At 45.0% G+C, this 72,089-nt stretch overlaps 1 protein-coding gene and 1 long non-coding RNA gene across 2 annotated transcripts in view; both read right to left on the bottom strand.

Annotated features, from left to right (window-relative positions):
* The window catches only part of LOC129622347 (uncharacterized), a 10,850-nt gene extending 682 nt beyond the window's left edge, over positions 1-10,168 (bottom strand). Inside the window, exons 1-3 of the long non-coding RNA XR_008699921.1 lie at positions 9,970-10,168; positions 4,065-4,129; positions 1-362 (exon numbers count right to left, since the gene is read on the bottom strand). The exon at positions 1-362 is cut by the window's left edge and continues 682 nt beyond it. This is a non-coding gene — a long non-coding RNA (uncharacterized LOC129622347). The remainder of the gene's footprint in view (positions 363-4,064; positions 4,130-9,969) is intronic.
* Positions 10,169-27,432: 17,264 nt separating this feature from the next.
* Positions 27,433-66,347, bottom strand: MRPS9 (mitochondrial ribosomal protein S9). Its single transcript, XM_055539534.1, has 11 exons — positions 66,108-66,347; positions 60,720-60,899; positions 52,684-52,746; positions 52,566-52,596; positions 45,376-45,455; positions 36,368-36,453; positions 34,907-34,982; positions 32,395-32,563; positions 31,367-31,475; positions 30,337-30,506; positions 27,433-29,072 (listed from the first exon to the last, which is right to left on the bottom strand). The coding sequence occupies exons 1-11, from the start codon at positions 66,240-66,242 to the stop codon at positions 28,981-28,983; spliced, it is 1,191 nt and encodes a 396-aa protein (XP_055395509.1). The 5' UTR covers positions 66,243-66,347; the 3' UTR covers positions 27,433-28,980.
* Positions 66,348-72,089: the final 5,742 nt, after the last annotated feature.

The raw sequence follows: 72,089 nt of genomic DNA, 5'->3' as shown, positions 1-72,089 counted from the left end.
CATTTGAGCAAAGCGTACCATAACTTCCGTGAGCACTTTTCTGATGACTCGTTTAAAATCCTTGTTGGGTAATTCTAACACATGTATTATGTTGGTGTCAGCATCTATTGCTTGAGGTTTTTCAATCAGGTTGAGATTTTCCTGATTCTTTGTATGACGAGTGATTTGAGGTTGAAGCCTAGATGTGTTGGGTGTCGTGTTATGGGACTCTGGGATGCCAGAGATGAAATAACACCCAGGGAACTCACAGCAGTGTTATCCTCCATGTCCTAAGGTCCCTGGTGGGTCTACCTCCTTCTTGCCACTTGCAGAGTCTTCTTATGCTTATTTTACACAGAGTGTTCAGAGATGTTTAGTTCTACCTAGTAGGAAGAATAAGAACAATTACTTGTACATCATCTTCCTAGAAGCAGGAATCTATATATGTGTGTGTGTGTGTGTGTGTGTGTGTGTGTGTGTGTGTGTATATAGTGAAGATGCTACCTCCTTAATAAGCCTTGAGTTAAGAGTATGCTCTTTCCATATTCTGTGCCTTGGTCCTGTTTGCCCACTCACTATCTCTTGCCTGCATTCTTTAAATGGTTCCCAAATTAGTCTCCAAGCTGACAACCTCTCCCTCTCTTCCAGGCTCCTCTGTTCTGCAGATTGTGGGCAAAGACATCAATCTCTAGCCTTCCTTTCTGTTCCTCCATAACTGTTGGCAGCTCATCTCTGGCTTCATCCTAAAACTCAACCTCCTTCGCCTTCAAAGCCAGCAATTCAATGGCTCCACCTCACATCCACTGCCTTCTCTTCATCTGCTCTCCCATGTGATCTGCTGCTGCCCTAAAATGCATCACTGCTGGATTCCAGACACATGCTGTGCAGTTGCTTCTGGGTCTTCACGCATGCCTTGCCTCCACTCAGAATGCCCCTCCTTGCCCACTCTCTCGAGGGAACCTTCCTTGATCACCCAAGGCAGAACCGATGGCTTCTCCACACTGACATTCACACATAGCCTTTTACTCATCTTTCTCTGAGCACATTTTCAATCCATTTCGCAGGACAGAATGTGTACTCCTTGCAGGGTCTCTTCAGGCCTTCTTGGCTCAGTGGTCCAGGGAGGAGAGCAGGCCCATCAGCGATGGGAGACCAGAGCTGGCTTCATCCGGAAGCAGGGGGTATGCAGAGAAGCATCTGCTACTTCTAGAAAGTGTACCTTCATCGGGAGATTCTGCTCTGTGTCTGGCTGTTCTGAAGGTCCAGGAAGATTCTTTAGAGATGTGTTCACCATATTTGTCTTGAGGTCAGTTGTGCAGACTGTCTAGAGCAAGGTTCCCCGCCCTTCATTAGATCCACCTGTCATGACCATGATGTGGACAATTCATCCTTTGGGGTGCAGCTGTTTTCTCTGTAAGGGGGGTGTTGGCAGCATGAGGAGTAAGGGAAGGGAGAAGTTGGTGGGGTTAAGTCTTAGCTCTGCCACTTACAAGCTCTGTGGACTCTGGACAAATTATTGAACTTCTCTTTGTATCTCAGATTCCTCCTCTGAAAAATGGGGATAAGTATAAAACTTCCAGAGAATCACATTCAAATGCTTAGAACCACTCACAGCACTCCATAAATGTTACTGGTTAGCATTTTCAATGATTTCCACCAAAGTGCCCTAAACAGTAGAAGAATATGAGTAAGGATCTGGGGAGAGACCCCAAATTAGCCTCTATCTACTGGACGTTTCTTTTAAGCATTCTGTTTGCGTGCATGCTCAAACACTTCAGTCGTGTTCAATTCTTTGTGATCCCATGGGCTATAGCCTACCAGGCTACTTTGTCCATGGGATTCTTCAGGCAAGAATACTGGAGTGGGTTGCCATGCCCTCCTCCAGGGGATCCTCTCAAACCAGGAAATGAACCCATGTCTCCTGAGTCTCCTGCATTGCAGGTGGATTCTTTACCCATTGAGCCACCTGGGAAGCCCTTAAGCATTCTATCTCATGTTAAATATTTATGCAAGTTTTGCATTCTACTCCATTATAAGGTTGAGTATTTTTTTTAACACATTTTTTACTGAGGGATTTTTGCAGAAACTAATGCCTGCAGCTGGCGATTTATTATGGAAGTGAACATTGAAACACTCTGGTCAATAACATTTGGGTAACAAAAGATGTATTAATATGTTTCTAGTAATAAGACCCTGATGCTGGGGAAGATGGGAGGCAAAAGGAGAAGGGGGCAGCAGAGGTTGAGATGGTTAAATGGCATTACTGACTCAATGGACATTAATTTGAGCAGACTCTGGGAGACTGGAGAACAGAGGAGCCTGGCGTGCTACACTCCATGGGGTCACAAAGAGTTGGACACAACTTAGCGACTGAACAACATTTCTTTTGCAAATGTATTTAAGGAAAAAGTACACTCTAGGTAGACACCTCCATGTTGCCCCTCGACATGGGCTTGAGTGAGGGGCACAGCCAGGGGACCTGGAGCCAAGGATACAGAGGGTGGGTGCCCACGCTGGCACTGGAAGGTGCGTTTCACTGGTGAGAGCCGTGCAGGGCCACCACCCCGTTCCCTGTTCCTCCCTCAACTGGGAGCCACAACCTCAGTCCAGCTTTTCTCATTTCAAGAGCTGGACTTTTCTTGGACGCCTGGGATCTAGAGAATGTGAGCATGGAAATAAAAATCTTGGCTTGGATTTCCTGAGCTATGATCATCAATAAAATAGGGCAAAAGAGAGCTATAATCTAATGTACTATATTACTGTAATTAGAGCTTCATGCATGGAGCTCTTACCCGCCCTCCCTCCAAAATAACCAAACAGTTTTAGCATAAATAGTAGCAACTTTATTCTCCATCACGGGGCGCTCTGTGATTGGGTAATTATGGTAACAGCATCCAGTATGCGGGTGTCAAGTTCAGAATAAGAGAAAAAAGATGGGAAAAGGCACACGAAGGAAGAGAAGCACAGAATCGCAGCATCGCAGGGTTGGGAAGAACAATTGTGTACCTTCCTTCCTGCTAACAAAAGAGGAAATGGAGGCTCAAGATGGTGGGGGTGGGCTGGGTGGGGGTAAGTGACCTGCAAATGTCAGACACTTAGATGGAGGTGGAAAAAACGTGAAGATGTTAGTCACTTAGTCATGTCCGACTCTTTCTTGACTCCCTGAACTGTAGCCCACCAGGCTCTTCTGTCCATTGAATTCTCCAGGCAAGAATACTGGAGTGGGTAGCCATTCCCATCTCCAGGGGATCTTCCCAATCCAGGGATTGAATTCGGGTCTCCTACATTGCAGGCAGAGTCTTTCCTGTCTGAGCCACCAGGGATGGACAGAGTGGAGTCAGAACCAAAACCCAGGTCTGTCTCTCCTGTTCAAACTCTTTTCTACCCAATGTCCCTGGACAACTGCATAAGGTAGAATATTCTAGAAAACTTTCCACAAGGCAACGAGTTCGCTAATGAAACCTGTGGAGGTATAGAACACAGCGCTTCCGTGCCTTGAGCTGTTCTCAGTTCATTTGTTGCCTGAGGCCCAAAGTCATGGGCACTGAATGTCAACAGTCATTAGCAGGAAAAGTGTGAAACATGTTCTGTTTTGTCCATTTGGTTCCTCTGACCCAGCAGATGGGAAAAATGAGCAAGTGCACAAACTAATACTTTGTTCAGCTTCTGGTTAAGGAGGCTAATTGTTTACTTTCAGTGAGATTTTATTTCTGTTATTACACTGGGAGCAACTACCACCCTGGTCAGGCGGCAGCCGTCACATCAAGGCAAGACCCTCTGCCAGCAGAAAGATCATGACTCGATGAAGGTGCAGGTGATGGTTAGCAGTTTTCAGCAATAAAGTGTTTATAATTAAGGTATACACATTGTCTTCTTAGACACAATGCCAGTGCACACTGAACAGACTGCAGTGTAGTGTCAATGTATCGATAATCTTTAAATCTTTTTTTTAATATAAATTTATTTTAATTGGAGGCTAATTACTTTACAATATTGTATTGGTTTTGCCATACATCAACATGAATCCGCCACAGGTGTAGACATGTTCCCCATCCTGAACCCCCCTCCCACCTCCCTCCCCATACCTGTGCTGGGTCTTAGTTGAAGCATGCAGGATTTAGTTTCCTGGTCAGGGAGCAAACCCGGCCACCTACATTGGGAAAGCCAAATCTTAGCCACTGGACCACCAGGGAAGTCCCCCCCTCCAATCACTTTTATATGCGCTGGAAGACCAAAAGATTTGTGTGACTTGCTTCACTGCGGCATTCGCTTTACTTGGGGTGGGGGTGGGTCTGGGTCCAAGTCCACAGCATCCTGGACCTGTGCCTGGAGGTCTGCCTTAGTCTCTTCTCACTTAAACATCAACCACAGATTTCCCCTAATGACAGCAAACCAGAGTGATATGCTCCAATTCTTCCCATCAAATGAAATGAAATACTTGGAGATCTGACAGCAAAAGTCAGGGGAAGACCCAGTTCCTAGCAGCCCTCCTCCTTATTAGCACACCAGAAGTACAACAATTAAGGTTATGCTGTTGGTCCACTTTAGATGAAAAGGACGCATATCCAATTACTTCACATGACGACAAGTGCAAATAATTAGAAATACACCCCAGACAGTGTCTTGGAACTTTCTGGAAGAAACAACTTTAGGTGTCTAGGTGCTTTCTCAGGCTGCCATTCAGAGCTGAGATTCACCCACCTTCACTCTGCTTCACTGTTTTCATTCCTCCATTTCAGACCCGAAGGCAGCGAATCAATTATCAGAGATGTAGGTGGACGATCATATATAATAAAGTGTTTCAAAGTAGATAAAAACAAAACTTCGCAAATCATACGGAACAGGGTGAAACAAAACATCAATCTGTGATCAACTACTATATAGAAGGGAAAAAACTCAAACATGCAAAAGAAAATAAAACATTGGAAATTTCCCAATAAAAAACTGAACATTCGTTAAAATTTTTAAAAATTTGCCTAACCAGGCTGTAACACCAATGAAATTACTCTCACCAAGTCTCTCAGGCACCTGTGACTGACTTTCTTATTAGTTAATACGTGGAGCAGTGGCTCTCAAACTCTGGGGCGGGTGGGGCGTGTGAATCACCTGGAAGTCTGGTTAGCATTCAGAGGTTCAGTTTCAGATTCAGGTGGTCCTGGGAGACTGCTGATTAACACAGCCACTAAGAAGAACCTACGGAGGTTCCTCAAGAAACTAGGAATAAAACTACGATATGACCCAGCAATCCCACTCCTGGACATACACCCTGAGAAAATCATAATTCAAAAAGACACATGCACCCCACATGTTCGTAGCAGCATTATTTAAAATATCCAGGACATGGAAGCAACCCGGATGTCTACAGACAGATGAATGGATAAAGAAGATGTAATACATACATACAATGGAAATATACAGCCATAAAAAGGACTGAAATGGAGTCATTTGCAGTGATGTGGATGAACCCAGAGTCTGTCATACAAAGTGTACTTCAGTAAGAAAGAGAAAAACAAACATCGTATACTAATATACATAAATGAAATCTAGAAAAATGGCACTGATGAGCTTTTTGCAGGGAAGGAACAGAGAAACAGATGTTGAAAACAGACTTGTGGACACGGAGGGGTCGAGTGAGAGCGCAGCATGGACATATATACACTCCCAGGTGTAACACAGCCAGCTAGCGGGAAGCTGCTGAAGAGCGCAGAGAGCTCAGCTCGGTGCTCTGTGATGACCCCGAGGGTGGATGGGGGTGGGAGTGGGAGGCTCAAGAGGCAGTGGATATATGTGTTCATAGAGCTGACTCACTTTGTTGTACAGCAGAAACACATAGCATTGTAGAGCAATTATAAATTATAATTTATAAATTTATAATTTTTAATTATAAATTTTAAAAAGAACTTGCATTTCTAAATTTCTGGTGTCAGCTGCTGCTGCTGATCCTTATCTTTTTCTCCTACTATTTACTTATTTTATTTGGCAGCACCGGGTCTTGGCTGCGGCACGTGGGATCTGGTTCACTGGCCAGGGATGGAACCCAGACCCCTGCATTGGGAGCTCAGAGCTTTAGCCACTGATCACCAGGGAAGTCCCTCTAGACCTCACCTTACATAACTTAGCTGCAGGTGGCTCTGGGGACCTCTCCCTGGACCTCGGAACATCACACCTTTCTTGCTTTCTCTGCCATCTCCCCTTTTTAGTCTGCTGGTGTCCCTTGAGACTTTACCCTTGGCTTCTACTCTTTCACTAGAATCTTACCAAACAAATCCATTCTCTCTGAAGCCTTCGTCACCACCTACACCCAGAAGCCCCCAGACTGCAGCTCTGGCCTGATATATGTGAGCCTCACAAGGTCATGGTTGAACCTTGCATTGTGGTTCATTCAGAGCTGCATCTAGGTGACCCCAGAATGCCTAGCACATAGCACATGCTCCATAAACATCTGTTACAACTTCCTGGGAGACATTTCTACCTACATATCCCACAAGCTAACTGGCAACTGAGATCAGGTGTATTCAGAGAGTTATATATCACAAAAGGATATTATATAAACTAGATTCCCCCCCACCAATATCTCCAATGGCTCCATCGTCCACCAGTTTTGTGAGATCTAAGAAACCAAAGGGGCATCCTTGAATCTTCACAGGTCAAACACGTGTTGATTTTGCCTGCTAAGTTTCTTTCTTTGTTAAATATTTATCTATGTTATCTTTTTATGTGGGTCTTAGTGGCAACGCATGGACTCTCCATCTGCGGTGCATGGGTTCAGTAGTTGTGGCTCCTGGGTTTAGTCGCTCTGCCACATATGGGATCTTAAGTTTCCTGATCAAGGATCAAACCCTTGGTCTTTGCATTGCGAGGTGGATTCTTAACCACTGAACCATCAGAGAAGTTCCCTAAGTCTCTTTCAGTCCTTGATTCCCATTGCCACTGCCTGGCTAGGCCACCTTGGTGTCTCGCTGGGATGCCACGGCAGTCACCCGGCCCCCATCCCTTCTGTAGTCTCCCCACCGCACAGCAGCCAGCTGACAATCAGATCTCACCCTCCATGCGCGTCCAGGCCTCCTCCCTGCCAGAAAACCACCACCACCCCTGCCCCGGCCTGAGTCTCCTGGTGGCCCTGCTGACCCCCTGGCTGTCTACACACTCCTCCCCCAGACTGTGCTCCAATCAGCCTCAATGAGTTTTTGTTCTTCAAACCCTCCATGCTCTCTTCTTTCTGAACCATGATGCATGACCTTCCTGCCACTCGGAACAGACTTTCCTTTTCCTCTGACCACGTTTTACTGATGATCTTGTGCTCATGTTTCAGTTCTCAACTTGAAGATTCACATCCTCCAAGAAGCCTTCCCTTTCCCCCTCAGGAAAAAAAAAAAAAAAAAAACAAAAACTAGGATATGGCCTGGAACGTTCTGTATCTGCATATAGTGTCACCCCTGCTTGTCTAATTATCTGGTTTATCTGCCTGTCCATGGGGAGCTCCTGTCCATGCAGTGCTGGGCCCAGGGCTGGGACTCAGTCATAAATTTCTAAAAAAAAAAATTATTTGTTTATTTAGATTTTTGGCTGTGCTGGGTCTTTGTTGCTGCATGGGCTTTCTCTAGCTGCGGCGAGTGGGAGCTACTCTCTAGCTGTGGAGTGTGGGCTTCTCACTGCAGTGGCTTCTCTTGTTGCAAAGCATGGGCTCTAGGGTGCATGGGTTCCATAGTTGTGGCTCCTGGGCTTAGTTGCTCCTCGGCATGTGGAATCTTCCCAGACCAGGGATTGAACCAATGTCTCCTGTATTGGCAGGCAGATTCTTTACTACTAAGCCACCAAGGAAGTTCCCAGTCCTATTTGCTAAAGGAAGAGGCCAACCAGATTTAATGTGAGATACTGAAAAGAAATCAATCCAAAAGGAAATCAGTCCTGAAATATTCACTGGAGGGACTGATGCTGAAGCTGAAGCTCCAACACTTTGGCCACCTGATGTGAAGAGCCGACTCATTGGAAAAGACCCTGATGCTGGAAAAGACTGAGGGCAGGAGGAGAAGGGGACGACGGAGGATGAGATGGTTGGATGGCATCACTGACTCAATGGACATGAGTTTCAGCAAGCTCTGGGAGATGGTGAAGGACAGGGAAGCCTGGAGTGCTGCAGTCCATGGGGTCACAAAGAGTTGGACACAACTGAGTGACTGAAAGACACTGAAAAGAAATTATTTTAAAAGAAATTATTTTTCTATGTTGGGAACAGCCAAAGAAGTTATATCTGGAAAAGGACACAGAGGAACACTCATGGAGCACAGAGATTTTCTATCTCTTACTCTGGGAGCAGGTTTTGTGGGGGTCAACATAGGTAAAGTTTGAGCTGTGCAGTGAGTTAAGTGTATAAATGATACTTCAGTAAACAGAAAGAAGTTAGGGCTTCCCTGGTGACTCAGAATTCACCTGCCAATGCAGGAGACATGGGTTTGATCCCTGGTCTGGGAAGATCCCACCTGCTGTGGAGCAGCTGAGCCTGTGAGCCACAACTTCTGAAGCCCACACTCTAGAGCCTGTGCTTTACAACAAGAGATGCCACCACAATGAGACGCTCAAGCACTGCCTCCAGAGAATAGCCGCCGCTGGCCACAACCAGAGAAGAGACCGTGCAGCAATGAAGACCCAGTGCAGCCACAAATAGATAATACATAAACATCATCTTTAAAAAAGGAGTCCTGCTATCCTGACTTTTGGGCAAGAAAATTTCCAAGCATATCAAGATATGTAGGGTTGTCTAGTTTATGTCTAGTTGGCCGAGAACACAAAACCCAGATGTCCAAGGCTCATTTCTAACCAGTGGGCAAAAACAGAGGGGACTTAGCTGCCTATTTTCTGAAAGTCACTTTTCGTACGGAGCCGGTTTTGTGGAGCTCACCTTGGGCTCCCTAACAGCCCTGATGGCTCCAGAGCCGCGTGCGTGCTTTGGTCCGATCTGTGGTCCCTTGGACCAAGGAAAGGCCAGTTTGAAACAGCAACGGAAACATTCTTGGGGCAGCGTGAGAAACTACACACATCCAGAGTAATGAGATCGAGATCCACCAACCGCCAAAAGCACTTTCCGCACCTGATGGGCTCACTGCCTTCAGCCCACTTGGGTGACTTCTACAAAGGACCTCTTTTACCCCTATTCCTGGTTATTATTTTTGGAAAAGCTTCATTTTCCTTATGTCTCCACTTACTGCTGGTATTTTCACACCCAAAAATTAAAAGAGAGAGAGAAAAAATTAAACTCCTGATTATCTAATTTAGTGAGGATATTACTTTATACTTGATCATCATCATCAGCATCATCATTACCAAGCGAGGGGGAGTTTTTAATCAGACCTCTCCAGCACCAGAATTAGAAAAACCGAGAGCATCGAAGCCTGATTGCTACCTTAGTTAACCGGCCCCGGACAGATGACTGCAAGCCCCTCTGATCTCTGATTTGAGGAGCTCCGACGCTTTTTCAAAGTACTACCCGTGAAAAGGAAATAATCTGATAAAGTTGTCTTTACACCGGGGAGGAGGTGGGGGAAGCCGGGATGGGCGCAGGTCAGTGATGGTGATGGTGGTGATGGTGATGGTGCTGGTGACGCCGGCCCGGTCCTCTCCCGTTGTTTCATCACTGCCTGTCCTCTGCCTCCTGCGTCCCCGTGTGGCCTCTGCCCTGAGAAACACGGCCGACAGGACTCGCACCCAAGCCGCACGTCCGCAGGCGCAAGGCTGCGGCGCCCAGCGAAAGCGCACAGTGTCCACGAGCGCGGCGGCTCGGCACCTTCCCCACGACCCCTGCGCCTCCTCCGCGCACTCCCGCGCCCCTCTCGGCGGTGGCCCCTCCGCGCCCACCGCGCCCCGGCACCGCCTGGCCGGGCGCGCACAGCCCGAGCCCCGGACAACCGGGCTGGCCCGCATCCCCCGCAGGGAGTGCCCCCGACCCGGGCCCGCTCCCTGCCGAGCCCCCCCGCCCGGCCACCGGTCACTTACGCCTGCGCTGGGCCCTCCGCCCGGCTGCCCCGAGACAAAGGCTGCGCGGCCGCTGCGCCGCCGGCTGCTCCCAGAGCCTCGGCTGCCGGGGACCCGGAGGAGGATGGGGCGGAGGAGACGGGGAGGAGGGGAAAGGATCGCAGGGGAGGGGCCGCCGCACCACCGGCCTCCCGGCCGGGGCTGCGAGACCCAAGCCCTTCTCCCCGGCCCGCCGCGCTCCCGGGTCCTCGGCCTAAACCTCCCCCAGAGACCAGGGTACCGCCCCTCGGGGGGCGGAGTGAGAGGAAGAGGATGGAGGGAGATGAGTGTGTGTGTGTGTGTGTGTGTGTGTGTGTGTGTGTGTTTTCCTCCTTCCCAATCACGAGTCTCTCCATCCGCCCCCGCGTCCCCAGCCAGCTTTGGAAAATGCCGGCGTCTGCTTCACCTGGGCAACCCTGGAGGCGCTCCCAACCCACCCCCCTTCACTGCCCGCGCCTCTTCCAAGAGGGACGTCAGCCCATTTCAGGGAGAGCAAAACCGAGGCCAGGAGGGGCTTGCTGCGGGGGAGGAGGAGGGGCACCAGCTCTTTAAGAGCGGGACCCACCTTTTACCTGTTTTCCTTCCGAAAGCGTGGCACCTGTCGGACAGACAGGCCGGCAAGGTGCAGGCTGGCGACTGAACTTGCCCTCTCTGGGAGAAGTTACACTTCCGCCTGGCTGAGTGATTTGCATCTTGTTATGAAGAGTAGCTTGGATTTATTTTTATTTTTTAAACTTTTTTATTACGGCATTTTAAAAATCAAAAGGAGAAAAAATTGTATCCTGAACCCAGGAGTGCTCAGCTCCAGCCTGAAAGATTGTCAACATTTTCTTTCTTCTTTGATCTGCTCCCCACTCCCCCAGGCTAACTAAAGACTTTAAAAAACCATGATCACAGTATCATTATCCTGTTACAAAATTAAGAATAATTTCTTAATATCATCTGACTTTGATTTATTGACAGCTGACTGTGTCATCTGCCTGGTCTGTTCTAGCGCTTTACCTGTGTGGCTCAGCCTTGGTGGGCCCTGACTTTCGCTAAAGCTGGTGGTGGAACAGGCGGTGAGCTGGCAATTACCTGCCTGCAATAGTTTGTGGAGCAGGAATCAGAGAACAGTGACCCCATCCCAGGCCCAGACACTCCTTTCTGGGCCTGAACGCCTTGAGAATTTTGATTGAAGGCCATCCTTCCAGAAAAAAGGCACACAAAGAATTTTTATTTAAATTCCAGGAGTTTCACACTTATTAAATAGATAAATAACAAGGACCTAAAGGATGAGATGGTTGGATGGCATCTTATCTCAGGCGAGAATACTGGAGTGGGTTGCCATTTCATTCTCCAGGGGATCTTCCCGACCCAGGGATCAAACCTGCGTCTCCTGCATTGGCAGGCAGATTTTTTACCACTGAGCCACTGGGGAAGCCCAACGAACAATATCAGCATCACCCAGACACCTGTCCGTCATCCACTAGATTGGTGCAAGGGGTGCCTCGTGTAGCATGCACACAGATCACAGGCCACCCTCCCAAGAGGTTTCGGCCCAAGCCAGGACCTCCCAGCCATTAGCTTGGGCAACTCACACCTGTGCACTTCCCCAAACCCTTCCTGGGGGCAGGACAGGGCCGGAGGGGGAAGGAACGTGCCCTGGGCTGGGGTGTCCCAGTCTCCCTGATTGTGACCGCTTGACCATGCCTCTTCTCCTCCTGGTTGCTCTGTATCACTCGCCCTGAGTGGGAAGTCTCCTCTCCTCTCTCTATTCTCCCCCTCCCTTCCCCCACTCACGACTTCCTGTTTTCTTTTCCTATCTCACAATCCGGATTGTACTGGTTTTTAAAACTATTTGATGTACTTTGCTTGTATCAATGAGGGACGATGTAGGTGAATAAAACCAAGATTAAAGTTTTTGTGGAGTGAGATGGACTAGTGACACTCAGCGTCCAATTCTACTCAGGGGAGAGCAGCCCAACAGAAAGACTTCAGTGGAGAATATCTGAGGGATATTCAGGTCTATGGGTCTTCTCGGGAATAAATTTACCAAAGGCTCCCAAGGTAACCCTTCCAATGAGCTGACTTATTAGAAAAGACCCTGATGCTGGGAAGGATTGAAGGCAGGAGAAGGGGGCGACAGAGGATGAGATGGTTAGCAATACCAACTCAACGGACATGGATTTGAGCAAACTCCGGGACATAGTGAAGGACAGGGAAGCCTGGTGTGCTGCAGTCCAGCATGCAAAAGACATGACTCAGTGATTGAACAACTACCACCCAAGGTAACGGAGTGTTGCCGGCGTCTGCTTGTTCTTTGGGGGACAGTCTGACACTCTGTGCCAGCTCTAAGGAAGAACTATTAAAATGACAAAGAGCCTTAGTCGTGGTAAAGAAATAGGGTTTGGTTTAGCTAATGGAAGCCCATGCAGTTGTGACAGGACAACTCTTGGCGATGAATGGATTTCACAACCCTAATGGTCAGTTCACAGAAGATTAATAGGAGGAGAGCTGTATGTTATCGGGGCGTCCAGCTGTCGAGAAATGGGAAACTTATTGACACTGAAGATAAGCTCAGATAAAAGGCACTCCATCCAAATGGAGAGAAAATACTTGAAAATAAGCCTAATGTTAGCAATTAAATGAAGGCAGTAAATACATCTGTGGTTCCAGCCCATTGACTGTTATAGAGACCACAGATCATCATAATGAGCCGCAGATTATTAACCACCAAGTGCTCCGTGCATCACAGGAACCTGAACCCTCACGTTCCTACATCAGAGGAAATCGGCTGTCCTGACAAGGGAGCTTTCACACCTTAGCTGGAAACTAAGAAAGTAGAGATGATCATATGGGGTGAGGTGTGGTCTGCGTCCCCACCCACTGAATCTGGATGGGCTTAGGGTGCCTTCGGCCAACAGAGAACGGAGGAAGGGTCCAGTGGGGTCTCCTGGGACCGGATCGTCAGAGGCATGTAGCCTCCATCTGGGTCATTTGGAGCACTCACCCTCCAGTGCTCCCTCTTGGGATAAGCCCATGCAGAACATGGCCATCCAGCTGGGAGAAGTCTGAGCCACATGGAAAGGTCACAAGAGGTGCCCAGATCAGCAGTCCCAGACTTCGAGCCCTCCCTCCCAGCCCAGTTGCCTCCCAGAGATTCTGGGGCCCAGCCTTCAAGCTCTCTTCCTCCCTGTGTGTCTCTTTCTTCCTTCTTTTTCCTTCTTGTCTTTCCTTTTCCCTTCTCTAGTAATTTCCATTTTTAAGACCCGACCCCTCTCTGATATATAGCCAATGATGTCAGCTTCCTGCCAGCATCCTCCAGTTCTTTCCTGGTGATAAAATCCCAGCAGAAACCTTTGCCACACATAAACCTTTGCAGTTTCTAGAACAGGAGGTGTGAGGGGGAGAGGAAAGCTGGGGAGGACCTTGGTGCCAGCCAGGGGATGCTGGTGTACCATCAGGACAAGGGTCTCAGTGTGGATGGCAAGGGTAGGGGGGCGGGATGGAGGGGCTGGCCCAGAGCAATTCCTCACACCCTGTTTGCACAGGTGTTGGTTTTACTCTGCGGGACAGGCTGGTTATAAACACAGGTAATACAGGGGACAGACTACTCCAGGATGGCCCTGTGATGCCCACCCCCACCCCCAAGGGGTAGAACTTGCTCTCCTGACTGTGGGGGACTGGTGCAAACAACCGAACCTCAGTTTGGACAGGAAGGAAAGAAAGATGTGTGATCTTTGGACGTGTGTAAAGCAATCAGCTCGGTGGCGAAGCTCCCACCGCGGAGCTCAGAGCACGTGCGGTACCTGCTCTCAGGTGAACAGCAGGTTTGGGGGCGCAGAGCATCGGGATGCCCAGGAAGCCAGAAGAGGGTGGGCTGGGAGGCTCTGTCTGTCTGGAGTCCTGCCCACCCTCGTCCTCCGGGCTGTCAATGTGCTCAGGAACATGGTCCGGACCCAGCGAGGCAGCTCGCACTTTGCCGGTTAGATGCTCATCCTGTGACTTGGTTATTTTGTCTGAATCAAATCCCCAGAATATTAAACACACGCATAATCAAATGTAAGTACAAGCTCACATTTGAAAGTCAAATATAAAGAGTTTCTGCATTTGTATCATTTTGCATTATCCAGGCTTCTGCTTTCATCCGTGGGAATGAATAAATAAGAGTTGTCTGAGACTGAAATAATTTTCTGGGCAAAGCAGAATGAATGTGTTAAAATGAAGGGGAAAAAAAAAGAAAAAAAAACCACCAAGCCTCTGAAAATGAAGAGGTTTCCCCCAAGATGGAGACAGGAGAGATGGAATCTGCCTGTTACTTTCCATTTTGATGATCCAGCCCTCTGTCATCGGTGTAATGATAAGGCTGCACAGAACATCTCGAAGGGAGGATGAGGCCAAAACAGCCCCGGGCCTGAACCCTGGGAAACAGCAGCCTCCAAGCAGCCCCCCTCAAGGTTCTTATGAAAACCAAATTTTGCTTGATAATTAGTATGTTCAGAGGAAGCCTGAGAAAGCCACTTCTCACTTAAGACCCTAAGTTAGCTGGATGTTAATGCAAATAAAGGAGATTCTGAAGTTCGTGTCCTCGTTCCATTTTTAGAAAAGAGTAGACATTTTCTGGATATCCCTAGTGGCTCAGCAGACCTGCAATGTGGGAACCTGGGTTCAATCCCTGGCTCAGGAAGATCCCCTAGAGGTGGGCAGGGAAACCCACTCCAGTATTCTTGCCTGGGAAATCCCATGGACAGAGCAGTCTGGTGGCCTACAATCCATGGGGTCACAAAGATTCAGACACGACTGAGCGTCTGAGCATGCACGCACATAGACCTTTTCTAGCTCAAGGCATCTTGGAAGCCTTCTAAACTGGGGAGAGATAAATTATTAAAAGGGCTTCCCAAGTGGCTCAGCAGTAAAGAATCCGCCTGCCAATGCAGGAGATGAGGGTTTGATCCCAGGTCGATCCCCTGGAGAAAGAAATGGCCACTCACTCCAGTATTCTTGCCTGGAGGGTCCCATGGACAGAGGAGCCTGGTGGGCCACAGTCCATTGGGCCACAGAGAGTTGGATACTACTGAAGGGACTACAAAACAACAACAAATTAGAAAACTGTTTATGTTCTGACAACTTGGTATCTCTTATCTTGGCTTATCTAAGAAGCCCTATCTGTATTTTCAAAACTGGCTTTCTCAATAACATTTATATAAGAACTAGTTCTATTTTACATTGCACAGGCATCTCCCCTTGTCAAAGACAACAGGTACTTTGATTAGTGAAATGGAATCCGTGGGTTGAAATAGCATTTCTATGTGGGCCACCTGGATTTCTGCTGCTTCTCTGAACACGGAAGGTTGCTTCTTATTGTGGGACACAACATCCGTTCAGGCGTGTGCAGCTGAACGGATAATTCTCCTGGGGATACTGCGTGCCATCACTGTGGAGACCAAGAAAGAGAACTCCACCAGCACCCAAAGGCCCCGCTGGCTCCCCACCCACAGCCCCAGACTTCACCTGCAGCCTCCACGTGCTTTTCTTCTCTATAATTGACTTATTCACTGTTCTGTGCTGGGTCTTCGTTGCTGCTAAGGCTTTTTGAGTTGTGGTGAGAGGCGGCTCCTCTCGTTTCAGTGTGTGGGCGGGCTTCTCTTGTTGCAGAGCATGGCCTCAAGGGCATGCAGGCTTTAGTAGTTGTGGCCCGTGGGATTAGTTGCTCTGAGGCATGTGGAATCTCCCTAGACCAGGGATCAAACCCGTGTCCCCTGCACTGGCAGGCGGATTCCCATCCACTGGGCCACCAGGGAAGTCTCATAGGTTTCTCAAGAGGCAGGTCAGGTGGTCTGGTATTCCCATCTCTTTCAGAATTTTCCACAGTTTATCGTGATCCACACAGTGTGTATACATGTATGATATTAAAGATTCAGAGCCTTTCTCAAGAGATGAAATTGCCAACATCCTCTGGATCATGGAAAAAGCAAGAGAGTTCCAGAAAAACATCTATTTCTGCTTTATTGACTATGCCAAAGCCTTTGACTGTGTGGATCACAATAAACTGTGGAAAATCCTGAAAGAGATGGGAATACCAGACCACCTGACCTGCCTCTTGAGAAATCTGTATGCAGGTCAAGAAGCAACAGTTAGAACTGGACATGGAACAAGAGACTGGTTCCAAATTGGGAAAGGAGTATTTCAAGGCTGTATATTGTCACCCTGCTTATTCAACTTATATGCAGAGTACATAATGAGAAACACTGGGCTGGATGAAGCAAAAGCTGGAATCAAGATTGCTGGGAGAAATATCAATAACCTCAGATATGCAGATGACACCACCCTTATAACAAAAACCAAAAAAGAACTAAAGAGCCTCTTGATGAAAGTGAAAGATGAGAGTGGAAAAGTAGGCTTAAAGCTCAACATTCAGAAAACGAAGATCATGGCATCTGGTCCCATCACTTCATGGCATCCGGTCCCATCACTTCATGGCATCTGGTCCCATCACTTCATGGAAAATAGATGGGAAAACAATGGAAACAGTGACAAACTTTATTTTGGGAGGCTCCAAAATCATTGCAGATGGTGAGTGCAGCCATGAAATTAAAAGATGCTTGCTCCTTGGAAGAAAAGCTTTGAGCAACCTAGACAGCATATTCAAAAGCAGAGATATTACTTTGCTGACAAATGTCTGTCTAGTCAAAGCTATAGTTTTTCCAGTAGTCATGTATGGATGTGAGAGTTGGACCATAAAGAAGGCTGAACGCTGAAGAATTGATGCTTTTGAACTGTGGTGTTGGAGAAGACTCTTGAGAGTCCCTTGGACTCCAAGGAGATCCAACCAGTCAATCCTAAAGGAAATCAGTCCTGAATATTCATTGGAAGGACTGATGCTGAAGCTGAAACTCCAATACTTTGGCACCTGATATGAAGAACTGACTCATTGGAAAAGACCCTCAGGCTGGGAAAGATTGAAGGCAGGAGAAGGGGATGACAGATGATGAGATAGTGGGATGGCATCACCAACTTGATGGACATGAGTTTGAGCAAGCTCGGGGAGTTGGTGATGGACAGGGAAGCCTGTATAGTGCAGTCCATGGGTTGCAGAGTTGGACATGACTGAGTGACTGAACTGAACTGTATAGATACTGGCACAAGGCCACCCAAGGTCACCACATACATTCCCTGCCTTGGACACAGCAGCGACTTCTCCAACAAGCCCTGATTCATTTTTAGTACAAAATAGTATTTAGAAATCAGGTTGAGTACGGTTGTGCGCACAGCTGTGAGCAGCGGCTGTATCGGCAAGCACCGTTTCCGGTGGATCATTTTCTGAAAAGGTGAGTTCCTGTCTTAGCACTGCAGGTCACCTGGCCTCCTGGCCCTGGTGCAGGAAACACCAGCATTACCCCTCAATCACTGAGAACCACACCCCCCCAAAGGCCTCCCCCCCATTTTCTGTCCTGGAAAGAGCCACTGGTCCATACCACTTTCACCATCAAATGCACCTGTGATCCGCATCTGCGCTCTGCCTCCCTCCAGTCTAACAGAAGAAGGGAGCTTTCTCCTGTCTGCGGTTACAGCCTCCTCTGTCCTCACTTCCCTGGCTTCCCCAGGGCTTCTCTCCTCCATGTTACCCCCTTTCCTAACATCTTCTTCTCTTTCCCCCCTTCACTTCCTTCCCCACCTATGCTTCCTCCATCTTCACTTCCTCCCCGCACCTTCACTTCCTTTTGCCATTATGGAAACACAAAATAAATCTACACTGAAACAACACAGAATGGCTAAAATAAAAACCAGTGACAACATCGAATGCAGAGACGCTGGACCTCTCACACCTGGCTAGAGGGAACGTAAAATGATTCAGCCCCCCAGCCAATAGTTCAGTCGTGTCCGACTCTTTTCAACCGCATGGACTGTAGCCCGCCAGACTCCTCTGTCCATGGGATTCTCCAGGCAAGAATACTGTAGTGGGTTGCCATTCCCTTCTCCAGGGGATCTTCCCAACCCAGGATCGAACCCGCATCTTCTGCATTGGCAGGTGGATTCTTTACCACTATGCCACCAGGGAAGCCTCTAACAGTTCAGCAGTTTCTCATAAAACCAAATAGGCAGTGACCATGTGACCCGCACGCTTGGGTCTCTGTTCAGAGAAATGAAGATTTGAAAGTGAAAGTGAAGTCGCTCAGTCATGTCCAACTCTTTGCAACTCCATAGACTGTAGCCTACCAGGCTCCCCTGTCCATGGGATTTTCCAGGCAAGAGTACTGGAGTGGGCTACCATTTCCTTCTCCAAAGAAGACTTAGGTTCACACAAAAATACGTACCTAGAGGCTCACAACAGTTTTGTTTGATCTCAGACTGGAGGAAAGACTCCAGTTAAAACTGGAGTTTCAAGTTAGGGAAACAATTAAAAATTAGCCATATTCAAAACTAATACAATTATGTAAAGTTTAAAAATAAAATAAAATTAAAAAAAATAAAATAAAGAGAAAAAATAATAATAAAAAAATAAAGAAAGATCATCAGTTCCACAGCTGCACTGTAAGTTAAAAAAAAAAAAAAATTAGCCATATTCACCATTATGTGCAAAAATAGCCTCCCCCACACACAACAAAATAAAGTCAGTAGCTTAAAAATGCCTTTTATGAGCTCTTTCCTGCTTTGTAGTTGGTGCAAACCAGCAGACGATGAGGGAAAGTTCTTGTGTAATGAAAGGGGAAGTTTTCCATTTAATGTATTCATGTTCCAGGACTTTCTAACCCCTGAACAAAGTTTTGAGACATGAGAGGCGGGGGACATCCCTCCGATTTAAATGCAGAGGTGCTGCCAGACTCGCTAGGAGCCGTACGCTTCCTTCTTGATAGCATCCTGACGCCTCTCATCATATAGATGAATCGGCAGGAATTAACACTCAGCTTTATCTCTTGCCTTTCTCATTAGAAAAACCCATAAACTTTACCTGTTACTTATGCAAATGTTTTTCAACAAACTTTGCTGTCTTATTTGCATAGTATCAGAATATTGCTTGAAATCTTGCATTCGTCTTAGTTAATTTCAAACTCAGAGACACGTGAGCACCAGAATGAGCTAAAACCTCCGGGACTCCACACTTGGTACTCCATCGCATGCACACAGCATTTTGTTTCTCATCATCTGTCGATGGGCACTTGGGTTGTGACCCCTTTCTGTAAATTTTAGAACCGATACAACAGCCTGGAGAGAGGGGTGAGGCCCCACTGCACTGCCCCACGAGCCATCCATCCTACCTGGGGGACACTGATGGTTAGCAACTGGGTCAAAAAAGAGGAGACAGCTGACACTTACAGAGAAGCGGCAGGAGGACACAGGCTCCAAGGTGAGGGAAAGTGTCTGGAAGGATGAGATCCAGGCCTCACAGAGACAAAGTGAAAGGGCCTCTGCAGTTAACACCCTGGTGATACTGGAAAAAGCCAGTCCCCCATGTGGTGGAAGCATCCTGGGCCAGGGTCTGGCAGAGCAGGGTGTGTGTGGGGTGTGGAAGGATATGGACGGGCACCAGGAGGAAGGGAAGTGGGCAGGGCTGCGGGGGGGCCCTGGGGAGCAACAGGCACACTCCCAGCAAGGAAAGGAGCTGTGCAGACCTCCTGGGTCTGGGAGACCAGAGGACAGGCTGACCAGACAAGACTCTCAGCAGAGGGATGCCTGAGAACAGAATGGGGCTGGAGGAACAGCTGGGTGTCCGTGTCCACCAGGCAGAGCCCATGGGAAAGCCGGAGTCTTTGAAAAAGGGAATGGTCGGTGTTGACCTTGGCCATGGGGCTGGCACATGCACCCCAGAAATGGCAGGGTGCTCTGGGGATCAAGTCACAATTCATGCCATTGACCTGATAGAGGTAGTTCAGGGCACTGACCCGGAGGGTGTGCTTAGTCGCTCAGTCATGTCTGACTCTTTGCGACCCCATAGACTGTAGCCCACCAGGGTCCTCTGTCCCTGGGGATCCTCCAGGCAAGAATACTGGAGTGGGTTGCCATGTCCTCCTTCAGGGGATCCTCCCAACCCAGGGATTGAACCCAGGTCTCCTGCACTGCAGGCGATTATTTACCATCTGAGCCACCAGGGAAGCCCGGCCCTAAGGGTAAATGAAAGAAAAAATAGACATCCAAGAATGCTGGCGACACATTATTTACAGTATCATTTGTAACAAGCCCATGTGACCAACAGTATGGAAACTAGCTAAGTCCATGAGGGAGCATATGCTCAGTAGATGGACCATTATGAGGTCATTAAAATGATAATTATGAAGTTCACAGTGGTTACGATAGTAAATGAAAATCTGTTTTAAAATCGTATGTATGCTGCAATTACCACTACGGAAAATATGCTTTCATGTGAAAATATGCAAAGTAGAACTCCTGAAAATGCTACTAGCTGTCAGTTGGGGATCATGGGAAGATTTATTATTCAATCACTAAGTCATGTCTGACTGCTTCCAACTCCAAGGACTATAGCCTACCAGGCTTCTCTGTCCATGGGATTTCCAAGGCAAGAACACTGGAGTGGGTTGCCATTTCCCCTACGGGGGATCTTCCTGACCCAGGAATCAAACCTGCATCTCCTGAGTCTCTTGCATTGGTAGATGGGTTCTTTACCACCAAGCCACCTGGGAAGCCCGGATGGGTTTTTCTCTTTCTCCATTTGGTAAATTCACTTTGAATCTGAGTGCTGCCAGCGCTGGTTAGAACAACAGAAGAGCAGCTTTATATCTTATTAGTTCTCAGCCTATTGGAAAGAGCTGCTGCTGCTGCTAAGTCGCTTCAGTGTGTCTGACTCTGTGTGACCAATGGCAACCCACTCCAGTACTCTTGCCTGGAAAATCCCATGGATGGAGGAGCCTGGTGGGCTGCAGTCCATGGGGTCGCTAAGAGTCGGACACGACTGAGCGACTTCCCTTTCACTTTTCACTTTCATGCATTGGAGAAGGAAATGGCAACCCACTCCAGTGTTCTTGCCTGGAGAATCCCAGGGACGGGGAAGCCTGGTGGGCTGCCATCTATGGGGTCATGGCTGAATTCTTCCCCTCGGTCCTCTGACAGTACGGAGGTCTAAGAAGAAGGCGTTTCTGTGACACAGAGAATCCGCTCACATCTGCCTTGGATGGGGGAGGCTGAGTGTTTCCGGCCAGGGCTGTCTCCTTCTCCAGTGCAGCCCGGGTCACCCCGCAGGCGCCTGGATGCTTCTGGCAGAAAACATGCTGATTAAATTGCTGCCACTCTCCGTCACATGTCCTGCCAGGATGGATTGTGGGCGGAGGGCAGGGAAGTGGAGAGATGGCCTTTTTTTTTGTAAACTAGCATTTAGACAGTTTATTAATATTCAAAACGCTGATGTAAATGTATGTTTTGAAATAGCAACTCAACGTCTCAGGGGAGCCATGCTGTCCTGGGGGTGGCGGCTAGAGGAGGCAGCTGGGTCATCCAGCCTTCCCTCTGCAGGAAACTTCCTTCTCTGCCGGATGCTGTGGCCAAGTCCTGCGAAGGCAGATCTTGGTTGTCTCCAACAATCCACCTCTCGGAAAAGGAACCAGTTTATCCTCATCACAAAAATCATTTATTTGTCACTATGTGCGGCAACAGAGAAGGCAATGGCACCCCACTCCAGTACTCTTGCCTGGAAAATCCCATGGACAGAGGAGCCTGGTAGGCTGCAGTCCATGGGGTCAAGAAGAGTCGGACATGACTGAGCGACTTCACTTTCACTTTTCACTTTCATGCATTGGAGAAGGAAATGGCAACCCACTCCAGTATTTTTGCCTGGAGAATCCCAGGGACGGGGGAGCCTGGTGGGCTGCCATCTATGGGGTCCCACAGAGTTGGACATGACTGAAGTGACTTAGCAGCAGCAGCAGCAGCAGCAACATATGGGAACTCAACCTCTTACGGTGATCCTTTTGCAATACAGGCAGACCTCGGAGGTGCTGTGGGTTTGCTTCCAGACCTCCATGGGTGCAGCAAATATCACAATAAAGTGGGTCACATGAAATGTTTGGTTTCCCAGTGCATAAAAGTCACATTTATGCTATACTATAGTCTATTAAGGGTAGCATCATGTGTAAGAAATGTACAAACCTTAATTAAAAATGCGAACCATCATCTGAGCCCTCAGTCTTATTTTCTTTTTTTCTCAGACCCATTGGAGGAGTCACTATCAATGGTGGCTATAGCCTTAAAAAATGTTTTTCATAAATAATGACTTGAAAGTTGAAATTACTCAAAGAGTAATTTCTCTTTGAGTAATTACTCTTTGAGTAATTTCATGGACCGCAGGATGGATGCTGTGCTAGCCGGCATGAAAACAACTTTAATCTCATTGTCTCCATCAGAGATACTCTTGGGTCACTGTCAGTAAGCAGCATTATTCTGAAAGAAACTTAAACAAAATTATTTATTTATTCATTTGATTTTTGGGTCTTCATTGCTGCGAGAGTTTTCTCTAGTTGCAATCCACAGGCTTCCCATTGCAGTGAGCTCTCTGGTTGCAGAGCACAGGCTCCGGTGTGCATGGGCTTCAGTGGCTGTGGCTCCCAGGCTCTGGAGCACAGGCTTGATAGTTGTGACTCTCGGGTTGAGTTGCTCCGAGGCAAGAATGTCTTATCATCTGTGTGTGTTCACTGGAGCACTTTTCATTTTCTCTAAGGACCTTTCCTTTGCATCCACTAGCAGGCCGTTTGGCACAAGAATGTTAGCTGTCAGCCTGCCGTGGCTTCTGATGTGCTTTCTTCGTTAAGCTTAATCATTTTTGGCATTTTTTTTAAAAAGATGTATTTATTTATTTTTGGCTGCACTGGATCTTTGTTACTGTGTGCAGGCTTTCTCTAGTTGCGGCGAGCGGGGCTTCTTCGATTCGGTGTGTGGGCCTCTCATGCCAGTGGCTTCTCTTGTTGCAGAGCACAGGGTCAGCTGTTGAGGCGCATGGGGTTAGTTGCTCCGCGGGAGGTGGGATCTTCCCGGGTCAGGGATTGAACCCATGTCTCCTGCATTGGCAGGAGGATTCTCAACCACTGGACCACCAGGAAAGCCCCATTTCTAAATTTTTATTTCAAGTGAGAGAGATGTGGATCTTCCTTTCACTTGAACACTAGAGGCCACTGAAGAGCTATCAATTGGCCTAATTTCAATATTGCTGTGTCTCTGAAAAGGCGGAGGCCCAAGGAGGAGGAGAGAGGTCAGTAACGGCCGGTGAGTGCAGCACTCACCGCACACACACTAATCCATGAGGTTCCTGTCTTTTGTGGGTATGGCTCATGGCAGCCCAAGACAATTACAGTACAAAAGCATCAAAGGTCACTGATCGCACGTCACCCTAGCAAATTTAATAATAATGAAAATGTTGGAAACATCGAGAGGAAGTACCAAAACGGGACACAGAAACACAAAGAGAGGAGATGCTTTGGGGAAATGGCACTGACAGCCTTGCTCGACACGGGTTTGCCACAAACCTTCCATTTGTAAAAAAAAAAAAAAATGCAGTATCTGGGAAGCACAGTAAAATAATGAGGTATGCCTGTGTGCAAATATCAAATCATTATGTTGCACACCTAAAACTAATATAGTAAAAAGGAATCAATTTTATAAGTGAGATAATTATATATTCAAATGTAAGCATATGAAAATATATAAGAATTTAGTTTCACCTGCAACAGATGGATCTTAAAATATAATTAATACGCCTGTTGTTTCCAAGGGCCTTAGAACATCCATGGATCACCTAGGTGAACCTGGGGAGGAGCAGGGAAATCCACCCCTTCACCTCACCGCATGGAGTTGCTTATTCTGTTGTAAACTACTCCACCTTGTGGTTAAACAAGGGTACTGCCCGCTAGAAATCGACACGTCACGGTGAAAAATCACTATTTTATGTGATAGAAGTTATGAATGAGCTTTAAAAAGTTCAAACCACACATAAAAGGAGAAAGTGAAAAATTATCCATAATTTCACCGCCTAAAGATATCTAGACACAAGTAGATTCTATAAATCAAATACAGGCACATAATAAATTAATATCCTTTGATAGAAGAGAAATAGTCATCACTCGGCTTCTTCACTTTCAACGAATCAACGTCTCCAGATGATTCAGGAATGAGAGCTGGTCAGGATTTGATCAGTTGGCATGTTGGAATAAAAACTCGGAACCCTGTCACCCAGCAATAAGGGAAGCCACCCCCTTGGTGCACCTCGGTGTCCCCATCTGAGAAATGGTCAGAGGTGTCAGAGGTTGCACCCCAGTGGGACCCCGAGTCTGGCCCCTGACCTCCTGGTTCCCATGTGGGGAGCCTCTGGTTGGTGACCGCTGGACCGAACGAGCCCCAGGCTCCCGCCCACTGGACGATGCTCCATCCTCCCCAGTGGTACTCTCCTACCTGACGTCTCTCCAGGGCGAGGGGCCTGTGCTTCCATCTCATACCCTGGTTCCCACATGGATCCATGGTTCCCACATGGATTAGAAGTTTCATGGTTTCAATTTGCATCATCTTGAGAGAGAAGCCCTGGTGCCAATGTGCGTGCGGGCCTCCAGCTTGCTCAGCATGTGTGTGCAGAGATGCCTCCAGGGAGAGCCCCCTGCGCTGTGTGACAGGCCACGGTTCACTGATGCCCTTGTCGCCGTCTGTGGGCAGCCAGGCCAGAGCGAAGGGAAGCCAGATCCAAGAGGGCCTGGAAGAGGGACCTCACCAGGAATCCAGCCAGCCTGGCGAGGTCAGCCCACCTCGGGACACGGGAACGCCCAGGGCACAGTGCCAGGCAGCAACAGTGGGCACTGACTTCCTGTCATTTCCTCAGGCAGGCGGGTGGTGTGCAGGGGGGCGACTGCCAGGAGCAGCTAGGGTGCAGTCTCTGGCTGCTGCCCTGTGGGCAGGACCCACCTCCTTCTCTGGGCAGTTTTGATGTTTCTGGTCAAATTGCCGGTCACAGTGATTCTCTAGGACTAGATGCCTGAGACTGCCCCGTGTCTCACTTTGGTTCTGAGGGGTCCAAGGAGCCCTGGAATGCCAGGATTCTGCCCCATTTTTCAGGCCAGAGGGCAGAGGCCGTGGGGACAGAGGACAGCGGTCTCCTGAGCAGCTCTCACCCCAGGCTTTGAGCCGACCTGCCAGGTGAGGGCGGCCCATCTTTGGCTCCGAGTCATTATCTCAGTCGACATTTCCCAGCAGGGCCTAATTGCCGTCTAATTGTTTTCTCTGTTTGTTGTGTGTCTCTAATTAGACACACACTTACGGCTTGGAGGACAGGAACTCCATCGAGGGTTTCCTGCAACCCCTGTCCTGCGGGACCCCAAAGCGTCCCCAGTGAAGACGCCGCGGGCAGATGGACGATCCGGGTCAGACAGGCAGACGGGCCCAGCTCCTGAGTTACCTGAACCACCCAGCAACAGGTCTGCAGTGACAGCTCTCCCCGAGGTGGCCTGCTCACTCCCGCGTCCCCCGCAAGCCAGGTGCTGGGCAGGAAGCAGAGTCCACAGCCCGCGTCTAATGGAGGAGACAGGTGCACAGACCAGCACCACACGCCATGCTTGGGCTGAGGATGGGCGGATGCGAGGGCAGGACGGATGCTGGGGCCAGCGGCTGGGCCGCTCATGGGCACCGGGCAGGGCAGGGCAGGGTGGCCGGGTGGAGGGTCAGAGTTGGACCTGGTGGCAGTGTCAGGGGTCGGCCACCCCGCTGGCGCTGGTTGGGGAGCTGCAGGCAGGGCTGAGCCTGGGGCCAGGGGTGAGGGGCCCCAGACCACTCTGCACAGCCCTGAGGCGAGGGACCCAAGCCCGACCCTGGCACCCAGGTCCCACCTCCAGGCACAGGACTGTCTGCCAGGTCTGTCCCTGCTCCACTACAGCTTCCGTGGGGGTGGCCCTCGGTCCCAAGTGACCCTAGATCCCTAGTCTGTGGGAAGAACCCCAAGGAACAAGCAAGAGCCTGGATTGGGAGCTGAGCACCCCAGAGACGGGGGACACAGCCCCTTTCCTGCCCTGCAGGACGTCTGCCCAGCCCCTCCCTCAGGGGTCACATACCCCGGCAGCCTCCCAAGAAGACCCTCCTTTTCAGTGTCAAGTCCAAGTTTGGGGCTTCTGCAACCTGCAACTGAGGTCCTCATGTAACTGACCTGCAATATTCTGCTTCATTAATCACCATCGTGAAAAATGCCCCTCCCACCTCCTGCCCCTCACTTCAAGGTAGCATACTGAAATCACGGGAGAAAAATTCAAGCAACAGTGGGGAAGCTGCGAGGGAACAGTGATGATGCCATCTCTGGTGGAGAGGCTGATGGCAGGTGAGACTCAATCAGGAGAGCTCGGGTGAACCCCTCACTCTCCACATGGAGAGGAAGACCCCACACTACAAGGCCGGCTCCCCGGGCAGGTTTCAATCAGGTGTTGGGAAAATGAAAAAGGAGTAAATTTGCATTTCTCATGAGAAGTTTTCATAGAGGATCCAAAAGCGGTCCTAACTTTTGTGAAAGCTTTAAGCAGCCGTGATTTCGTGGGAAATAGCAACCCACTCCAGTATCATTGCCTGGAAAATCCCATGGTCAGAGGAACCTGGCAGGCTGTCATCCAAAAGATTGCAGAGTCGGATACGACTGAGCGACTAAGCATGCATGCAACAGGAATTTACCATTTTCATGAAGGGGTCTCCTCCCATGCTTTAAAGAAAATTTCCCAGAAGGAACCTATCTGGCTGGTATTTATAATGTAGAAAGTAGATGTTTGGTGAACAAAACTTGAGTACGAAGAGGCACTCACATAGCAAGGCTAGACTGCGACCCTCCATGCTGCTACTGCAGGAACAGAGCCTGAAAGGCCAGGCCCGGAGTAAAACCTAGGTTTTTTCATTATCAGGTATGAGGAATCCAACAGACCAGGAGCGACTGCTTGGAAGGCGTGGAGCAGGCGTGTGGTTACCGTCTCCAGGGACTGGCAAGCCTGGGCGAGGCCCTCCCTGTGGACCCCGAGGCCCCCAGAAGCTTAGAAACACAAAGTTAGAGCAGGCCCTCGGTCCATTACATCATGACCCTTGCGTGTCTTCCGATTCTGATATCTAATTCCACCTATGGTTTCTTTTAAAAAACATGAATTTTATCACTTTGTTTTAAAAAACTGATGGCCTGAGTTGAAGGAACACAGTGATATGACTTTGAATTCCTTTTTTCCTACACTTTGCACCTCTGTAGTAATTTATATTTTCTAAGAAATGACAGGAGAAAATTGACAAGATCTTGCTCAGTGCTGAAGCTCAGGAGTTTTTACAGCTTAGCACTCAAAGACGACTGCCAATTTTTAATAATGAGTTTATTGTTTCTTATCCAAGGGTTTACATATAGTAAGAAAAATTTCTATATCCCAAGGCTGGTCACCAAAGAAGGTGGCAGTATTTTTGTGAGATGTTGATTTTTATGGCTCCTTGATGACATTTTTAAACTTTTTCTTTTTTTGGCTGGGTGGGGTCTTCATTGCAGAGAATGGGATTCTCGAGTTGTAGCGTGCAGGCTTGGCAGGCCCCCAGATGTGTGGTCTCAGTTCCCCTATCAAGGAAGAGGCCTGCGTCCCCTCCCTCCAGTGGAAGGCGGATTCTTTACCACTGGACCACCAGGGAAGCCCCTCCTTGACAGTTAATTTGGTGGAAAGGGTCACAGCCTTCATGATAGAGGTGCCTGATGTCAGCATCGTGAAAACACGATGGGCTGACCTTCCCTTATAGATACTGAGAGGTCCTCGTAGTTGGCCACCTCCCTCGTGTATGCGGGCTACACACCCGTGTCTATGGGGCTGTCAAGTGGGGTGTAGCCTGGACGTCGTAACAGACGTGGAAGCTCTGGGTCTGTAGCGTCCAGCTAGCTATTCCATCCAGAGCATTGTGCTTCTGTTTGTTCTGAGGGGCCAAGGCAATGAAGCATCCTTCATTTTCAAGGACACTGCCTGTTCACACCATGACTCCCCCCACCCATCCAGACTGAGACCCCTGCACACACGTGGATAACTGAACAATAGAGGATATGGGGGTTGGGGGTGGGTGGGTTTCATGATGAGAATCACAACCCACGATGACCAGGCACCTACTGGGGCCCTGCGGGCCTGCAGACTGTCCTGACCCCCCAATGCCTGTATCACATTTGGAAGGTAAAGTGGACACTCGTGTCCTCCCCTCCCAGACAGGCAGAGATCACGCCCAGGGCCCTCAACCCCTGCTCCCCCTGGGCCAGGCCCTCTCACCACACTGTCCGCTGTATCCAGGGCTGCACAGGAAGACCAGACTTACTGTCCTTTACAAAACCCCAAACCCGCCTCATGCCCGCGGTTCCCAGCGTCACAGGGAGGGACTCCCAGGGCATCGTGCGAGCCCAGAGCCTCGGAACTGATTCATCCTGTGAGTGCAAGTCCGTGTCCAACCTGGAGGGTACCGTGCTCCGTGAAATAAGCCAGACAGAGAAAGACAAACACTGCGTGGTATCACTTATACGTAGAATCTTAAAGAAAAAAAACAAAAGTCAAACTCATAGAAACAGACAGAGGACCGGTGGCTGCCGGGGGCCCCGGGAGAGGCGGGCCTGTCGCCGTCAGCGACTCGGCGGGGCTCCTGACAAAGACGCTGCGCTGGCTCCTCTCTTTTCGACAAGCATCTCACCCCTCAATTGTGAACAACGTGTAGCTGTCTGGAAAAGCGACAGCATGTGGAGGATGGAGTTCAAGTCTGTGCTGCTCTTAGGTCAGCAGTGTGGCTCCAGAGCTCAGATCCGTGGGCTGGGCCTTCCCATTTGAGAAAGGTCTCCTGGCTGGGTTTTGCTGAATGTTCCTTTCAGATCGAATATGCCAAGAGTCTGAGTTAGGCTTTGAAAACTCTCTTCTGAAAAAGTTTTAAAAGTGAAGCAGCAAAACAAGCTAAAACATTTTAAGTAACTCTTTTCAGAAGGTGACCTTCACAGCATCGCATCTCACGAGGCAGCCGCCCAGCCGGCCCTGGTCTCCCGTGCGCCCCTCGCTTTCCCGCGAGGGACACTCAGCGCTTCTTCCAGGTGAACTTCCTGCGGGCGCCCTCCTGGCCTGGCTTCTTACGCTCTCGGACACGGGGATCCGTGGTGAGCAGTCCAGCTGCAGCATAAAAAGAGACGCCTTTAGGAACCACGGAAAATGCAGGGAGGCAGGTGAGTCGCGTGAACCGACAGCCCCTGGGGTAAGAGGAAGCACCCAGGCCCACAGCCGACTCCAGCCTCACATAAACCTCCAGACAGCAGCGTGCTTTCCCTCTTCGGGGCTATCTTCCTGATTTCTGGGACAAACACCAGGCACATTATTTGAGTCTGCTTGTCTTCTGCTCTGAGAGCTATGATCAATTCCTTTTTGGTTTTAAAACTTGTTCAACTAAGGACAAAGCTGTTCCTGTTTGGCATCACTAATCACTGCAAGGAAAGCCGCCTGGCGCGCTTACCGTTACAGAAGCGGAAGTTCTACAGACACTGCGAGTGTAAAGGTGTCTATACTGCCACACACGTCACCCTCCAGGAGGTTTTTCTTTTCTACCTCTGGTCTCCATTATGTACAAGTAACATATGACTTCACGAACACATTTGAGAAAAGAAACTTACATTTTTAAATTTGTGTGACAATAGTACTTCTTGGGACTTTGTTTTAAGATCTAAAAAAAAAAGTTTTAGAGTTGTGTTCTCAGCACAAGACTTCCATTCTGGGAGAGTAAAGTCAGTTTTGCTGGTGGCTTCCACTCTCCCAGTCCTCAGGAGTGATTACGAGTCACTCTCAGCCTCCGTTCCTGATGTGTTTATAAGTATTACACAGGCTGGAGTTTTTCAGTGTTTTCTTCACTCCTCCAACACTAGCACTCCTTTCCCCTGTGTGCCGGGCTCACATATTTTGTTAAGAGTACTTTTAATGCTGCTGCTGCTGCTAAGTCGCTTCAGTCGTGTCCAACTCTGTGCGACCCCATAGACGGCAGCCCACCAGGCTCCCCCGTCCCTAGGGTTCTCCAGGCAAGAACACCGGACTGGGTTGCCATTTCTTTCTCCAATGCATGAAAGTGAAAAGTGAAAGTGAAGTTGCTCAGTCGTGTCTGACTCTTAGCGACCCCATGGACTGCAGCCCACCAGGCTCCGTCCATGGGATTTTCCAGGCAAGAGTACTGGAGTGGGGTGCCATTGTACTTTTAATGGCCACACAGCAAAGGCAAAACTTCACTTAACCATATACCCATGGCTTTTGCACGTACTCGACTTAAAAGGTGTGGAAAAAAACAACAAGCTTGCATGGAAGGCAAACCAGACCTGTCTAAATTCTAGCTGAAAAGAAAAGTGATGACGCTTTATTACTTTTCAGGGCTCACAGAAACTCAAACTAGCCATACCTTGGCGCATCCATTCAACCTCATCCTCGGTGATGAAGCTGCACAGGGCTCTGGCCATGGCCAGGCGGATGGCCCCCGCCTGCGACGACCGCCCGCCCCCCGACACCGTGCAGGTCACGTCGTGCTTCCCAAGCCGGTCGAGGAAATGAAAGGGGAACATGAGCTGCTCTCTGAGGACATCACAAGAGATGGAGTTAGATTTGCAGCATATACACATGACTTCACAGAACGCTCACACTCTAGTCGTTTATAGGAACCACAACACACGCAGAGACACTGCTGTTTAGGATACTCAGACACCGTGAGAGTGGGGTCAGTCTCTTTTTTTCGGGTGCAGCGGCACACCCTGCCTCACTGAGGGTGAGTGACGGGAGTGGCAATACTACTCAGGGAAGCTCTGCTCACCTGCTCGTTTGGGAGCTTAAATATGTATCTGCTTTAATTCCTGAAACTTTTAAGATTCCCAAGCAAATGCTTATAAACATCAAGAAACTGAGACTAAAATTGAGAAAAAAATCAGGAGATATGAGAGCATTTGCATCAGGGTGGTCAAGGTGAGAAAGAACCCCCAGGAGGCGGGGTCTGCACAGTCAGGAGGCAGGTACCCAGAATACAGCAAAAGTCTATGAGGACAGGGAACCACACCCAAAGGGGAGCAGCTGAAAACGGTCCCTCCACTAGTGATCTGAATTAACCTGGACTGGAGCTTCCCTGGTGGCTCAGTGATAAAGAACGAGCCTGCTAATGCAGGAGGTGCAGGTGTGATCCCTGGGTGGGGAAGATCCCTCGGAGAAGGGAATGGCAACCCACTTTAGCATCCTTGCCTGAGAAACCCCACGGACAGAGGAGCCTGGTGGGCTATGGTCCATGGGGTCGCAAAGCAGTCAGACATGACTTAGCAACTAAACAACAAACAACAAAGAGAAGCAATCGGGCAAACGCCAGGAAATCATAAGCCTTGTTGATCGGGATGTATCATCAAGTGTATTTCCTTGAAGATCAAAAAGCCAAACCCAAACACAGATCTCACCTGTCTTGGGTCACTGGGAAGTAGAGCAGGTAGTCGACCCCATTGATTTCTATCTTCCCACTGCCATGGCCATAAACAACCGCCTCCGCATTTGCAGTCTTTCTCTTACCTTGAAAAACACAAGACATCTATGCGGTAAACATCTTGAAGACCAGTGCTCTGAGTGAGGCAAAACTACATTAACTTCCTTCCCTCAGAGTAACAATACCTAACACCCTATATAGGAAAGTTCTATAATTATTATACGTCACACAAAAATAAAACAGGCAAACGACACCATAATTGATGTAATGAACTTATTGTGGGGGTGTTTTGTTCTTTGATCCCATTTTAGAAGTACTACAACCAAGTAATTCACATTTGTTTACATTATTTTTTTTAATTAAATTTACCTAGTATTTTTTAAATTAATAAGAATATACCTGAATCTCAACTGTAAAGTTTTACAATACATGAACAGTATAATAAAGTATAACTAAAAGAAAAGGAATAAAAGGTTGAAATACAAGGAATCCTCAGGGAAGGTTACACTTCTTTGAAAATATTAACTGAAAATGACAAAGGAAGTGATGTTAAACTTTTTAGAGTTGCAGATGGATCATTTAATAGCTCGATTCTTTAAAGTGACACCATGTCAAATGGCTCTGGGCATCTACAAGGAAGACGTGAGCTGAGGACCGAAAGTTTTCGGGTTTCATAGTTTTGGCGTCTGACGGGCAGATTCACTGAACATTTTCAGTGAATCTAAGATGCTCTGTGATAAACACATTGTTGTTTCCACCAGCTGAAAATGTGAAAATAACCAAGTGCTAATGTGATTGTGCAGGCTATGGGTCCACATCTTTTCTTGGGACATTAAAGGGTTCTGTTTTTCAAAATGTCAACAAGAATCTTAAAACCTCGGAAATCCAGTGTAACAACAGCAAAAATAAACAAACGGACAAAATGAACAGCACAGGGCGAGAGCGCACACACGCCCCATCGTCGCCCCGCGCTCGGGGGCGCGCGTCTTCTCCAGCGCGCCTTACCTTGGCCTGTGCTGAAGGCCATGCCCTGCTCATCATACTGCAGAGGCTCGATCAGATGTTTCTTTGACTGAACGGTCACTGTCCTGCGGAACCTGCCCACAAATTCCTCTTCAACTGCATCGCACGGCAAGGCTGATAACCTTTCCAGCAGCCGGATGAACTGTGCATACTGCAGACAATAAAAATTCATTAGGAGATGGGAGTGTAATTGCATTTGCTAAGTTTTTCTATTTTTATATACTTGATCTTTCCAGTGTTGCTTTTCCTGATGAATTCTGACAGGATGGCACGCGCACTGCTTCTGAAACAGCGAGCAGGCGTGGCATTCTCCCTGGGCGCCTCTGGTCTCAATCTTTCCTTTCGAGAAACAAAGAGATGAACCTTTCAAAGAAAAATCCATTTCTCTGACTTGGGATATTACAAGAAAGTGAAATTTAAATTCTGTTTCAAAAAAATATTTAGATGATCTTTGAGTGTGACTTCTACTCTTTTACTAGAATTGCTATCAAGAGGAGCTTCATAAATAATTTCCAGTGAGTTTCGCACAGTAAAATGGGGAGAGTCTGATTTTGAGAAAATGTACCTCTTAAATTATATTTCATAATACACTTGGCAAATATATCTTTAGCTGTTCAAGCTGTGTTACTTTAATGTTTATGATTTCCTTTAAAACTGAACAATCAAGCTATTTAAAAATTCAAGAGATACTTGACTTAAAGGGCAACCTCTTGAAATAAATTATCCTTGCTACTCTGTGCATGTTTTTAATAGTTCTTGAACATGTGATTAGAAAGTAAACAACTTGGTATTAACCCCTTAAAATTAGAAGCCAGAGTAATCACTCTAAAGTGTTTATGCAGAAGGAAACAACTGACACTTGACATCCTTGGTGAGCACAGAGTGTGAAACCCAGCTTTTTGATAACCTGATTTATGTTTTTGCCAACCCTAAAAATCAGGCTCGCCTTTATGACCTCTGCCTTTATAGTGAAAATCTGCCACTAATGATTTGAAATATATAAAAATCACACATGTAAGATTCAAAGGGCTGCTTCAATGATTGCCTCCAAGGAGGTTAGGAGAGAAGCGGTCTAAGGAAGGGTGAGATACTTAGGCACCCAGCCTGGTGGAGCTCCATCACCTCCATTCACAGCTGTCCTTCCCCAGCTGCTCTCAGTTCCCCTGAATGTGCCGTGACACCCTCGAACCCACAAGCAGGTAACTACAGGTGTGACGCAGCCGGCCTCAGGAACTGAGATCATGAGTCGAGCTATCACTGACCACTCCTGCCTCCTTCATCTCAACACCAGTTGTCAGCTTCAGGATTTCTTCCATTTGTCCAAAGTACAAAGGCCCCATATATTTACAGACAGATGAATAGATGAGCCTATATATTTGATTGTTTTGTTTTCATGGCTGTGCACCTTTAACAAAGTCTTTGGGATATTTCCAAAATGAAAACAAACTTGTTATTTTATTAAAAAATGAAAGGAGCCAGGAAATGGGAAACACAGAAACGATGCAGTCAGTTAAGAGGTAAAAGACAGATTTTTTTTCAGCTGCATCCAATGCAGCGATACCGACTTGGCAGTCAGGCTATTAGAAATTAATTCTGGCTCTACCACTCACCAAATGTCCAACACCTCAGTTTAGCAAATTGCAACTTTTCCAACACATTAATTTCTGTAATAACTTAAATGAAGAACAGAGAAATTTAAGCATATGACTTAAAATCTACATGGTGGCAAGGTACTAACGTCAGTCACTGCCATGGGAGGGAAAAAACCTTTCTTGAAACAATTTGTGAAATTCATCTATACTCTCATCTTCTAGAAATAATCTAAATCCAGAACATCAACATATTTAAAACATCAGATTTCCTCTGATAATTTTGAAATATGCTAGAATACTGAGCAAAATAAGAATCTGGCTGAGACCTAACCAAGGATCATCATCTTTATAGGCTTTTGGGAGCCTGCTAAAAATGTATATTCCTGGGTGAGGCCGGTGGGAATTCTGAGCAAGGCCTGGACCGTGGGCAACCGCATTCTGCTCCCAGCATTCCAGGTGATCCTGACATTGGTGGTTTTGCCGATTCTAAGGACTGGCCACACAGACACTGCATGTGCTAGCAGGAAGGGCGCCCTGTGCTTCGTTTCTTTCCTATTTCATCTGTAACGGCTGCTTATACTTACCATTGGCCTGTAAAATTAACACCTGCTCTACTGAAGGATGCAAAAAAGGACACCAGCCACACTCCCCCAAGACAACGGGCAGAGAGACGGCCAGCGCACTTGCAGGGGAGGGTCTGGGTCTTCTAGGCTGCCGCCTTCTTGGCCTACGGGCAGAATCAGCTCCAAATGTTTTTTTTTTTTTTTTTTTTTAAAGGAAAACTGTCTTAGGAACACATGCCTCTTGAGGAACGTTACTATTAGGATCCTAAATATTAATATAGTAATTGTCTACAATCTTACGGCACAGGTCCCCTTAAATTAAAAAGATTAATTACTCACGTCTTGATCTGACAGTTTTTCTACTAACATTTCTTCCAGTTCCTCCTTAATCAGCCATCTGCTGCCAATTGGGTCTCTGTTAAAATATCACATGTATTCTCTTTTAAATTAACCATGCAATGAGAGTTACATCATGAAAGATCTCACAAGTGGTAGTGATTCTTGACAGGGGAACACACTTTTGTATTAATATTACACAGCTGTAAAATTCCATCCAAGTGAATAGTTTTTTGAGATAGGTTATTACATTTCCTCAGTCTACTTTCGGAGAAGGCAATGGCACCCCACTCCAGTACTCTTGCCTGGAAAATCTCATGGACGGAGGAGCCTGGTAGGCTGCAGTCCATGGGGTCGCTAAGAGTCGGACACGACTGAGCGACTTCCCTTTCACTTTTCACTTTCATACACTGGAGAAGGAAATGGCAACCCACTCCAGTGTTCTTGCCTGGAGAATCCCAGGGATGGGGGAGCCTGGTGGGCTGCCATCTACGGGGTCACACAGAGTCGGACACGACTGAAGCGATTCAGCAGCAGCAGCAGCAGTCTACTTTAAAAGAAGAGATACCCAGTCTAGCAAATGTCCCGTTGGCCGAGTTAGACTCAGCAGTGTGAAACTTGCTGGATATTCAAGTCACCAGATTTCTCAAAAATTCAAATTGTGCTTGCTTTTCATAATTTGTTTGAAAGGAGAGGTTATGGAAGCACAGTAATCTGTGAGTGGACTAAAGTAGTAATGAATACAAAGAAAAGGCTAGGGGTAGTACTTACAGCTTAAACTAGCCATGTTCCAAAACCGGGGTCTTTTGAATAAGAGAGAACACAGGAACGTGCTGTGCTCTGTGTGCTCAGTCAGGTCTCTGTGACCGCATGGCCTCCAGCCCGCCAGGCTCCTCTGTCCCTGGGGTTCTCCAGGCAAGAATGCTGGAGTGGGTTGCTACTCCTTCTCCAGGAGATCTTCCCAACCCAGGGATTGACCCCACATCTCTTGTGTCTCCCCTGCATTGGCAGGCAGGTTCTTTACCACTGTGTCATCTGGGTCAAAAATTTGTGTCTTTTGAATAACAGGAAATATATGACTAACCAGTCCAAAATTTAAAACCAGTTGGTCAAGTTGATGGATCTAGTCTATCACTGTTTGCTAAGTGGATGCACAAATCTTTAAACACAAAATACATAAAACACACACACACACACACACACACACACACATACATAAGCACAAAAATTCTGAAGAAATAATATTCAAATATAGTAATTAAGTGCCGTTTAATATATAAATCTGGAATGAAGTAATATAAAAATAATAACCTTAATATTTACATCCTCCCAAACAAAAAAAACAAATTATAAAGATTAATGCTAAAATAATGAACACATTTTTAAGCTTTATGTAATGCCTAAGAAGCACCAATGATAAGTGGAATGTTTTTAGTTAGTATTTTAACGCCAAGAAGAACTTACTTGGATTTAGATTTTTCTGAAAACAGACCCTTGGCTCGCAGCTGGTCCTGCCGTTCCTCTGCGTGGAGCACCTTTCCATACGCTTCCTGTGGCAAGTAAAACACACTAGACCGGGAGGCAGCTCGTTCTCACCACTACTTTCTACCTCCCTTGAGTCCCCTCATCTCAAAAGTACCCCTCCTCAATTCTCAAGTCACAGCTGCACAGCAAGTACTGCTGAAAATGCTCTTCCACAATACTGTTTCTCACTCGAACTGAAGCATGGTAGAGTAATTTCAATGAGACTTTAGCATTCTGCAGAGTAACACACTTCAACTGGATTTAAATAACTATAAAAGGTTTATAACTAGCTCAGTGAGGATATTAAACACAAAATAAAGTTATAAATGATTTTCCTTAAGAATTCCTCAAACAGAACCAAAAACTTTCCTTAAAAAATTCCTACTTATATAGCAATATGCCTTTAAACTTGGAGAAATACCACTAAAAATTATACTTAGCACTGAACAACTTTTCTAATATTTAATACTTATGTAATAGTTAAGTCTTCACCATGTAGTCTGTCTTTAAAAGTTCTCTATTAATATTTACTTCTCATTATTTGATTTCTATTAATTTACTTTCTAACAAAGACTTCAAATCTATGTCACCTGTTACACTGTAATGCAAGTAAGGGAAATTTACCATTTTGTTAGAATTGTAAAAAAGCAATAATCTGGCAACAAAGGTGATTAATAAAATACATTTTTCCAGGAAATGAGTTTACAACAAGCAGAATACTGCAACCGTCTCCCAGTTTTTTTTGACTGAGTCTATGTGAAGACTCATGTTGAATTGGTGTGTATTCATTCATCATTTCGTACTAATTTCATGTGCATGTTCGTTTATAATATACTAATCGACGGAACAGACACGCTCAAAGGATGAACTAGAAATGATATATTTTTTTTCTTGCTAAATCATGAGAACATCCACTAATCTCAGAAGGCGCAACTGGTTACTCCGAGATGCCTGTCTGTATTTCAAACAGTTTTAATAATCTCCAGCTTGGGGGACAACCTTGTGTGGGGGCTGATCAGAGCACTATTTTATATTCAAAGCTGCCGATAGAGTCTGCTCTAAGAACAGGAGTGTCCCTGGCTGCTGCCTCTGTACTGACCAGTACTTACATTTTATTATCTTCATTCTGCAACCTTTTCTCAGGAATCCATTTCTTTCAAGTGGAAAAGGGAGAACGGGAAGACAAGGAAGAAAGGATGTGAGGACTGCACCTTTAATTTGCATAAACATAGGTGAGAAAAGCCCAGATCATACTCCAAGGGCTAGGAATGGTGAGACGAGGACAGAGCTCATTTCCTGTGGCTGGGAGACTCCTGAGAGTGTGTTTTGTGTTGTTTGTTCTTGGAAGGAGAGTAGAACTGATAACTTAGACGAGAAGAAGAAAAGCAGCCACATGTAGAAACTGTGAAGCCGGGCTGAGCATCTCCAAAATGGTGAAGAATCACTAACGAGTCAGAGGTTCTACAGCTAAGGCCCCATCAGTAAAGCTAAATACCAGGTCAGAAATGCACCGTCTCAGGCTCCACCCCAGACTTCCGGGAGAGGAACCTCTGACATGGGCTCACTGATCTGTTAGAACCATGCCCCAGAGTAATGTACACTGAAGTCTGAGTTTAAATACTGGAACTACAGAAAGAAATTAGGCTAATTCAGTTCTATTGTCCAGATTAAAAATAACTACCTCTACAACTTGGACAGCAAGATGATCAAACCAGTCAATCCTAAAGGAAATAAACCCTGAATATTCATTGGAAAGACTGATGCTGAAGCTCCAATACTTTGGCCGCCTGATGCAAAAAGCCAACTCACTGGAAAAGACCCTGACGCTGGGAAAGACTGAAGGCAGGAAAAGAAGGGGACAAGAGAGGATGAGATGTTTGCATGGCATCGCTGACTCAGTGGACCTGAGTTTGAGCAGCCTCTGGGAGATGGTGAAACAGGGAAGCCCGGCGCGCTGCAGCCATGCAGTCACCAAGAGTTGAACATGACCGAGCAACTAACACACCCAGCTTGCTAAAGACCTATTTAGTTTTCTGGAATAACCAAGGCAACAAAAACAAAAATAGTTGACCTGCTTCATAGGTAAGTTTCAAGTCAAAGTTTGGGCTGCTAATGTTGTTATCGTTTGCCGGTGACTTCTGAGCAATTTTAACATTAAGTCCACATTTTTCTTAAACTTTTCACTTTGCTTTTATCTTCTGCATTTCATATTTAGTTCCATAAAAATGCATAAATAGTGTATGTAAAATCACCAGAAAAAAACGTCAAAAATGAGAAAAACCACCCATGAAGGTACACGTCAAATTTCAAACATGCTAAGTTCTAATCATTTATGGAGCTTCCCTGGTGGCTCAGATGTGCTTTGACAGTTGTGATCCATCAAGTCATATAATACTCACATTAAAGCCCCTCATTCAGTTCTCTACATATTTAGGAAAATATATGTGAAGTTCTTGGCACAGTGCCTGGCCTATAGCAATGGCCAAGAAAGGACACAGGGGTGAGGTATGGCGTTTGGGTGTCAAATAAGCGAAACCACTTTATGTGCACGCCGTTTCTACCTTTCTTTCCCTTCTAAATAATAAGCCTGCTCTTCAGAGCCTGTCCTGGCTACTCTGAGACAAGAGTCGTCTGGAAAGTACACCCTACAGCTTCAGCTCCCTGAAGAGGTGTGTGTACTAATTTACATCAGAAAATCCTCGAGAGTATAAAATACGCCAGGCACTGTCAACATCACAGATTATCAGGACTGGCTTCTGGTCTATTGTTCAATTTCCACTTAATTTTTAAGGGGCGCCAGAGGATTAGCCGTGACCCCAGCTATGCTAAGTTTATATACTGTATTTAATAGTATAATTTTCAAATATGACAGGAATAACCCAGATGTGAAATGCTGAATCATTAATCACAGCTATGATTAATATTTCATAAAATCAAAGCCAGTCTATCCACCCCTCATGTCATCAGATTTCCATAATGTATGAGTCGCATTTAGAAGGTGCCTAATTTGAAAATACCAGATGCTCAGGGTGCAAAAAAGAAATGCTTAAACTAAACTCTTCCCAAGAGCATGAGCAATACGATTTTTAGTCTAAAGAAATCTGATTTTAGTCTTCCTAAATCTGTGTTGGTTTATTAATCATGTAGAAGTTCCAATTTTAGGAAGGGCAAACAAATAACATTTCTTAGGAGGGTGATACAGAAAAAGTCTGTATATATATATATATTTTTTTGATATACAAAATATATACAACTAACAGTAATTACCATCTTAGCTACTAGTTCAATACAGTTGAGACTTTAAAATGTTTGTTGGGAAAAGGAAAATCACAGAAAATAAATTTCCTAAATAACAATCTTCTCAAAATTTTTTGGCTACTGACATATACAAAACCAACTGAAATAAACATACATATAATTCATTTCTCATGGATTTCATCATGCTATTTATCTAGAGTTCCAAGAGACCTATTTCCACAGGAGACCACGGCTATCACTTCATGAACACAGTATGCTATACAGGTACACTTCATGTAATGCTATTCAGCACAAACAAAACAGCCTCACATACAGGTCACAGAGACAAGTCCTCTGGGAAAGTACACCCCAGGAGTAATTACACAGGAGTGCTTGTGACTCGATACCATACATTTTCACTACCTAAAGCTCCATCATATATTTAGAAAAATAATCTTATAAAAGAAGTGATCTGATTGAAATCAACAGAGGCGGTAAGTTGAATCGGTTTTTAAAAATTGATTTTCCAACATACAAGATCCACAACAGTAATTATTCACATGTGAGGAAAACGTATATTAAAGATACTTCCAGAACAGCAGATTCTGTTACTGAATTAGTTACCAAAGTAACTCTCCAGTGTTCTTGCCTGGAGAATCCCATGGACAGAGGAGCCTGGTGGGCTACATACAGTCCAAAAGGCTGCACGGATGGACACAACTGAAGCGACACAGCACGCACAGACGCATGTCAAGAAAGGACTGCAAACAGCACGCAGATGCATGTCAGCTTGGTCTGCGGCTTTCTAAAAGGAAGCCCTTAATGTAGCTGTAAAGCGGAATTCTGTAATACCTCACTGTGGGATGGGTCACTGCTTTAAGTCCATTTTTAAGAAGTGCTGCTTCCAAAGTTCTCAACGTGCACTGCCCGGTGGCAGAGAGGATGTGGACTAAGGAAGAATCTGGGTGCCAGGTCCCTGGAACTTTCGTTAGTTGGGTCCGCAACATAAGTGGAGATACACACCCCTCTGGGGCTGCTGTGTGAACCCAGAAGTTATTTAAGTCACTTAAACTGGAGAATTTCTACATGAGCCAGGCAAATGAATCCTATTTATACCTACATTATCAGGATTAGAATCACATCTTTTTTTTTCACATTTTAAACTTTCTCCCCCCTAATTGTGTAGAATAGTTTAAGTATATAATAATCTGAAGCTGCTGCTGCTAAGTCGCTTCACTCGTGTCCAACTCTGTGCGACCCCATAGACGGTAGCCCACCAGGCTCTCCTGCCCCTGGGATTCTCCAGGGAAGAACACTGGAGTGGGTTACCATTTCCTTCTCCAATGCATGAAAGTGAAAAGTGAAAGTGAAGTTGCTCAGTCGTGTCTGACTCTTAGCAACCCCATGGACTGCAGCCTACCAGGCAAGAGAACTGGAGTGGGTTGCCATTGCCCTCTCCAATCTACTTATTCCTTAATTTGCTCCTTCTTTGGGTAAAAATTTCATCTGTGGCCATATACTTGCTTTGAATTATAGAAATATTCTGGCAATACTCCAATGTTTACTGTAAGAGAAGTCATGAAATATAAATGAGGTTTCTAAATTCCCAGTGTAGCTTTTAGAGATGAAGAACCTTATTTTAAAGGTTATGGTGGGGAGAGCTGATGGAAAATTTCAATAAATGCTGAATGTTTCTGACAGCTTACAGTGTTTTCGAAGTGTCTCACACCCTTTCCCGAGCTCTGGTTTCATGGGACATGAAAAGGTGTCTGGGTGGAGAGGTTTCAGGTTACTTCCTTTACTATCTTTTTTCATTCTGCTCCTGAAAGCTTAAATCATGTCTGAGAAGTACACAAGTTCTGCTGGTGAGTGGCTGTTAAGGAGATGGAAAGTCATCTGCTTTGGGTAAAAAAGACAGATGAGCAGGGCTGTCCAGCATGTAGCCCCTTAATCTTCAGTGATCCTTTGAGAAACCATAAGGCTCTCATCTCCTCTTACTTAAAACGACCTTTACTGTTAAAGAATTTACTCATTAGTACTGTTTCACACTTCATTCACTACATACCTACATCTTACTCACTATTTTGTAAAACAGATGGTTTTTATTGACTTTCCCAGGAACCTGGAGACAGGTGCATGGCTGTGCCCACAGGAGGGAGTTCCAGCCAACCTGCCTGTGAACTCTCTGGGTGAAACACACCCAGGGTATAACATGCTCACTCGGTGTAACACACTCAGGGTGTAACACACTCACTCAGGGTGTAACACACTCAGGGTATAACATGCTCACTCGGTGTAACACACTCAGGGTATAACACACTCACTCAGGGTGTAACACACTCAGGGTATAACACGCTCACTCAGGGTGTAACACACTCAGGGTGCAACCTCAGAGGACCAGGACGTGCTCCTGCACCTTACATTCTCCCAGTAGCTTCACTTCCGGGCAAAACAACGAGCTGCTTCTTTCTGAGAATCCTCCTCTTCCCTCAAAACTCCCCCAACTCCTCCACAAAAGAACCGGATGGACTAACTTCAGACCAGTGGAAACAGTGCTCACTAAAGCTTTAGGTCTCATCCTCAACTGGAAGCTGCAGCAGGCCCGTGTTGCATAACTTTAACAGGCAGGCAGTGATCAGACATGGGAAAGTGGCTCTGGCGTCATTACAGAAGGTCAATAGATGCCACAGAGGCCCCCGGCAGAGCCGCACACAGGCCCCCCAGCAGAGCCGCACACAGGCTTGGGATTGGTGCTCTTCTGCCAAAAAGCCTGGCGGAGGACGCCCATGGCTCACACCATCACAGACTGCCCAGGACACGGGGGAAGCAGAGTTTGGCTTAGAGTCTTTCACCCTGTCACACGGGAAGAAGTGACACCGACAGCAAGAAAGGTGACAACAGCGATTCACTTCCCGCCCCCCGTCAGTCTTCGGGGGTTCGATGCCCTGGGCTGTGGTGGATGGTAGTGGGGGGGACTCCCCTCCCACAGAGGGACGGGCACCCCTCCCCACCGAGAGAGGGCAGAGCAACACAGGGAGCAGCTTCGAGGTACATTGTCTTATATCACATGCAATGCCTGATTCACCACAAACAGGGAGTTAGTCACATACACAGTTCAGGGTTACAAGCAGCTTCTCGCATGACGCTGACCCACACCGGCCCAGCAAGGACCACAAGTGTGATTAACAACATCTGCCCTGCATGAGGTGCAAGCGCTTGGCATGCACTTAGGGAAACTCCTATCCTTTTTTCCATACATATAATTAGTTTAAAATTTCTTAAGGTGCATTTTTTGAAAATACAAATTTTATTAATTATCTGAATTAATATGCTCAAATTTAACCAAAACATCTGTAATTCACAGGTGTAAACTGTTCTGATGGACAACAAAAACAAATACCAAACCCACAGTGTTTGGGGGTCAAAACACGCAACAGACAAGACAGACCTAAATTACTAGATTTAACTAAAATGCAAAAGCCCGAAGAACTCTCCTGTATGTAATGAAACTACATGATGCATAAAGGAAGACCATTGATAAACTGAGTGCAATCTGACATTTGAGTTTAGACTAGGGTAGTATCTGATCGGCTGAGAAACCGACCAGATTCTTGAGCGATCCCTTTTAAAAACATATAAACTAAAGTTAGGCCTCTTCTCCGATGTGTAATTTCTTCATTATGATGGAATGCAACCGAATGCCATGCCCTGAGGTTGCTCGGTTTCAGCCCAGACAAATGCAAATGGCTTGTCGGGTGACAGCTGTTTGATAAGGCTCCTCTCCACGACCCGCACGCTTTACTTTTTCCCGTGAAACTTGGGATGAAAGGCAGAAGGCAGGAAGAGAATTAATGTAGCATACAGTCTAAAGGCAATGCTACAACCGTGATTAAGTAGAAAAGTTAAAAGGCACAGATTTTCCACAGCTTCGCTGCGTGCAAGCCATCCGTGTAACAAGCTGACAGCCGAGCGCGCCAGCTCCATCACCTCTCCGACAGCTACTGCGCGCGCTGCGCCCCTTTTCAGGGGGAATTTGTGTCTGTACCATGAAGCGTTGTACATTATTTCTGAGCTCTGCGGGGGGCTCGAGTCCATATGGAACCTTCACAAATATTACCACAGATCAAACCAGCGGCGTCGGGAGGCAGATTTGACATACCTATTTAAATGAGCGGCAGGGGTCCCCGGGCGGCCGCGGGCGGTGCGGAGAGCCTGGGCAGAGAGCGCGGCCGGCTCCATTACTCAGCAAAGATGCCCTCCGCATCCATCATTCATTTCATTTCTGCTGGGGCAAGAAGCTCATTTGCCCAAGGTCAACAGAAAGTGAAAGGAAGGTTTTCTTTTTTTCCACGCCCCTCCCCAAGAAATAAATGCACCTGACAACTGGGGATTCTATCCTCTGGCTTTGCAGAGCGCAAACACCAGGCAGCTTGACAAAGCAGAGTACCAATGAGCCTGCGGGCCACGCTGCCTGAGAGTGCACTGGGGCCACGGAGGCCTGGAGACTGTTTCTGTTAACTGGGAGAAATCATACTATGAATAAAATAAAACTTGACACCGTGTTCTAAAGATGAAGTGGGTTCTGTTGTTTAAAACTGGGAACTGGCATCCAGCCTTTTGTCACAGTAACTGCAGGAGATGCCCCAGTGTGTACACCAGCAAACACCTGAGCTCCGCAAGAAAATACAACCTGTTCTCAGGACAGGCAAATGCGGTGGGGGGTCAAAATGTAGTGAAATCACTTCTCTGTGGGTCCTCTAGACCCTGATTCTAGCCTCATACACTGTGCTGGCCTATGAAAAACAAATTGTATTTGAGTAACTAATCATTTCATGGCAAATAGATGGGGAAACAGTGGAAGCAATGACATATTTTCTTTTCTTGGGCTCCAGAATCACTGCAGTGCCTACAGCCATGAAATTAAAAGACGCTTGCTCCTCGGAAGGAAAGCTATGACAAACCTAGACAGCGTATGAAAAGCAGAGATATACCTTTGCCAACAAAGGTCTGTACAGTCAAAGCTATGGTTTTTCCAGTAGTCATGTATGGATGTGAGAGCTGGACCATAAAGAAGGCTGAGCACCAAAGAACTGATGCTTTCAAACTGCGGTGCTGGAGCAGACTCTTGAGAGTCCCTTGGACTGCAAGGAGATCAAACCAGTCCATCCTAAAGGAAATCAGTCCTGGGTGTTCATTGGAAGGACTGATAAGGAAGCTCCAATACGCCAGCCACTTGATGCAAAGAGCTGACTCACTGGGAAAGATCCTGATACTGGGAAAGATGGGGGGCAGAAGGAGAAGAGGGGGACAGAGGACGAGATGACTTAGTGACTGAACAACGAGAGGGAAGGACTTTGCCTCTTCCCAGGTGAGTGAGTGCCTGATCACCCGATGGTGTCTTTCCTGATTCTGGCCCTGTGATGTACACCCACACCTGGATACTGACCTGAGCATCTCTTTCTCAACACAACCTTTGGAAGTAAAAGCGTTTTAAGGACAAGCCATTCTGACATAAATTCTCTAGTGCTTACCTTTAGCAAAGATAAATTAATAAGATTTAAAGCCTTTTAACATACTGTCTTACCTCTAGAAGTCTTACTTTTTGTCTGTTATGAAACGTACTAGGTAAATTCTGAAGCTGAGCAAAATCCCTGGTATCATTAGTTAGTTACTAACAGTCATGTTATTTACCATAAGTGTGATATACTTACATGCATTAATGAATAGTATGACTGTTTGCCAGTGTAAAAGAGAAAATGAAACGGGCGGCCATCTTCTCCCCACTGGATAGCTAATAAAAACCAAATGAAAACAAATAAGAAGAAATAAAAATACAGAGACCAAAGAGCCTGCATTTAATTGCGGTTTTGTAATTCTGCAATAAGACATGCTTTTAATTCTGATTAACTTTTAAAATAACCAAAAAAAGCATTAATAATTAGAATTGAGTTTGGCAGGTTTAACCTAAATTTGGGATATTTAATATTTCATACCCATTGATACAAAACAATGTTTATATTCCATAAAACATTCCTAAACATTTCACCATGAGGGTTTCCATAATTTGTTTTAAATTAACACACAAAATACCAGTATTATCTTGCTAGAACAAAATGATTTGTTTGGTTATTAATATAATGCACTCCCATAATCTTAAAAAGGAACACCAAAAAAGTCAAATGTAATACAGTTAGGAAAATATAACACAGAAGAGAACGAAATGGATTTGTCTGTGCCACTCTGTTTCAACTCTGTGGAGACGTACCTCCCAGAGTTTAAGAAGTCTAAAATAGAAGGGGCCCCACACAGGATGTTATGTGTGGTTCCTTTTGAAATACAGATAATCATTCACAACCAATAAACAGCAAACAAGCTGAGAAATGGCGTTGCAGCAGCAGATGAAGCCAACGCTAACTCCACGTCCTTGTGTGTGTATGGCAATGTTACTCTGTTAACCACTGGCAAGAACTCCAAACACGGAGGTTACACTCTCTACTGCACGAATTGTAAACGCTTTTCTCCCAATCTGCGGCCTTCCGACCTTGTCTGGGGTGTCCTTCACAGTCGAGACAGTCACAGTGTGGCAGTGGACTCTGTCCCTGTCCTTTATGGCGGTGCTTCTCAACTGCTTTTTCATTATCATCCCTACTAAGGAACCCTTACTAGACACTTTCTCCCTCATCTCCTGTCTCCCCAGGAAAGCTGAACACTGCAGATGCACCGAATATCTGCTGACACGCACTGTGGCCCTTTCCAGGGCCACAAACATAGTAACAGCTAAGATTTTTTTGCCTCCTATGAACCAATTTACACTCCCTTGGGGGAAATACCACCCTCATTGAGAAAACCTGCTCTAAGACTCTGGGCTGTCTAAAAACTATTTTCCTATATACTATCTTCTGGAATTTTTCTATGTTTTTCTGATCAGAAATTTAATCAATATGCAATTTATTAATACATCTGCGAGGCAGAAATCCAAGTACGACCTATTCTGTCCAATAAAGAGGGTCACTACTCTATCAGTTTTTTAAAGATAATATGCTCTTTTCTTTTGAAATTTCACCTGTACAGCATGTAGGGTATCTTCCTCCTCTGGGATAACTGGATTATACACAGGCCAATTTAAGTGAATACACTTAAAATGAAGGCCATTTTATAATAAATGGTGGAAAACAGGTGTGTACTGGTATATCACTGTTGCTTTAGTTTGTGTCTTCCTGAAGCATCTTTTCATCCGCTTAGTTTCCACCATCTGAGTATGTTCTCTGGTGATGTGTGCTACGGTCTCTGGCTCATTTTTAAATCAGGTTGTTGTTTTCTTATTGTTGAGTTTTAAGAGTTCTTCATACATTTTAGGTAACAGTCCTTTAACAGATGTGTCCTTTCTAAATATTTTTCTACCGTCCTATGGCTTGTCTTTTCATTCTCTTGACCGTGTCGCTCATAGAGCAGAACATTTTAACTGTAATGATATCCAATTCATCAATTCTGTCATGAACCATGGCTTCAGTGGTGTATCTAAAAAGCCAGGGGCAAACCCGTCTTCTAGGTTGCTCAGTACTGGTTCAGTTTCTCTAACAGGTACAGGCCAGTTCACACTACTTCCTCGTGCTCAAATTTCAGCACATGGCCTTTCAGTGAACTGGCCCACTCCATCTGGGTTATCAAGTGGGTGGGCACAGAGCTGTTCACAGTATTCCCTGATTATCCTTTTAATGTCCCAGGACCAGAATTGCTGCCCCCTTCCTTTGCTGATAACAGTATTGTGTCCTCTCTCCTTTTTACCAGCTATGCCTGGCTAGAAGATTATCAGTTTTACTGTCTCCTCAAAGAACCAACTTTTGGTTTTGTTCATTTTCTCCCTTAATTTCCTTTTTTTCAATTTCACTGACTTCTCTTCTAACGTTTAATGTCTCTTTTCTTCTGCTTACTCTGATTTAACTTGCTCTTCTTTTTCTACTTTCCTCAGATGGATGTTTAGATAACTGAATTTAGATTTTCCTTCTTCTCTAATACATGCATTCAGTGCTACAGATTTCCCTCTGAGCACGGCTTTGGTCCACTCTTCTTATCTTTATAATCTTTCAGATATTAGACTCCCCCCACCAGAAGCAAGCTTCGAGATTATTGCTCTGGACTCCTTCACTGCATTTACATATGCCCACCTTCTGAGACAGAGAGGCTTGTTGTGTCTGTTTATAAGTACAAGTGGCATGTCTTGATCCATGCAACTATTTGTTCCTCTATTAGAGAGTGTATAATTGAAAGAACTTAGGCTGCAAAGTCAAACTTCCTTGGTTTGTTTTTTAGCTTCTTTACTTAATAGTTGTGACCTTAACTGGGTTATTAACTCTTTCGTGAATCAGGCTGCTCATTTGTGGAAAAAAAAAAAAAAAAAGAAATAAAACCACAAAATAATCACGAGGATTATGAGAATAAATGAACAATACTTAGAACACATATTAAAAAACACAGATGGCATCCAGCTGCATTCACATCACACACCTGCTGCAGGATGAATGTCTGTGCCCCATCCCCACCTTGCAGGAGCCTTGAGCCCCAAGGAGAAGCCGCTGCAATGAGAAGCCTACATACCATAAGTAGAGAGTAGCCCCTACTTGCTGCAACTAGGGAAAGTCCACACAGCAGCAAAGACCCAACACAGTCATAAATGAATAAATAAAATAAATTAAAAATTTTTTTAAAACCCAGAAAGTGAGAATAATCCAAATGCTCTGCTGATGAAAATTCATCCTCACCAAAACAAGGTAAACTGAAGGAAACTTCTGGTAAAACAAGGAAACTGAAACACAACCCTCCAAACTGAATTAAATATCCTCAAGCCAACATATGGAGTTTTTGGAGAACACTTTGAATCAACAGTTCAAAACTGAAAACAGAATGGACAAAAAACTCAAAGAAATGAGACAGCTTGATTAAATTCAGGGGAGAGACAGAAAAAGTTAAAAGAATCAGGAATGTAGACTAGCTTATAAGTAACTTAAAAGAGAATAGACTAAAACATAATACAATATATTAAAAAAAAAAAAAAAAGGAAACAACCAAAGAAATGAAAATGAGATAAAGAAGTTAAGAGTCAGAGTTGGTGTGACCGATCTGGAAGGCAACCAAGGAAGGAATAACACTTATATAATTGGAGTCCAAAGGAAAAGAATTAAAAGTGGAACAGAACTAAAATTTGTAACTGTTAAGAGAACTATTTCTGGATGTAAGGACTTGAATCTACCTATTAAGAACTATCACCACTGTAATCTAACCCTCAATAATAATCAACTGATGCCACACTTTCACAAAGCTACTAAATAGACAAAAAACCCTTTAGCCCACCGGGGGAAGATGACTAGCCCAAAACTCCTCAAAAGCTGCAGGCAAGGCAAGGCAACAACGGAGCAGCAGTTTCAGTAACTCAAGAAAAGAAATACGAACCAGAGACTTTCTCCTTCAGCGAAGCTGTCCTTCAAGTATCAAAGCTATGAAAAAACAATTTTAAAAACTCAAGAATTTGTATCTGTGAGCCCTTTTGGAAAATCTACCAGGAAATGAATGAACTGCATTCAACCAACAGATGACCAGGGAAACCTTAGCAAAAGGAGCTATGGATAGCATTTAACCTCCCACATCGGAAAACAAGAAAAACAACAGTTATCTACTCACTAAAGCTGTTGTGAAAATTATGAGTTAATGTATGCACAACACTGGGAACTGTACCTGGTCTGCTCTAAGTTTCAATAAATACCACTTGCTGTATTATTCAGGACACTTTTCAAATCAATTAGAATCAAGTTACCCATGACAATTTTATACTTTTAAATACCCTCTGAATATCACTATGGACATTATGTTTTCCTCTTAGGTTTTCTTCTTCCATTCACCAGACTTGCTAGCACTTGATCAATTTCACCAATTTTTCAAAGGGTTAGTTGGTTTTATCTGTCCTACCTTTTCTTTTAAATTCCTTTAATTCAATCATCCATTTCATTCTTTTTCTGCCTTCTTGAACTGACTACTGTTCATTTTATTTCTAGTCTTTCTCAAAGCTTAATAAATACGTTTGCCTCTGTGTTAAACACTGTCCATATCCCATAGGGTTTAATATGAACTGTCATATATTTTTGAACAGTCTGTAATCTCAATTTTGATTTCACTTTAACCCCAAAGTTTTACAGTTCTAATCCACATAATTTCTATTTTTATAATTTGTTGGGTTTTCTCTACAACCTACTGCATCATAATTCTATTAATATTCCACTGGCATCTGCATAGAAAATGTATTCTTTGTACTTCAATCTGTAGCTATAAAATCATGCTGTGTTACTCGAATTCTTTAGAGCCTTAGTTAACAGCTTTTTGCTTTAAATGTTTCCATGCTAAATATCTGGTGCAAAAAGGTTCATGGTCGTCAAAGCCACTTAATGGATATTAGGTTTTATCAATATAAATTAACATTCCTGCCTCACTGAACCCTTCCCTAAGCTCCCTGAGTTCCATTCTGTCTGGTATTAGGTGTTCCTCTTTGCTTCTGTCATCAACTGGGTACATATCTTTGTTTTTCCCAATAATTTTTTAATCACTTGCTTTAAACAGCAGAGCAGGATTTTATGTTAACTCAATCTAGAAGCTTCCATCTTTTGATAAGGGGAGTGGGAGCACATTCAAAGTGCCATAATCTATTCAAATCTAAAATTCAATGACACTTTTTAACATACAAATCAATTTGTTCTGTATTTACAAAGTATAGCAAAATTGGTAAGTAGGTCAATAGACAGATGGCAAATTCTAGCTGATTCTAAAGGTATAGTGTTTGAAGTGAAAGTGAGTGTTACTTGCTCAGTTGTGTCTGACTCTTTGTGACCCCATGGACTGTAGGTAGCCCAGGCTCCTCTGTCCATGGAATACTCCAGGCCAGGAATGCTGGAGTGGGTAGCCACGCCCATCTCCAGGGGATTTTTCGAACCCAGGGATCGAACCTGGGTTTCCTGCATTGCAGGTGGATTCTTTACCATCTGAGCCACCAGGGGAGCCCCCAAAACACAGATAAATGTACTTAACTGAAATGTAAGAAATCCTACCAACACGGACACGTTTCCAGGATAACACATGGGCGTTCTGCAGGGACACAGGGCCATCTCAGTGGTTACATCCAGCTGACAGTAGCAAAACTTCCTGCTACTGAGGAGCTGGTGTGACATCAAAGGGCCAGGCTCAGAGGGGCAGATACACAAGAGATGCAACTAACAGAGACTCAGAACAAAGAGAGGAAGAACACAAGTGAGGAGCCTCTGAGGCTGAAAAAAATGGAAAAACCACTAAAAGACGGGGGAGTATCACTATCGTTACGATCATCTACAGAAAAGCTCTAAGTGTAAGCTACCGTGCGCTATGCCTTCAGTTTTACTTCTAGAAAGCTGAGTTGTGTCTTTGATTTACATTCTAAATATAGCCTTCATTTATTATCTTCCCAGAAACTATTAATTGATGTCACAGTTTATTATCAACCACATGTAAGAGTTCAGAAAATATAAAAGACAGAAAATATTTATTAGAAGATTCAAAATACCTCTAGCAAGATCCAAAATAAAAGTTATCCTGAAAAGAGTGAAGGAGAGAATGGCAGAATGCCTAGCTTTGAACAGAGGTGAACATTCAGCAAAAACAGCAATTTGGAACAAATTGATTTTTAATAGAAATATCTACTCTCTTACCAATCAATTTATTGGCTCTGAAACACCCTAATGCCACCCACCAACTGAGCATCTGTGGCCAGAAGGCGGCCCTCCAGTGTCTCCACACATTTTCACTGTTGAGGTACACGCTTACCAAGAGTCAGTTGTGTTTATTCCCAAACGTGTTTATTACAATTGTACTCTCTCCTACAATTACATGAATTAAGTATTCTATAAACAGATGAAATCTGGGTGAAAACAGAAAAAGACAGTAGCTGCTTCTCTGAAGACTAAGTTGAATGCTTTAGAAAGATTCAAAGGCAAGTTACTAAAAAAAAAAAAAAGGTTTGTTCAACTTCAGTGTGGTTGGGGGGACACCTGCAGAAATATAAACATATTGCTCTCTCAGATTTCTTAAGGAAGTTTAAGTTCTTTGCTCCAGCATAAGGAAACCGAAACTGAAACCTTGGATGGCACATCAGCGGCAAAGACGCATGAAAGAAACAAGGAGGGACAGACACACCCTCAAAGGCAAACTCTCCAGGGTTACAGCAAAAGTCTGCTCAATACAAATCTCTATTTCAAATGTTTTCAAGAAATGATTTCTGGCTTTAATACTTTTTAAAGTAACTGACAACCCACCTCCCCCCCAAGCTTATCCAAGAAGCTTCTAATCTGAATTAGAAAATAGTATATATGCTATTTCCTGGTGACCTTAAAGCTTGCCCCATGCTTTCTCCAAGTTTCAGTTGACATATTTAAAAGATAAAGAGAAAATCTTAGAAACTAGAGAAGACAGAGGGCAAGAGAACTGTGATGGCTGACTGCTCATCAGAAACAACAGATCACATAAATAAGACCAAAAATCTGTACTTAGTGAAAATATGCTTACAAAATGAAGAACATTTAAAAATTCTCATATTTAAAAAAGCTGAATTTGTCTCCAGCAGATCTATACCCAATTCTTCTTCAAAAAGGCATATCAGAATGCAAATAAACTGACATCAGTATAGGCGTAAACTCTAACCTGATCTAATTTTAATATTATTTAGTGAAAAGGAAACAATCTGCAAAGTCCAGTTATTCATTATTAGTTATAAAATATTCCTGACTTCTTTCACAACAACCATGACACAGATTTCCACACACCTGAGTGACTGAGGATACCTAACAGCACTGTGGAAAGAAAGAGCTAGTTTATTCTTGAACAAACTCACCTCTCTGTTTTGGAAAAATCTCTTCGGGATGCTGTAAAACAAATTAAAAATGCATTAGGTAATTACTGTAACATATAAAGCTAAGTGAAATTAGTAAAAAGTATTGATAGAGAACTACCTTCATTATGGGCCGGGCTCGCTTCTCAAACAAACCACTGGGAAAAAGGTAAGTGATCGCCCTCTGAAAAGACACACAAAATTAACACCAGTTGTAAAATCAAGTTCACGTTTATGACTAATAGTAACTGAGTGCTTACTACGTGCCAGATAGTGAACCAAGGGTTTCACGTGCATCTCACTGTGCAGTCTTTTAAGTGAATTAATAAAACCACCACACATACATTCCCCAAAGGGCAGGCCGGATCCCCCGCCACCGTGACACCTGGATGTTTTCAGAAGCTCTCTGAACTTTTCCTTGAACTTGGGAGAGGCTTTTCAACTATGTTTTCCCAAGCGCGTTCTCTTCAGAGCCTGCTTCTCAATGGGGTGCTCTCGGCATTGTGAACGTGAGGCTGCCCTGTAGGCTAACTTCCCCCATACAGCGGGTCATTCTGTCATCCCTGGTCCTTCTCCCAAAACCTCCGCCAGGAACATACCCAGTGCTCTTACAAATCTCGCCCCCACACGTTTCCAAACGCCTTTCACCTCCTGGGGGCAGTACTGCCCCCAAACTGAGAGGGACCACGTAAGCCCCTGCAGTCTTCTCCAGCACCCTCCTCACAATCAGAGGGAAAAGCAAACACAAAGAGCACGGGTCTTCATCTCTGCTGCACATCATCAGATGAAAAGCCTGTGGACCCTACACCCTCCCTGAGTTTGGGATGGACTGGCAGCCCCTGCAGCACCAGCACTCTTCTTTCAGAACCTGTTTCTTCTGCACAGAAAACATGCTGGGGACTTCCCTGGTGGTCCAGGGACTAAACTCTGTGCTCCCAATGCAGGGGCTCGGGTTCAATCTCTGGTCAGGGAACTAGATCCCACACGCCACAATCAAGGCTCGAAGCAATCAAAGAAATTTTTTTTTTTTTAAAGAAAATGTGCTAGACCAGATCCTGTCCCTAGAAGTAGGGCCTATAAATTCTGGGGGGGCAAATTCAATTACATTAAGGAGCCTAGGTGTGTCTCTGGGTCAAATTTTACTCATTCTGCCTTCTGGCAATAAAACCAACACTAAAAAACAAAAAAACACAACAAACCTCAGGTCAAACACCAGAGTGCTACTTTTGTGAATTTTTTTCTTTTTGAAAAAACCAGGGGCTCCTCTCTCTCCTTCTCTGCAGAAGGTGGACTTTTTATTTCATAAATGATGTTGAGACAAGTGGTCGCCAAATGGAAAAGATAAAACTGGACCCAAACCTTACACCACATATCTGAGTAAACTCCAGATGAGTCAGAGAGCCAAAGGTGGAAAACGAAGTCAAACCAGTACCAGAAGACAACATGGATGAGTTCCGTCAGGGCCTCCCCTGGTGGCCCAGAGGTAAAGAATCTGCCTGCAATGCAGGAGGAGCCTTGGGTTCGATCTCTGAGTCTGGAAGATCCCCTGGAGGAGGGCATGGCAACCCATTCCAATATTCTTGCCTGGAGAATCCCATGGACAGAGAAGCCTGCCAGGCGATAGCCCACGGGGTCGCAGAGTTAGACACGACTCAGCGACCGAACGACAGCAACATAGAGTCCTTTAGAAATGTATAAGACTACAGCGTGGCTTATCTAAACCCAAAACAAAAGAATGTAAAAAAAACAAATTAACCCAAGTGTCACAGAGTAAAGTAGGTATTCCTCATTTGTAAACATGCTGCTTACATCTTCAAAGTTTCATGATAATACTGGTGACTGGAGTGTTCCCTCCCATGAAGGCTAAATATGTAACTATATATTCTCAGGCTTTATGTCAAAGTATGAAAGGACTGCAGATGCCATGCGGGACATGGAAGCCCTGGGTCAGGACTGCAATCCCTATTAATTAGGGATCCCAGCTGGGCAGTGGGTCTGCAGCTGTTAACGTGATCAATGACTTACCTACATGTCATCTCTACTGATTCGCTTATAAATTACCAGCAAGTGAGACTAATGTACAGGTGCTAATTTATTTAAACTGTTCTCTGCAGCGCTACACAGCTTTATAAACTGCATCTGGCACCTAATGTTGGCTGTCAGTTGTACTTAGACATGCCTGTCCTAACGACTCTGTTCATTAGAAGTGAGCACAAATTATGAAATATTGTGAAAAATGATACATCAAATGGAATGGGCACAGCAAATCAATTAGAGAAACTTCACACAGCAGATTCGCACTTAGGAGAATAAAACACTCAGGTTTCGGAAGGAGGTCTATAATACCAATTAAAAAGTAATTGGTAGACTTCAGCAGTATTATATATCAATTTGCTGGCTTTTTTCCTGAATTTCTCAACTAACGCAGAACTTAACTTTTAATTCCCAAATACACTCATTAGTAAATGCAAGTGCAATTCTGTATCTGTAATATTTAGGATAACTCAAATATCTCCAAACTTAAAATTGATATGCTGAATCAAAAAGAAAGATGCAAATACTGGTGGTCCTCACCTTTTTGTGTATTTGCAGCATGACTTTGAGAAAAGGAATTTTGATGATCCATGTGAACCATCAAAAAGGGTTAAGAGTCAGTCAGCAATACTACAAAGGTCTGTCTACTCCAGCAAGCAACATGTGATTGTGTCTATGATTTCTGGGGCCCTGACCACCACTCACCTGACCAGTCTGCAGCCCTGGGTCAAGATTTGCAGAAAATATTTCTACCCCACTCCTGTTATATATGACGGGGCTATTTCTCAGTTTCTGTACAAAAAGACTCTCTCTTGGCCAAACTACAACTGCTTGACATTGAATTACAACCCCACGCAACTCAGTGTTCATCTGACAGACACTACCACCCCCGACCACCCCAACCCAGCGCACAGTATTCTCAGATGAGAACACTCGTCTGATCAACATCTGGCAGTCACCTGGGAAAGATTTATGGCACAGGAGTTGAGGTCCACACCATTAAGGTCTACCTTCAAAATATTTAGCATGCATTTAAGTACTTTTTCAGCAAGATGCCACATACACAGACTACCACTGCTCGTCACGGGGTTCCCTGGCAGCTCAGTGGTAAAGGACCTGCCTGCCAATGCAGGAGACTTGGGTTCAATCCTTGGATTGGGAAGATCCCCTGGAGGAGGGCACGGCAACCCACTGCAGTATTCTTGCCTCTGGAATCCCACGGACAGAGAAGCCTGGCAGGCTACAGTCTATGGGGCTGCAAAGAGTCAGACACAACTGAGCGACTGAGCACAACACAGCACGCTGCTCGTCAGAGGGACTGCTTTTCCTGTCACCAGCAGCACCAGTGATTTGGGAATGAAGAATGGTGCGCGGCTCCTTTCTTTTCAATATAACTGAAGAAGTTAGACAAAATTCAAACTATTTTGAAATGGAGAACGTCTACACCTAATTTCTTTCTAGTGAATTTGCTATTTTACCAACTAACAGGGTATTTTTCATATAAATTCAGCATTAAATATTTTGCAAAAACATTTCCAGCAGATATACAATGCTGGAGCTTTATTAATAATAATAAAATTTCTAAATAATGTAACTTTAAATATCAACAGTGTCAAGCAGAATTATTTTTATTCATAAATTCTACCGATGACATTTCTTCTTCAGTTCACTAATCCACCTCAGCACTCTTTTTTTAAAGGCTTATTAAATTAAGGGTATACCAACATGCAAGATTAGCGAGGTGTAGTTTTCATACTTTTACGTTATATATGCTTCTTTCACTGAGGCCAGAGGCCAGACTTCTAGTCCAGCTCAACCTTCTGGAATAAAGTTGTAAACCTAGAAGCCAATGAAAAAGGCCTATAAATGAGCTGACATAAATCTGTGATTTTACTTAGAAGGAAGGGCATATGGGTCCTCATGCCGAGTCCAGGGGCTCTTGGTTCTAACTCACACACCTAACAACCTGAGCTGTGCCAAAGGCAGGCAGGTGAAGGAGCGCCAAGAAGCAGAAGCAGAGATGGACACGTTGGCATGGAAGAAGGGCAGTGCCAGGTCATCCAGTACAGGGACAACACGTCCTCAGGGACCCCACAGTCTGACAACCATCCCAGAAAGGAAAATCCTGCGGCTCTGAAAGGTCCATTGCGCTCACCGTGTTCTACTAAGTAAGGCAGGGAGGCTGCATCTGATTGTAGAAAGTATTATCCAAATCAAATCTTTGAAAGCATGGGAACAGCAGACTTTGGGTGAATGCCTTGTATAGTCTTGGCATCGGCAACAATAAACACCTGCCCTGTGAGGTTTTTCTGAAGATGAAACACAGTGATGCATCGTGAGCACACACAGGAGGTTTCAGTAAGTGGCGGTATTCTTTGTTACAGATAACGATGAAAAGTGAGTTTCTCTCCCTTTGGACTTCCCTGGTGGTCCAGTGGTTAGGAATCCACCTGCCAATGCAAGAGGCACAGGTTCCTTCCCTGGTTGGGGAACTAAGATGCCACATGCCGTGGACCAACTGAAGCCACACGCATGGCAAGTGCAGAGTCTGTGTACCACAATGAAAGGCCCTCCACGCTGCAACTAACAGCTGACATGGTCAAATAAATTAATATTTTTAAAAATATTTTCCTAACTTTATTGACTATGCCAAAGCTGTGTGGATCACAATAAACTGTGGAAAATTCTGAAGGAGATGGGAATACCAGACCACCTGACCTGCCTCTTGAGAAACCCATATGCAGGTCAGGAAGCAACAGTTAGAACTGGACATGGAACAACAGACTGGTTCCAAATAGGAAAAGGAGTATGTCAAGGCTGTATATTGTCACCCTACTTATTTAACTTATATGCAGAGCACATAATGAGAAACGCTGGGCTGGAGGAAGCACAAGCTGGAATCAAGACTGCTGGGAGAAATATCAATAACCTCAGATATGCAGATGACACCACCCTATGGCAGAAAGTGAAGAAGAACTAAAGAGTCTCTTGATGAAAGTGAAAAAGGAGAGTGAAAAAGTTGGCTTAAAGCTCAACATTCAGAAAACTAAGATCATGGCATCCGGTTCCATCACTTCATGGCAAATAGAGGGAAAGAGTAGAAATAGTGGCAGACTTTGTTTTTTGGGGCTCCAAAATCACTGCAGATGGTGACTGCAGCCATGAAATTGAAAGACGCTTACTCCTTGGAAGGAAAGTTGTGATCAACCTAGACAGCATATTGAAAAGCAGAGACATTACTTTGCCAACAAAGGTCCATATAGTCAGGGCTATGGTTTTTCCAGTGGTCATGTATGGATGTGAGAGTTGGACTATAAAAAAAGCTGAGTGCCGAAGAATTGATGCTTTTGAACTGTGGTGTTGGAGAAGACTCTTGAGAGTCCCTTGGATTGCAAGGAGATGCAATCAGTCCTTCCTAAAGGAAATCAGTCCTGAATATTCATTGGAAGGACTAATGCTGAAGCTGAAACTCCAAAACTTTGGCCACCTGATGCGAAGAGCTGACTCATTTGAAAAGACCCTGACGCTGGGAAAGATTGAGGGCAGGAGGAGAAGGGGATGACAGAGGATGAGATGGTTGGATGGCATCACTGACTCAATGGATATGAGTTTGAGTAAACTCCGGGAGTTGGTGATGGACAGGGAGGCCTGGTGTGCTGTAGTTCATGGGGTCACAAAGAGTCGGACACAACTGAGCGACTGAACTGAACTGAACTTTGGATATCAAATTATTTATTTTTGTCCTTAGAAACAAGCATTTTGTCAGTATGGAAATGTTAAAGAAGACCCATCAACTATACTGTCTCTTTCTGGTGATACACACAGCCAAACCTCTTGCAGAAAGAATAGTTTCAGAAACATAAATGGAAACAGGAATTATAAAATGATACATGACTTCTCTGGTGGCTTAGATGGTAAAGCGTCTGCCTACAACGCGGGCGACCCAGGTTCAATCCCTGGGTTGGGAAGATCTCCTGGAGAAGGAAATGGCAACCCACTCCAGTATTCTTGCCTGGAAAATGCCATGGACAGGACAGCCTGGTAGGCTACAGTCCATGGGGTCACAAAGAGTCTGACATGACTGAGCAACTTCACTTTCACTTTCATACAATTTCAAGGCTTTGGTAATGGTTGGTTGTCACTATCCTCTTCTGCTTTAGCATCTAATCTAATGACAAAGAGTTTAATACAACGCCACAAAAGTCAACAGACATGAAGTGTGAGACTTGGTAAAGCTGGTCAGTCAGCGGCAGTAAAGTGGAAGGCAGTGGCACTGCGTCACAGAGAAGGGTTCCCATTTCCGCACGGGCTCCCAGACGCGGGCGAGGCGAGAGCACGCCCCAGCCCACAGCGCAGAGTGCTCTCGGGATGAAGCGGCCCCAGGATGAATCCACGTTCCCGACGGGACCGCAGAGGCTTCTCCCCAACACACCGCCTCATGGAGAGTCATGCGACCGAGGCCACTGGAGCACTGGTGACTGACTCAAGTCACGGTGGATTTTATTTATCACAGCAAATGGCAATGAGAGCAACGACACAACACATTAGTCTCCTGCTCCTTAGATTCTGAGGTTGCAAACAGGAGTTATTCTTTCAGAGATGGGGAAACCAAGTGACGATGCTGTGACTTGCTACACGGGTAAGTCCACGACACTGCAAGGACTCTCCTAACGCCAGCTTCTGTATGTTTCTACAACATCACTTCAACTACAACAAATTTCTCTTCTAAAGAAAGATTAGTAACAAAGTTCTCCATCTATATTCCTCACAAGAAATCCAGCTTCTACATATTTTTTTTGAAAAGGTTCTACATATTTTAAAAGAAGATAGTGTATGTTTTTTTCATATTAATTCATGATTTCACTACTTTATTGGCTAACTCTAAAGAGGATTTTTATTATGTTCAATTAGCACAACGATACAAAATATTATCAACTTACTTTCACTGAACACACACACACAGTTTTAAAAGTACAGGAAAGCTGTGCCCTCTCACACTTACAGCAAGATTTTAAACACATCTTCTCTGGAAAACAACTCAATCTTTTAAGGGGCAGAACTAATAATACTGCTTCTACCTGACTGAATGACAGAATCTTTTAGATATCTCTAAATAATATAAGAAGGAGACTCTAGATGAAAGACACCAATATATATCTTTTTTAAACTTCTTAACAAAAAAAGTTAGCTATTTTAATATGTGCAAAAAATTGTTTTACATCTTCATTATTTTTGCCTAAATGAATTTCATAAATGATTTCAGTGATCATTATTTTAGCAACTGGCTAAGTATTAATAATAAGGAAAACCCAATCTCTAAAACACATAAAATAATAACAGATGGTTTAATGTGAATACAGTGGCACCCAATTTTCCTATGTAAAATTACACAGTGAGCCAGACTTAACTAGGTGTGTTCAGTCACTCAGTCAGGTCCCGCTCATTGTGACCCCATGGGCTGTAGCCTGCCAGGGTTCTCTGTCCATGGGATTTTCCAGAAATGTCAGCAAGAATACTGGAGTGGGCTGCCATTTCCTTCTCCAGGGGGTCTCCCCAACCCAGGGATCAAACCCACGTCTCATTTGGCTCCTGCACTGGCAGGCAGGTTCTTTACTCAGAGCCACCAGGGAAGCCCCTAGTTTAACAAGTCAATTTCTTTGGAAGGAATGATGCTGAAGCTGAAACTCCAGTACTTTGGCCACCTCATGCGAAGAGTTGACTCATTGGAAAAGACTCTGATGCTGGGAGGGATTGGGGGCAGGAGGAGAAGGGGACGACAGAGGATGAGATGGCTGGATGGCATCACCGACTCGATGGACGTGAGTTTGAGTGAACTCCAGGAGTTGGTGATGGACAGGGAGGCCTGGCGTGCTGTGATTCATGGGGTCGCAAAGACTCGGACAAGACTGGCAACTGAACTGAACTGAATGCAATAAATAAATAAATAACTTGTATCCTTTAAAGTATAATAAAAAAAAATCTCTGATTCTTGTGAATTTTAACTGACATCTAACACTTCGTTTAAAGGCTTTACTGTTAAGAAGTCATGTTTCACTGAAAAATATTAGAAAAACAAAGATCTGCCCTTGTTCCCGTGATTCCCAGAACAAGCACTGCACTTACATCAACATCCTCCTGGGTAAAAGTTTCTGGGTCCTCCCCCATCATGTTGGCCAAGTGTCTCTTCCCGATGTTGAACTCTTCAATCTGCTTTTTAATAAAGTCCACCGTGTAACTTTCACGTCTTAAGGCTGCAACATTTTTCTTTGTTGTTACAGCCGGGGAATGTTTGAGCCTTAATATCTAGCAGAAAATACAAATGGAAAGACAAGATTTTAAGTTAAACAATGATCTTATAGGCCACTGTCTCTAAATAAAAGAAGACATTTCAAACAATTGTCTTTTTAGGACGGTACTCAATTGACAGGAGCCTGGAGACGAGATAAAGCTTGCTTTTAAAAGCCTATGCTCACAAAGAAGTTTAAACTACTAACATTTCAACACATTAAAAATAATAATAAAAAAAACTGGGTGATATGCTACTTCCATTATCTGCTAGAAATATCCACATTTGATACCGACTGGTCAATGTCAGCTGCTATGGGACTTGACGTATAGTGAATGAGGGTTAAACGGTACAGTGCATCCTCAGTCTTGTCTGACTCTTTGCATCCCATGAACTGTAACCTGCCAGGCTCCTCTGTCCGTTGGGATTCTCCAGGCAAGAAAATTGGAGTGGTTGCCGTGCCCTCCTCCAGGGGATCTTCCAACCCAAGATGGAACCTGTGTCTCCTGCACTGACAGGGGGATTATTCACCACTAGCGCCACCTGGGAAGCCCAAAGAGAAACACCACTCCCCTTAAAATAAGCCTGTGTACATGCAGACAGAAAGCAGCAAGCAGAAGACAGAGACCTGGTGTGCGCTTCTCATGAACAGAATAACCTGACAAAGCAGAAGGACACTTCTGAGGTCAGGTTACAAGACTCTCCTCCCCCTCTTCTCTCTCTTGATCAGACCGAGGAAAGCAAGACGTGGTGAGCTGCCCCCCAGAGGTCCACAGGCCAAGAACTGAGGGTGGTCTCTGGCCAACAGCCAGCACAACAGCTGCAAGGATGTGAATCCTGCCCACACCCACACTGAGCATGTGGGCAGCAGATTTCCACCCCTGGCCTGAGATGACCATGGGCTGCTGCCTTGCGGGAGACCTTGAGCAGAAGGCCCAGTGCAACTGTGCCTGGAATCCTGACTCACAGAGTCCACGAGGGAAATATCTGTTGTTTCAAGCTGCTATATTTGAGGTTAATTTGCTATACAGCAATAAATAATCACTCAACACCCCAATTCGGAGAAGGCAATGGCACCCCACTCCAGTACTCTTGCCTGGAAAATCCCATGGGCGGAGGAGCCTGGTAGGCTGCAGTCCATGGGGTTGCTGAGGGTCGGACACGACTGAGCAACTTCACCTTCACTTTTCACTTTCAAGCATTGGAGAAGGAAATGGCAACCCACTCCAGTGTTCTTGCCTGGAGAATCCCAGGGACGGGGGAGCCTGGTGGGCTGCCGTCTACGGGGTCGCACAGAGTCGGACACGATTGAAGCGACTTAGCAGCAACACCCCAATTACAACAATAGAGGCGAGTCCAAGAAAGTTCACTTACTCTGTTTTATAAGGAAAGAGAGGTAGCAACGACTATCAAGTTTTCTTTAAATAAGAACTTTGTAAACTACATGAGGAAAATGAAAGTTTTAATGACCCAGTGTTTTCCATAATTAAAGTGACAAGGGACACACTAAAACATCTTTGCTACCAAAGGGCTTTCCTTTCCCATTGCTAACAAAATCGAATTTTAAAAAATTCAAAAATTATCTGGGGGGAAAACACAACTAATGCACACAGCTGTATAAAGCATCTGCTACAAACACCGGTCAATTTTCAAATCTGCTTTGCAAAGACTTTTGAGGAATTTGCCAGTAGTATTAAGACTACTGAAAACAAACTGGATGCTGTGATAAACACAGAACATTATAACCTCCAGGAGCCCACAAGATGAGAGATGAAAAGAACAGATCCTTAAGACAGAGGCAGCAATGTTTTTTGCAGTAAAAGCAAAATACACAAGCGCTAAGCCATCGAGTATCATCCAGCATTCTTCTCTGGCTGACAGTCCGATCAACAAAGACTTGTTGGCTCAGTACAAACTTAGAAAGTGCTCAGTAGAAAATCAAGAGGACATGCTGGTGTTTGTAGTAACAGTTTTCAAAATAGAGATTGGCCTACTGCTTTTTCCTATCGTGAATGTCATAATTACGGAAAGCTAAATGAGCATTCCTACAGAAAATTATATTGATAGGCGTTAAGAATTCGTGGATAACCTTTGTATTACACCATGACTGTCAACTACTTATAACAAAGCCAAAACTACTTTTATTTGTGACAGTAAAAGAGACATGTGTACCCCAATGTTCCATGCGGCACTGTTTACGACAGCTAGGACATGTAAGCAACCTAAATGTCCATTGGCAGACGAATAGATAAGAAAGTTGTGGTACATACACACAATGGAGTATTACTCAGCTATAAAAAAGAATGCATTTGAGTCAGTTCTAATGAGGTAGACGAAACTGGAGCCTATTTTACAGAGTAAGTCAGAAAGAAAGTAAATCAGAAAGTAAGTCAGAAGAAAGTAAGTCAGAAAGAAAAACACCAATACAGTATATTAATGCACACATATGGAATTTAGAAAGATGGTAATGGCGACCCTATATGCGAGACAGCAAAAGAGACACAGATATAAAGAACAGACTTTTGGACTCTGGGAGAAGGCGAGGGTGGGATGATTTGAGAGAATAGCACTGAAACATGTACATTACCATATTTGAAATAGATGACCAGTTCAAGTTCAATGCATAAAATAGGGCATTCAAAGCCAGTGCACTGCGACAACCGGGAGGGATGGGATGGGGAGGGAGGTGGGAGGGAGAGGGATGGGGAGGGAGGTGGGGTTCAGGATCGGGGGAATGGGGAACACATGTACACCCGTGGCTGATCCATGTCAGTGTATGGCAAAAACCACCACAACATTGTAAAGTAATTAGCCTCCAATTAAAATAAATAAAAAAAATCAATTATCTTAGCATAGCAAAACACTTTGTAATCCCGTCTCGCCATTCTCTCATCAGTTATTATACCAAGTGTAGTTGCTAGAACCAATTATTTGTCGTTGCCAGAATCCACTGACTGCACATCTCTGGTGCTTGGGTACCTACTGCATCTTCCTGGAACAGAATCCCTCTTTTCTCATGTAACTCCTGGCAGACCCTCCCATTACCTTCTCGAGAGGATGCTGTCATTCTATCCATTTCAGCTCATGTGTATTAGGCTCTGCATGTCTGTGCTCTTCTGTATTTACCTTTACAAATCTCACAGTACACTGTGCGCAGATCCTTGATATTCACAGGTTTAAAACTAGAAAAATCTGGCCATTCATAAGTAATATTCCCTCCTCCACTCAAATTTGGGACACCCAGATATCTGCACTTGTACTGAAGCATTGATGTGAAACATGGATTCCACAGTTCTGGTACAAAGGAGAAAACCCATCGCAGAGGCTCCCAAGCGAGCACCCAGGAGTCGCAGTTTAACAGAACTTATTTCTTTTTCCTTGTTGCATCAGTGTCTCTCAAACGTTTCTGACTGTGACTCATAGTAATAGCTACTGCTCATATCACTATCTGGAACACACTTATACTTAATAAACAAAAAGTAAAAATACCCTCTGTAAGAAGGCTTCCATCGTGACTCAGTGGTAAAGAATCTGCCTGCAATGCAGGAGATGAGGGTTCGATGCCTGGGTTGGGAAGAACCTCTGGAAAAGGAAATGGCAACCCACTCCAGTATTCTTGCCTAGAGAACTCCTTGGACAGAGCTGGTGGGCTACAGTCCATGTGGTTTGCAAAGAGTTGGACATGACTGAGCAACTAACAACAAAGACACATAATAGGTGTTTAATAATAATAATAATTGGAGAGACTTGTACTATACATGTTAGGTAAAGAAACAAAAAGTAGAAGAGACTCCATTCTTTAAAAAAAAAAAAGCATTTCATGTATGTCTGTATGTAATTTAAAAAACATAAAGAAAGACACAGAAGGATACATGCATTAGCAAGTTTGGGAGTTCCAGGGAGGGAAAAAAATACTCTTGGCCGCCTCCCCCACACTGTCAACAATAAAGACATTCTGTAACCTACAGTACCTTTCACAGATAATTGTGTATATACAAAAGGATATACTCAAAAGAGATGCATGAGAAAATAAAAACTTCCAGCCTATTTTCCAGTTAAAAAACAATAAAAACAAATGTTTGATGGGTAAATGAGCGGATGGATGGGTTGCTGTGAGCTAAAATGTAGAAGAAAAAATGAAAAAAGACAGTATTCCTTTTTTCAACAGTTTTTGATCATAGTACTTGACTTCTCTACAATATCAGGTACTGCTAATCACTTTCCCTCCTTGCAACATTCTCCTGTTTTCTATGACTCCACACTGCCTGGTTTTTCTCCTACTTCTTTGGTAGGTCATTCCCAATCTCCTGGGGGCCCTTCTTTCTCTACTGTTTGTCCTTCAGGGTCTGGTCCTCCTTCTTTTTCCTCACTGACTGCACATTCCCCCAAATGATCTAATCCATTAATTATCACACACAAGGTAACAGAGGACTTGTAAACCAGCTCTCTTCTTGAACTATGGCTTGCCTCTCTTTGGGTCCACTTGGACACCACAAATATAACTATGCAATAAATACAATTATTTCCAAAACTAAGCTCGTTTTTTTCCCTCTCAAATTTTGTTCCTTTTATTCAGGTCCCATGTCAGTAAATGGCATTATCATCCAACCAGTTGTGAAGCTAGAATCCTGGCTTCCCACTGGCCCCAGGATTAAATGTAACTTACAAGTTCTGGTCTCCATCAATCAGAGACATACTACCGAGAAAATCAACAGAATGGAAACTGCTCAGAAGCAAGACACTTTAGAAATGTTTCTCTCTCCTCTCCACTGTATGACCTCCTGCATTTAGTCTTTGGGCCACTGCAGGAGTCCAGTTCTCATCCACCTCCACCCTCTTGATCGGGGTCTCGGGGGCCAGGGCTGAACCCATAATCCACCCAGGGGACAAGTCAAGGGAGGGGTCGCTCTGTTTCTGTCTCAGATAAGTTCCCCCTCACTGCACCCTGAGAAAACCAGCCACAACCTCAAAGGTTGGCCGTTGCAAGGCAATTCCACCTTGTTTACCTGAGACCTCTGTTGACCACCTAAGATCCCACAGGCTCCGGCTCCCAATGGTGGGGGCCGGGGTTCGATCTCCCGCCAGGGAACTAGACCTCATATGCCGCAACTAAAGAGATCTGGCACCCAGCAACTAAAGATCCTCAGAGAAACTAAAGACTCTGGAAGCGCCTGGCCACACCGCGTGCTACAGGGACGAGCAGTGCCACCTTTCTCAAGCCTTACCTGGCATCTGGGACCTGTCTGCAGCCCAGAAGCCGCGGCTTTCCAGAGGCCTTGTTCCCGGGCGAAGCTAACCCTACCCGCAAGAAAGAGCCGGTAGGAAACTGCTGCGCCGCAGGACACACAGGGAGCTGCCATGTTGGGGACAGGAGGCGCGGGCCGGAGGGCGATGGGGCAGGGCCTGCAAACTGCGCCGGCGCAGATGGGCGCCGGGTCCGCGAGGCTGCCGGGAAGAGGCGCGGAGCAGGGGGCGTGTCCCGCCACCCCCGTTGGCTCGTCGCTGATTGGGCGCGGGAGCACGCGGGGCGTATCCGCCCCCGCCCCTGGTCCGGATCCCTAGTCTACTTGGCATCCTGGTCTTTCTGGGCATCCTGAAGTCGGTGGCTCACCGAGTCTCCTTGGAACGACTTCCACATGGCTTCTCGCCAACCCTTTCGTGCCACGCCCAGCTTGCCCTGGCGCCAGCTCCCCCTGCGCAGCCCTGACTTCACGCCCATTATTACGCAGCTCCTCTCCGAGCCTCTGCTCCCAGCCGACCGCGTCGGAGCACGGGTTTTCCCTCCTTCAGCCTTCCCACCTGGGTCCGGGTCCAGGGTCTCCATCCTTCTGCGGGAAACTCGTTATTTCCTAAGTGTATGATGCACAGGCTAACCCTTACACCGGCGGGAACAGACACTCCCCAACTGTCGGGCTTCCCTGTAGCTCAGCTCGTAAAGAATCTACCCCCGCAATGCGGCAGACCTGGGTTCGATCCCTGGTTGGGAAGATCACCTTGAGAAGGGAAAGGCTACTCACTGGAGAATTCCTCGGACTGTCACAAAGAGTCGGACTCGACTCAGCAAATTTCACTCTTCCTTTCCCCTACTGGTGGCTCAGTGGTAAAGAATTCACATCCCAATGCAGGGGACAGGGCTTTGATCCCTGATCTGGAAAGATCCCCTGGAGAAGGAAATGGCAACCCACTCCAGTATTCTTGCCTGGGAAACCCCACGGACAGAGCAGCCTGGCGGGCTACTGTCCATGGGGTTGCAAAGAGTGGGACAGGACTGAGTGACTGAACAACAACAATAACCCTTACTATTAGCAATACTAAACCTCCCTGGAAACCCAATCAGAACTAAATATTAATAAATAGGTATGAATCCTGATGACCGTGCCTTACCTTCTGAGGCTTGTGCGCTCCTGACGGTAACTCCCAACATGCTTTCTACAAAATACTTATTAAAGGAAGCAGTAAACAGCTCTGAAAATGTTCCCAAACACTTAGATTTTAAAGATCAGTAAAATTAATACACACACACATATGGAAAATCTGAGGTCAAGTTGTCAAGCAAATAAAAACATCTACTATTACTTATTTTGTAAAATAGAACATTTTAATTAGTAAGAAGGTAGAATTGACACAATTGCAGAATGAAATGTGGTCCTTTAATTGGAATCCATTTAGTTGTATGGTAAGTTCACTCTTCTATTCTTTTTGTTGTTACTTTTTAGGCCAGAAGTTGGCAGAGGCCCATGCACTAGCATTTGGGAACCAAGATTTAGCTCATGACAATTTCACCAAGTATAAAACAATCACCAAGTTTATAAAACAATCAAGTATGTTAGAACCGAATTTATATTATTTAAAAAAAATAACATGTCAGAGCACATAAAAACTACAGAAGTACTCAAATCAAGGTTAGAAATTGTGGAGGGTTTTTTTTTTTTTTCTAAAATTCATGTTATGATATTTTACTTTAGATTTACTGCTGCTGCTGCTACTGCTAAGTCGCTTCAGTCGTGTCCGACTCTGTGCAACCCCATAGATGGCAGCCCACCAGGCTCCCCCATCCCTGGGATTCTCCAGGCAAGAAAACTGGAGTGGGTTGCCATTTCCTTCTCTAATGCATGAAAGTGAAAAGTGAAAGTGAAGTCTCTCAGTCATGTCCGACTCTTAGTAACCCCATGGACTGCAGCCTACCAGGCTCCTCCGCCCATGGGATTTTCCAGGCAAGAGTACTGGAGTGGGGTGCCATTGTCTTCTCCTTAGATTTACCAGATTACAGTAAAGTAGCTAGTAAAGTAACTGTAATGCATATCCCATCTCTAGGGGCAACCCTTAGACTGCTGCATTCAATTTCCTGTGTAGCCTTTGAATTTGGGAAGAAATACACCACTGTAAGTTAACACTGGGTGCATAAATCTGGAGACAGAAGGAAAGAGTGGAATCAGGAATGTACTGATAAACGTTTAAAATATGAAAAAAAAATCTTATGATTTTACCAAACAACCGAAGTTTAGATCCGTCTAATCTTTTCTCATTTACTGAGCACCCATTATGTTGGAGACATCAGGTGTTCTTGGTCCCATATCAGGATTATAAAATCCCAACTATCCAACGTGATGGAATCATGTAAATATGGAAATTTGGTTCTAAAACCAGCTTCTAATGTAAATATCAGGAGAGACAAACATTGCACTAACAAAACAAGTGCTGCCAGATATGAACAGCAGAAACTGTTAGGTGCCGCTGGTGAGGGTGTAAACTGATACAGTTTTCCTGAAATCAATGAGTCAGTGATCTATGTTAAGATGAACACACCACATAACTTCACTGATTACGTTTCTAGGTATATACCCTGCAGAAATTCTTGCACAGTGTATCAGGATACATGCATGCAAATATGTACAGAATCATTTTCTTTTGTAAAAACACAAAAAACCCCCACACAGACACCTTTAAAGGATTCCTAGAAATCTCTGGAAATGCAGAGCTTTTTTGATCAATATGGAAAACTTTAAGGGGCTTCCCAGGTGGCACTAGTGGTAAAGAGTCCACCTGCCAATGCAGAGAACGCCAGTTTGATCCCTGGGTTAGGAAGATCCCCTGGAGGAGGAAATGGCAGCCCACTCCAATATTCTTGCTGGGAAATGCCATGGACAGAGGACCCTGGGGGTCTACAGTCCATGGGGTCACAGAGAGTTGGATACGACTGAGCATGCACACAGTTTAGTTAGACCAGTGGCCTCCCCTTTTGATAATCTATTTACAAACATTTTTGAGGATCTTCCCTAGGTTTAAGAAATTTGTGTTCTCTACTTAGACGCTGTACAACCCTTTTTACTTAATAATCACCAGCTGAGTATCTTTGGCCAAGCTCAGTACCTCAAAATCCCACATTCCAGGGTCTACTAAGGTCTACTATTAACTGTTCCTTTGTTAGAACCATCTGGTGATGAAGGTGGTTCCCTTGCCCCATGAGAAATAGAGTGGCCCCTCAGTCTCTTCTCATTAAAGAGATGGGACAGTCAGGCACAAACAGAAAGGGTTGTAAAAATAACAGGCCACTGATGCTGCACAAAAGGGGTTCCAGAAAAGTGTGCCCTGATTTCTTCCCTGACACTCCCATTACATATTCCTTATGGTTCCTAAGGTTTCCAGTCCTTTGGGTTAAGACTGAAAGGTTGCAGTGTCTATCAGAAACTCTATTCAGTGGCCTGCCACATCACTGCACGCCCAAGGCTTGACATTAGTTATGTAGATGGTATCTCTAGGCAGAATCACTTTTGGCCTTGGGCTCCTTCAGTTTTCTGATCGCAAAACTGTCAGTGACTGAGGGGGCCCCCGATATTCTCTAGCATCTGGAGCATTCCCTCTACCAATACCCCACCTCTTTGCAAAGGGTGCATCAAGTGCAATCTTCCCCCTAGTGCCCCTGTTGTCCACACAGGCTGCAGTGGTCCTGTCTGGGTATTCATGGGCCTGCCAGGGCCAAATTGGCCCCAAAAGACAGACCTCCCCATTGGTAGTCTCTGAACTGACTCAAAACTGTTCCTTTTTATGGCTGAGTAATATTGGAGAGGAGTAATTCTAATGAAAAAGTTGTGGGTTCAAGTCTTACTCGTTTACTTATTTCATGATATGCATCAGAATTTCATTCCCTTTTAAAGCTACCTAATATTCCATCGTATGTACAGGCCACGTTTGGTTTATCCATCCAAGTGTCCAGGGACACTTGAGTTGCTTTCACCTTTGAGCTTGTAAATAATGGTGCTACAGACATGAGTGTACAGTGTCTGTTCAGATCACCGCTTTCAGTTCTTTGGGGTATATACCTGGAAGCAGCATTGCAAGATTCTTGTTTTTAACTTGGCCAGATTTTTAACTTAATCAACACAAGTGGGTGCCCATAAAAGATAACTTGATAATTTAAATCTACAACTTAAAAAGGCTCTAGTTGTATTGACCACTCCCAGCTAAACAGATAGTATACATGGGGTGTGAAAATGAGTAATGGACATCTCACTGGAGTTTAAAAATATTTATAAGGTAATTTTAGTACATAATTTCTATAGATCAAGCTTCTATTACAGTTTAAAAACTGAATCTGTCTCAGCCCACAAGTAAATGTATTCTACCAAGATGCATATATTTACCATATTGATTGAATTTTAATAAATAAGAAATAGAATAAATATCTCCTTTGGTTTTTTGCCCCACTGTGTTCAGTGTGAACCCCATCCATCTGCATATGCTCTTTACCTACCAGCTGTCAGTTATGTCTGCTATAAAACAGACAGCACTTAGGGAGCTGTCAGTCAACGCTGTTATGATGCTTCAAGAATCATTCCTTCAGGCTTCATTATCAAAAATAAAACAAATTTACATGAAACATAAAGGTGGATTGATCGCACGATTTGCTGTGCATGGAAAATGACTTCAAACACACACAAGTTCAAGGGACCATGTGCTTGGTCTCCTTGACCATGTTTGTAATTCGTTTGTTTAAAGTCATTTTTTAAAGTGCATTGCGACAGTGAAAGTGTTTATCCTGATAGAGTGGTGGGACTATATGTTGTTCCCCTACCTGAAATAATAGTGTGTAAAAAATGTTCTATGTCATTGTGGGTGTCTCTTTATCCATGCCTGTGGCCTGGATTTGGGCTCCATCCAGGTCTCCCCTTTGATGGATGCTGAGTGAAGGTAAAAAAGACCTAGAAAAGAGGAGCTAAATGAACACGATTGTAGCCTGGATATAGTCAAGAGCCTGGGGCTTGCAGAATGAAATAGAATTGGAATCAATAAAATCACTAAGGGCATGGCAAAAATAAACAATAATCAAATTCCAGAAAACCAGAACTAAAGTGTACTTCTTGAGGCATCAAAGAGACAATTTTAGGACCAAGAGAGGAAGTACCACTTTACCCAGCAGGGAGGCAACTTAAAAAGCGCATTACTCCTAAGAGGTTGATGCAACCTGAAAATGTAAATAAGTAGAAGAAGACTGTGATCAGACCTGAAAAATGAAAGTGTTCTCATTCAAAAATGTACTGAAGGGTAATTGTCAGCTTTTACTCGTAAAGGTGAGAGCAAATCTCTAGGGTCTCTATCAGAGAAAGTGCATGGATTTAGATGGACCACAGGGTATGATTCTAAGCAATATAAAAGAGAATTGTATAAATCGTACTTGCATGTACATATGGGCTTCCCTGATGGTTCAGATGGTAAAGAATCTGCTTGCAATGCAGGAGACCCGGGTTCAATTTCTGGGTCTGAAAAATCCCCTGGAGGAGAAAATGGCAAACTGCTCCAGTATTCTTGCCTGAAGAATCCCCATGGACAGAGGAACCTGGCAAGCTACAATTCACAGGATTGCAAAGAGTCATACATGACTTAGTGACCAAAAAACAACAACACAAACACAAACCCCCAAATTATTCAGATTTTGCCTACTCAAAGATAGCTAGGAATGGCCAAGTTCTAGGACTCAAAGAATTCTTCCAAAAAGGTCAAACTTTTAGGGAAGTGGATACTTAGTGATTTGAAGACATTGGATAGACCTGCCCCACAACTCTGCTGACTGCCACCCAGCTGGAAAGTGGAGTTTGGTACGTTAAAAATTAAAGTAAAAAATTAATCTACACAGAGACTACTTTATCACTCACTATCTATTGATGTATACTTTGCGAGGCTCTGTGATAGGAACTATCTGGGTATTAAGA

This window comes from Bubalus kerabau, chromosome 11 (assembly GCF_029407905.1).
Source record: "Bubalus kerabau isolate K-KA32 ecotype Philippines breed swamp buffalo chromosome 11, PCC_UOA_SB_1v2, whole genome shotgun sequence".
NCBI lineage: Eukaryota > Metazoa > Chordata > Mammalia > Artiodactyla > Bovidae > Bubalus > Bubalus kerabau.
Note: the sequence above shows the minus strand (reverse complement) of the source record. Positions and strands in the feature narration are given on the sequence as shown.

What these genes read in the sequence shown, in the direction of transcription:
- MRPS9 (XM_055539534.1), bottom strand. Translation starts at nt 66,242, where the DNA reads ATGGCAGCTCCCTGTGTGTCCTGCGGCGCAGCAGTTTCCTACCGGCTC. An exon ending in GATTTTTCCAAAACAGAGAG is followed by an intron (nt 45,456 to 52,565) that starts GTGAGTTTGTTC and finishes GGTTTTTATTAG; the next exon opens with CTATCCAGTGGGGAGAAGAT. An exon ending in CATACTATTCATTAATGCAT is followed by an intron (nt 36,454 to 45,375) that starts GTAAGTATATCA and finishes TACTTGCCACAG; the next exon opens with GAAGCGTATGGAAAGGTGCT.